Source organism: Mus caroli, unplaced genomic scaffold, assembly GCF_978045245.1.
Source record: "Mus caroli unplaced genomic scaffold, Mus_caroli_1 scaffold_8, whole genome shotgun sequence".
Lineage (NCBI taxonomy): Eukaryota > Metazoa > Chordata > Mammalia > Rodentia > Muridae > Mus > Mus caroli.
In genome coordinates this window covers 128,402,397-128,474,485 of record NW_028227263.1, presented here as the reverse complement: position 1 = coordinate 128,474,485, position 72,089 = coordinate 128,402,397, and the positions used below count along the sequence as shown (strand labels likewise).

At 38.7% G+C, this 72,089-nt stretch overlaps 1 protein-coding gene across 6 annotated transcripts; it reads right to left on the bottom strand.

The window, feature by feature from the left end:
- Positions 1 to 30,483: 30,483 nt before the first annotated feature.
- On the bottom strand, positions 30,484 to 69,008 carry LOC110298916 (sulfotransferase 2A8). 6 transcript variants are annotated; one of them, XM_021168457.3, is made up of 8 exons: positions 68,934 to 69,008; positions 68,608 to 68,728; positions 48,258 to 48,524; positions 45,824 to 46,032; positions 43,936 to 44,062; positions 36,188 to 36,282; positions 33,969 to 34,137; positions 30,484 to 32,185 (listed from the first exon to the last, which is right to left on the bottom strand). In XM_021168457.3, the coding sequence occupies exons 3-8, from the start codon at positions 48,397 to 48,399 to the stop codon at positions 32,073 to 32,075; spliced, it is 855 nt and encodes a 284-aa protein (XP_021024116.1). In that variant the 5' UTR covers positions 48,400 to 48,524; positions 68,608 to 68,728; positions 68,934 to 69,008; the 3' UTR covers positions 30,484 to 32,072. The 6 variants fall into 6 exon arrangements, with proteins under 6 accessions (XP_021024116.1, XP_021024115.1, XP_021024117.1 ...); XM_021168456.3 differs by lacking the exon at positions 68,934 to 69,008 and adding an exon at positions 68,842 to 68,923; XM_021168458.3 differs by lacking the exon at positions 68,608 to 68,728 and having other exon boundaries at positions 68,934 to 69,000.
- Between the last annotated feature and the right edge of the window lie 3,081 nt (positions 69,009 to 72,089).

Sequence of the window (72,089 nt, the reverse complement as noted above, 5' to 3'; positions counted from 1 at the left end):
GATCACACAATTTATGTAAAAAAATCTAGGGAAATTTCTAATTCTAATACAAAATTACTCACCAGCTAGAAGCTCAGGATTCAGGAGACTAAATCAAGAGGTTCAAAAAGTCCTCATCAGATGGATAAAGGATCAGATCCTGGAGCCAGGGTGGAGAAGGGTGGGGTGGTGTTGGTATTCTTTGGGGCACATGCCTTTAATCCCAGCACTCAGGAGGCAGAGGTAGGCAGACTCTGTGACTTGAAGGTCACACTGATCTACAGCACAAGCTTAAGGACAGCCAAGGCTCCACAAAGATACCATATCTTTGAAACAAGAAACAAAAACAAAAAAAAAGAGTCAGCTCCTGTATTTGAAATAAAAAATAAACTGAGTATGGTAGTGTGTTACTATAGAATGTTGTTTTATAACATCTCCTCTGGAAGAAAAATAAAAATGAAAATAAAACCACAGCCATGGAAAAATTAAGCTGTTAAGTGAAGAACTATAAAGCCCAAGTTGTGAGTGGAGTAACACCCCCACTTGAGAAAACCGATACCTGAACCTGGTACATCTGTAGGCCAAGGCCTTGTGCAGAAATGTGCCTCTGCTCTAAAAGAACCCAATTTCTTCACTGTTGATCCTAGTAATTCATAGCTTGTTCCTGTGATATTGGCCCTAAGTGTCCAATGAAGAAATTAATCTGGCCTGCCTTGGTGAAAGCATCAAATATCCACAGGCAGCCACAGGAGACAATGTATTCAGAACGTTCAAACCAACTCCTAGATATAACATGGCATCCTTAGAATGTAGTAACATCCACTGTCCAACTCCAATATATTCATAAAATGTTCTGTTCTGATCTGCAAGGTCATCTCCTCCTGGTAACCCACTGAAGTTTTGAAAAGAGCAAGCTTTTTGGTCCAAGGGTGAGAGTGGTTGGGTGAGGTATACAAGAGTGTCCATGTCATGAAGTTCTGAGCCAGAGATCCTCAGCAGGTTGACCTTGAGTCTTGAACATCCTCTGTGTCTCAGGATACCTCATTGTGTTGGGCACGGTAGCTTTGGATAGGGATGAATCTTCAGCTACTGATGAGTCAAAGATGGCTTCAACTGCATGGGTTGACCTGGGTCAGCTGCTATAGGTGGGGATATAGGGATTGTTGGAGTTCATTAAAAGACCCTCACTCACAAAGACCACAGAGAATGCCATTGCTGAAACCACAGGAGGATTTTTTTTTTTTATTCCAACATGTTGGGAAACCCCCTCCTCCTCAGCACACAGGCCAGAGGAGAGATCCAGAACAAAGAAATGACACACTTTTTATACCTTTGTAAGGGGCAGATTTAGGCAACTGGATAGCTGGCTTATTCTAATTGGTGTAGCAAGTAACCTTTTCAGGCATTGGTTGGTTTGCATAGTAACTAAATAACCCTTTGGCCTAATGACTCACGTTGCCTGCTCTTATGGTGGGTTATTATGTTTTAGTAAGCAAATCAGTAGTACAGTTTGAATTTATGGGCCAGCTATTAACATCACAGCTATCGACAAGGTCAGGGTGGTTTGTGTTTTTTTCTCAGAATTCAGTGTTGGGTAGGGTAGGGGGATTTCTCTGGGAACTGCTATCTTGTTATAGTTATTTTTCTGAGAACAGCTCACTTTATTTGACAGCTATAGACTTAGTCATTTTGACCCGTATGTTTCTGAAAGTTCCTTTAGAAGGGAAGGGGCTGGGTGGTCTTGAATTTATTTTGGATTCTACAGGATCAGGGGTTAGGGATACAAGGCACTTACCTAAACCCAATAAAGGTATTATATAGCAAGCCAATAGACACAATGAAATTAAATGGAGAGAAAAAGTATTTCACTAAAGATGGACAAGATAAGGTGATTCCCTCTCTAGCTATTCAATAAAGTATTTGAATTTTAAAGCAAGGCATCTAAAGTAGATAAAAGGGATAAAGTTGGAAAGAAAGAACTGTGGTTTTTTTTTTTTTATTATTTTATTAGGGGTTATAGGTCTTCTTAAACTGTTTATATGATCCTGATTTAACTTTAGATAGTGTTATCTATTGAGAAATTTACCCATTTCTTTTAGAATTTCCAATTTGGTGGATTAAAGGTGTTTTTAAATTCTCTTAACATTACATCCAAACCCCAGTTTTCCCTTCCTCTACTTTTTCCAGTTTCTCCCACCTCTCCTTTTCTTAGATTCATTCCTCCTCCATTTCCCTTCAGAACAGAGCAGAACTCCCAGTAATATCAATTGAGCAATGCATAACAAGTTACAATAAGAGTAGACACAAACCATAAAAAGGCTGGATGACACAACTCAGTAGGAAGCAATGGGTACCAAGAACAGGAAAAAGAGGCTTTCTATGGTAGGATTGGGACATGAACCTAGCCAAAAAAACTTTTGTTCTACATTTTGTCCTGCCTGCAAGATGTGCTGGGGTTAAGGTGATGCAGAACTTGAGGGAGTGGCCACCCAATGACTGGTCCAATCTGAGGCCTACACCACAAGAGAAAGCCCACACAACCTCTTACTTAGGTTCAGGAAATTTTCACCTATGATTTTGCTTGAAAATATTTTTCTGGACTTTTGAGCTGGCTTTCTTTTCCTTCTTCAATTTCTATTATTCTTATTTTAGATCTTTTCATAATGTCTCAGACTTTATGGGTGTTTTGTGTCAGGAGTATTTTACATTTAACATTTTTTTGGACTAAGGTATCCACTTCCTTTTCTGTTTTACCTTAAATGCCTGAGATTATCTCTTCTGTGTTTTCTTTTCTATTGCTGAAACTTACCTTTGTAGTTCCTGTTTGAATTTCCTAAATTTTTCAGTTGTAGAATTTTGTCATTATTTTTTGAGTCTATTTCCAATTTCAGATTTTGAAATTTTATTTTTGTTTCCTTCCACAGTTAATTTGTGCTTCCCTACATTTTGTTTTGTTTTGTTTTGTTTTTGTTGTTTGTTTGTTTGTTTTTCAACACAGGGTTTCTCTGTATAGCCCAGGCTGTCCTGGAACTCACTTTGTAGACCATACGGGCCTCGAACTCAGAAATCCACCTGCTTATGCTCCTGAGTGCTGGGATTAAAGGCCTGTGCCACCATGCCTGGCCCTATATTTCTTTAATGTTTTTGTTTGTTTGTTTGTTTGTCTTGTTGTTGTTTTGTTTTTGTTTTTTACGGTTTGTTCATGTTTCCTGTTTTTATTAAAGTATTTACTTATTTCCTATTTAAGGTTCTCTATCATCTTACAGGCAGTTAAAAGGTCTTTTCAACATAGCTGAATGCTATGTTGAAATAATTCGGGGCCTGCTATGAGAAAGTGACTGAACTGTAGCATAAATATATTTCTCTGGCTTTTTTTTGGTATTTTGTTCATTTACATTTCCAATGTTATTCCAAAAGTCCCCCATACCCTCCCTCCCACTCCCTTACCCATCCACTCCTACTTCTTGGCCCTGGCATTCCCCTGTACTGAGGCATATAAAGTTTGCAAGACCAGTGGGCCTCTCTTTCCAATGATGGCCTACTAGGCCATCTTCTGATACATATGCAGCTAGAGACATAAGCTCTTGGGGGTACTGGTTAGTTAATATTGTTGTCCACCTATAGGGTTGCAGATCCCTTTAGCTCCTTGGGTACTTTCCCTAGTTCCTCCATTGGGGGCCCAGTGATCCATCCAATAGCTGTGAGCATCCACTTCTGTGTTTTCTAGGCCCTGACATAGCCTCACAAGAGAACAGCTATATCTGGGTCCTTTCAGCAAAATCTTGCTACTGTATGCAATGGTGTCAGTGCTTGGAGGCTGATTATGGGATGAATCCTCATGAAACTCAAGAAGAATGAAGACCAAAGTGTGGACCCTTTGCCCCTTCTTAGAATTGGGAATAAAACACCCATGGAAGGAGTTAGAGACAAAGTTTGGAGCTGAGACAAAAGGATGGACCATCTAGAGACTGCCATACCTGGGGATTCATCACATTTCTCTGGCTTTTATTGATTGTGTTTTTATATTGGGGTCTGCATATCTGAAATTTGGATGATTGTAGGTCTAGGTGTTGATTTCTAAATTTGTCTTTGTTGATTTGATGTTTTTTCTTTGTTTGTTTCTGTTTCCTTTGTGGATTTTTAAGCAAGGGTGATGTTTCTTGCCTGGTAGAAAAATATTCTGTGGACCTAGTAAGTGTAGACACTGAGGGTTCCAGGAAAATGTGTTTCTGGTACTGGGAATCTGATAGTTAAGAATAGGTAATCACTTGGAATATGAAGGTGTCCAGAGGAGGGATGAGAAAAGAATTTTCAACTAGGATCTGCTTATTTATTTTCATTGAAATGGAACTAGATAGTGAAATGCATCAGAAGGTCTGTTATAGCTTTGGGGGATGATACTGCAGAACTGGATCTATACAAAGACAAGGAGGGAGGAAGACAGCCAACCTGCTTCCTAGGCAAGAGTTATCTCTGTGTTAGAAGGGGATGCCTGCTCGAGTGAAGGGCTGGGATAAAGTAGCATGCAGATGGGCTGGAGATTAGTGGAGGGAAATATCTGTAGGATGTACATAATATATGGATATAGGAGAGGAAGGCTTCAACTGGTGTTCTGTTGTAGAGATATGAAGGATATGGAGGATTGGATTTTGAGGAGAGGAGGGAGTGGTGAAGGTCTACAGTTAGTTCAGCCTGCTAGCTGGTATGTTCACAGGGAATGACTGATGGTGTTGGAGGCTAGGATACCAGCATGATTTTCTGGAACAAGATTATAAGCGAAAGTTTTTGTGACCTGTTGGACATGGGACCAGAGAGTAAATGAAGATGGCAGCAGTTGTTCTGATAAAGAGTTGTTGATGAGTTTTAGATATTGTATTATTTACAATGTTGGGATATGTGTTTTATGTTGGTCTGATCATGACTGTGTCTCTGCTCTTAACTCTTGAAGTAGGAAACAAATAATTCATTAAACTATTACTTTATTTTTTGATACAGAGTTTCTCTGTATAATCCTGATTTTCCTGGAATTTGCTTTGTAGACCCAGATGGTCTTGAAGTCAGAGATTCATCTTGTCTGCCTCTGTCTCCCATATGTTGGGTATAAAGGTATGCATTACCACCACCTGGGTATAAAGTACTTAATTTAATTTTGTCTTTTACAGGAGGCTGCAGTTGAGGGATTTTGAGCTTTTGATAGAGATTTGGAGTTTTAAAATGAATGGATATTTTAAAGATCCTGGACTTTTAATCTGAGTTTTTAAAGAGTGTGGAGATTTTAAAGTACTTTATGCTTTTAATGTGAGATCTTAGGGATGAATGAGATAGAAAAAGTTGTGGCATAATGGTGATGTGTTTGTTTGTAAAGTTGACAAAAGGTCAATTGTGTAGGATAGTTTTATGTCAACTTGACACAAGTTGAAGACATCTGAGGGGTGGGAAACTCAATTAAGAAAACACCTCTATAACACTGGGCTATAGGCAAGACTTTATGGCATTTTCTTAATTAGCATTTGACTAGGAAGAGCTCAGCCTTTGTGAGTGGTGCTTTTTATGAGCTGATAGTTTTGGGTTCTATAAGAAAGCAGGCTCAGCAAGCCATGAAGAGCAAGCCAGTAAGCAGCAATCCTCAATGGCCTCTGTGTCAGCTCCTGACTCTAGGTTACTGCCCTGTTTGAGTTTCTGTCCTGGCTTCTCTTCATGATAAAAAATTATATGGAAACCTAACACAAATAAGTCCTTTTGTCCAAAATTCTGTTAGCCATGTTGTTTCATCATAGCAATATTAATCCTAACTAAGACACCCCCACATCCAGCAGACCAGCCCAGTCTGTGACCCCACTCAGTCTACAGTCCCACCCAATGTATGTCTGGCCCTGTTGAGTAAACTTTTCTTTTCTATTATTATTATTATTATTAGGTATTTTCTTCATTTACATTTCCAATGCTATCCCAAAAGTCCCCCATACCCTTACCTTCCCACTCCCCTACCCACCCACTCCCACTTTTTGACCCTGGTGTTCCCCTGTACTGAGGCATATAAAGTTTGCAAGATCAGTGAGCCTCTCTTTCCACTGATGGCCGACTAGGCCATCTTCTTATACATATGCAGCTAGAGACACAAGCTCCAGGGGGTACTGGTTAGTTCATATTGTTGTTCCACCTATTAAACCTTTCTTTATTGAACAGGCATATACAGTGATGATTTGTTTGAGAGCTGAAAAACTGACAGAGATGTGACACTGCTATGTAGGGGCTTCAAACCTCTTGGGGCTTCAGCCCAGAAGAAATTTGATCTCCAATAGTTGGTGACCATCTTAGAAAATGGACCTTCAGCCCATGGCTCTTCCTCATTCATTCCCATTGTTGAGGGTTCCGTTTTCAAATCTAAGGGCCTGCTCAGATTTCCATCTTCCTGTTACCTTCTCCATCCACACTTCCTTTATCTGGGACATTCAGAGTCTCATTCTGCTCTCCAAGTTCACTACAGTTCCCCACAGTCTCAACCCAGAGTTTCTCCAAGCTCCTACACAGATGGCTGACTAAATGTGTTCTCTTGATGGTGGCTTGGTTTTTGTCCTCAGACTGTCCCTGGGCTAAATGAATACTTTGGTGACAGCTACTGACGTCTTGTGAGAAGCTGAACTGCTTTCATTCCATAGATGGAATCGCACAGTTTGCTTTGAAAGAACCTAGTGGGGAAACCCCCACCCAATTCCCAATTTGGTGGGCACCCAAAAAATCACGAAGGACCATCTCTTGATGTAATTACATGAGGACGTTTAATGACGGAGCTCCAGACCGACATGCATCCCAAACGGATGTCGGCCACGAGGCTCGAAAGCTAGGGGTTTTTATGGGTTAAGGGGCTTAGGGGTGTGGAATTCAGCATAGCGACACACTATTGGCTTATTCAAACATTAACAGAAAGATTACAGGGCATCAGGACTTTGTTCCTGTGTGCTGGGGGCTTATCTTTGTTCACATAGCAACCAGTTGATGTATGACTTTACCCGGCGTCAAGGGGTAGTAGACAGAGGGGAGGTTCCGGCCAGGTGGTGTTGACCCAGACAAGATAGCCCTGCTTGTACAATCAAGCTGTTCTTAGGAATGTCTTAACAACAGCCCTGTCTGTTCTGCTTTGTACTTAGCCCCAGGCCGGGGCTCAGGCTCCTAAACAACTCACAAGATACAAAATCTCATTTTCTTTCAGCTTCTCAAGAGTCTAGTCACTCCCACCAAGATAGAAATGTAGAAGAACAGAAGCTTCAACTTCTTAAGTGTGACTGAAAACCTGTGGCAGGGAAGAACTACATACTATATACCAAGTTTTGGGGAAGTTTCATTGACATGAAAGAGAATGAAAATTCAATGCAAAATCTAAGTCAATGTTAAGAAAGCTCCACTGGCATGTGGCTTGGTAGCAAAGCACTTGCTCAGATTTGTGGGAACAACCTGGGTTCAATTCCCAACAGTGACATCAAAGAAACAAATGCAAGAAAATAGAATACTATTTTCATGTCTAAATTTTTTGAGACAGAATTTCACTGTGTAGCCCTGCCTGTCCTGAAACTCACTATGTTGACTAGACTGGCCTTGAACTCACAGAGATGTGCTTGTCTCTATCTCCCTAGTGCTGGCATTAAAAGCATTTGCTGCCACCACCCAGTTAACATCATACTTTTTAACAGGGTCTCACTATAAAGTTTTGACTGTGCTGGAACTTCAGGCAAAATAAAGGTTTTATTAATTTTTACTTTATTTTAAATGTATGGGTGTTCTTCCTACTTGTTTGTATACCATGCGCATGTGTATGTTTGTGTATCATGTGCATGGCTGGTGCCCACAGAAACCAAGAGATTTTGTTGGATCCCCTGGATCTGGATTACAGATAGCTGTAAGCAACCATGTGGATGAGGGGAACAAAACCTAGGTCCTCTGGAAAAGGAACACATGCTTTTAACCACTAAGCCATCTCTCTAGCCTCAAATAAATATTTTTTTAAAAAAGAAATATTTATTTATTGTATGTATATGAGTACACTGTAACTGTCTTCAGACATACCAGAAGAGGTCATTGGATCTCATCACAGATGGTTGTAAGCTGCCATGTGGTTGCTGGGAATTTAACTCAGGACCTCTGGAAGAGCAGACAGTACTCTTAACCATTGAGCCATCTCTTCAGCCCCTCAAATAAATCTTTTAAAAGAAATGGAGGAAGAAAGGGGGAGGAGCTGTGAGAGGGGAGCTGGGAGTAGAAGGGGCTAATGTTGGGATGTAAAGTGAATAAATAAAGAAATTAATGAAAAACAAAACATTAGTTAATGTGGCCTTGCTCTGACCAAAGTACTCTCAGGAAATGGGAGTCTCATTTATGCCCTCTCTAAACTTCAATCTGGTCAGACCTGTGAGTTCTCCTTCCCAAATATTAATTACTAACTTCTTAGCTTCCAAGAATCAGACAAAATCAGATACATTCAAAATGTACTAAATAGCAGAATGGACATAGTTATGACCTGTGAGTTCCATAAAGTTAGTTCAAGTCATTGTCTGGGTCACTGGTGGCCTCTCTGGTTGAGATAATATTGGGACTTATGAGACATGATTCTTTATAGACTGATGAGGTGGGTAAAAATACTTTCCCTCAAGCCTAACCACCAACGATTTTCTCATGGTGGAAGGAAAGAGCCAACTCCTTAACTTAAAAATGTGTTCTTACATTCACTGTTTGCACATTTGCATGTACCCACACACAAAATAAATGAATTGTAATTTAAAATTTGTTTTGGCATTGGTCTAGCCTATGAGAGCATTAGACACACATGGTAGACACATTTATATCCAGGTAAAACACTCACCCACTTTAAACATAATAAAAAAAATCTAAAAAAAAAAAGAAAAGAAAAGAAAGGTAGGAAGGAAGGAAGGAAGGAAGGAAGAAAGAAAGAAAGAAAGAAAGAAAGAAAGAAAGAAAGAAAGAAAGAAAGAAAGAAAAGAACTACATTCTTTTCTTCCTCTGACTTCTCCATGTCCAAGTACATGGCTATGCACACAAGAGCACACACACACACACACACACACACACACATTAATAGCACAAAGCTCATATATATATATATATGCACCATAATAATATATATATGAACATAGGTATATATATATTAATATACCTATATATATACATATACATACCTATATACATAATATGCCTATATATACATATATATATATACACCTATGTTCAGGCAGAAGGATTAATGTGAGGAATAGATGATATATAGTTTAAAAAACAATGCTCTCAACAAAGTGTCCTCCAACAGGTCCTGAGACTGAGCCTAATTTGCTGAGTCTGGATCATTGTATTACTAAATTAGTCCTGTTCAGGGACACAACAAAAAGAATGCATGAGGTTAGAAAGAGGAAATAGTAATAAGGACAGACACAGCTGCAGGTGTAAGAACAGAAATGGAAAAAAAAAAAAAACAAAAAAAAACAGAAGGTAGAGGACCAGAAAGTACAGAACACCAAGCACATATCTGTAATCTCAGCAGTTGGCAGTCAGATGACTATGAGTTTGAGGTCAACCATACCTATGTAGTGAGACTATGCCTTAAAAGGGTGGTGGTGGTGGTGGTGGTGGAGGAGGAGGAGGAGGAGGAGGAGGAGGAGGAGGAGAAGGAGAGGGAGGAGGATAAAAAGGAGGAGAAGGAGAAGGAGGAAGAGGAAGAGGAGAATTGGCTCAGTGGTTAAAAGAAGTGACTGCTCTTCCAGAGGACTCAGGTTTCATACCCGGTACCCACATGGCCACATACAATCCTCTGTAACTCCAGTTCCAGGGGATTAAATACTCTCTTCTAGTATCTAAGAGCATTGCCCACACATGGTCCACAGATCTACACACACACACACACACACACACACACACACACACACACACACACACACACACTTCCACATTCTAAGGAAGGACCACCAAAGCCCAGTTATGTCCTCTCACAAATGTGGAATGTGGAGAGTGTCTCACCTTTCCTCACCTATAATAATGAGGCTGTACCTGGTGCATTGCTGTGATGATGTCTACAGTTATTACTGACTTATTTTCTTCTTGGTGTACTTGGGATTGAACTTAGCGCCTCCAGCATTTTAGACAAATGTTTAGACAGTGTTACTGAGCTATGTCCTCAGCCCCTCACTGGAATTCTAGGCAGGTGATCTGCCACTGATCCTCACTCCCACCCCCTCACTGGGGGATAGTAGGCAGGTGATCTATTACTGGTCAACACTGCTAGCCCGAATTAAAAATTATCTATGGGAAGATCTCATTAAGTTTTCTAGGCGGGTCTTAAACTTGAGATCCTTCTCAGTTCCCCAGTTCTGGAATCCCAGGTCTGCTCTACCTGACCTGGTCCTGTGTTCCTTTTCAGTTCACTTCAAGAACATTTGGAGAAAGGCATTTTCAAAACAGGAAAAAAAAAACCGAAAAGAAAAAATACCAGGTTCACACTACGGTCAGAAAGGGCAGAGAAAACCTTCATTCTTTCCACCTAACAAAGTTTGCCTTTCAAAAAAAATCACACAGAAACAAACAGAAAAAAATCACCCAGACTTGAATAATATCGAACATTTTTAATCAATTTTATTTTTAGTAGCCAGGGAGGGAAGACCTGAAAGGCCATTGAGAGATCTTATGGAGCTAAGGCCTCAAACTTGCAATGTACCCTACAATGACCTTAAAGTCTTAATTCCCCTGCCTTAATCTTCCTCATGTTGAAATCACAAATATGGGATACCTCTCCTGGCCTATGAAATAGAATATTGGACATACTGTGTGGACCTATGAAAGACCTATACCAGGTAGGCCCATGAATAGGTCTTCAAGCCTCTTGATGAGATTCAATTCCTACAGACACCTGGAGAACCCCAGCACCATTGACTTCTCCTGACCCTGGGAACTTGTGATTGGTGATTAGGGCAAGTAGTGCTCTATAACATACCCTTTATCTTTTAAGTCCACCACAGTATTCACACCAATCTTCTTTTGCATTCTGGCTTTGTACAAGACACAGCATCTCAGATATAGCCCATCAGTTTGGAGGGATATATCTACAAATACTCATATAGACACCTGTAAATCATATCCTAAATCATAACAAATCCCCTAAACCTGTTCTGGCTTGTTTTGTGTGTCAATTTGGCACAAGCTACAGACACCAAAGAGGAAGGGATCTCAGTTGAAGAAATGCCTTTATGAAAAATATCTGTAAAGCATTTTTTTCAATCAGTTATCAATAGGGGAGGGCTCATCCCATTGTAGATGATTCTATCTCATGGTTGGTGACCCTGGGGTCCATAAGAAAGCAGGGTGAGCAAGCCAGTAAGCAGCAACCTTCCATGGCCTCTGCATCAGCTCCTACCCTGCAGGTTACCCTGAAATTGCTGCTGGGCCATTTTGGAAGAGGATTGATCCTCATTCATAGCTTAGGGTGGGCTGTAAAGGAGCTAAACTCTGTATAATGTAGCTGACTGATGGTGGACTACACCTAAGGCTGAATTTTTCAAAGATTTTGGCAGTATTATTACATCCTGTTGCTTGTTGAGGGCTATGCTCCTGGAATCTAAGCTGGAGAAGTCCAGAGTGGGTGATTCTGTTGGAAGGGAAAGCCTCTTTTATAAGATCTCAAACTTCCAAGCACTCTGATCTTTGCAGTACCATGGAGTTGTCCAGTGAATTTTCAGGTGCCTGTGGGAGTTCTTGAATTCTAAGCTGTTTCATAGGCTGTAGGTGCTATAGCTCTGACCTGACAAAGAGGTGAGAGGTTGGGCCCGAAATTTTCCCCTACAAGGAAGAGTCTAAGATGGGAATAAGAGCTGGATCCTTCAACTAGAGCACTGTGGGAGAAAAATGGGGATCAGCCCACTGAAATGGGAACTTAGAGACACATAGGGTGAGGGGAAGAGCAGAAAACACAGGCAAGGGCATAGGTCTTGGAATAAGAGACTGAAGTAAGAGGGCTCAGAGGCCAGTAGTCCAGCTTACTGGGCCTTGAAGAAAGGAGACTCTGATTACCTGATTCCAATGGTCATAGTGACTACTGCCATGGTAAGTGAGCCTGAGTGGAAAGATATTGGCTCTAGAAACCTGAGATTACCAAATGGTCTCTACAACCATCTGGGGAGATCATAGGTTATGTACAATGCCTTCTTCATAGGACAAACTTTTGTCTGTCCTCCCAGGGGCTGCTGATTCTACTGTGATAGATGCTATCAGCATTTACCCTGTGGTTCTTGAACCAGAATTAGAGGGAGAGAGGGATCATAAGGATAAGTAAAACTGTTAAGAGGCCTCAGAGTTTTCAGGTACCAAGAGAAAATAAGACTGAAGGTAAGAGCCACATATTTCCACTCACCATCTGTGATGGTTTGTATATTCTTGGACCAGGGATTGACACCATTTGGAGGTGTGGCCTTGTTGGAGTAGGTGTGACATGGGTGGAGTAGGTGTGTCACTTTGAGTGTGGGCTTAAGACTTTCACCCCAGTTGCCTGGTAGTCAGTCTTTGGATGAAGACATAGAACTCTCAGCTCTGCCTGCGCCATGTCAGCCTAGATGCTGCCATGCTCCCACCTTGATGCTAATGGACTGAACCTCTGAACCTGTAAGCTCACCCCAATTAAATGTTGTGTTTTTTTTTTTATAAGACTTGCCTTGGTCATGGTGTCTGTTCACAGCAGTAAAACCCTAACTAAGACACCAGCCAATGATGGGACAGCTATGCTCATGCTCTGTGTACCCAACCAATTATGCATGTAAACATGCACACAATAACCTACATGCACTAATAATACATATATACACATGTATATAATCATACATGCATCATCTATATTTGATCATACATGCATGCATACAATCATGCATTATCCTCACAAATATACATGTAGTCACACATATATACACATACATACCTTCATGCATGCAGCCACCTACCTGATCCCATGAAACTGTATGCAATCATGCATTATCCTCACATAATGTACATATTAATGCACATATTAATATAGTATATTTACATAATATATTCTACTCACATTTCATACATAGCCATGAAATATGCATACATTATGTTAACATGTTCCTGCTCATGAATATGAACATGCAAATATGCATACATTATACTCACATATAATACATGCAATCATACATCTATGCATAGAGAATTTTCCTAGCAGAGACAAGGCTCTGGATTCAATTCCCACACACACATGCACACACACACACACACACACACACACACTTCTCTTACCCAATAATATTAATAATCTAATAATCATGCATCACCAGCCTTTACTATTTAAAGGGGATACCAGAGGGGTTAGTATTCTACTTTGGTTAGGACTATTAGTGTGGGCTTAAGTGTGTAAGTGATACAGTTGGGATAGAGGCTCTTGACTGGCCTCAAGTTCAAAACTAACCTTCTGCCTCAGCCTCCCAAATACTGGTGTTACAGGTGTGAGCCAATATATTTAATGTGTTATTCTAGAATTAGTAGTTCCTGGAAGAATCTGTCAATTAAAATGCACTAGCATATTGGTTTGGAATTTAAAACTCTGTGAACCATGTGTGTCTCCTTGGTTGATAAGATGACTTGATTGATTGACTGGTTGCTCAATAACCATTATCATGGGCAAGTCCTCTGAAACTAGGCTTAATAGCACAGGCCTGTTGTAAAGTTGCTTTTTGGGAGGAGGTAGAGGAGGTAAGAAGATCTGAAGATAAAGGTCTGCTTGGGATGCAAAATGAGTTCAAGACCAGTCGGGGTAACTTGTGAGACTGTCTCTCAATGCCAATGCTCAAATAGATGGTTCTATCCCCATGGGCATATGGGCAGTGTAAATATGAGCTAGTGGGTTTTAAAGAGGAGGAGGAAGAGGGGAGAGGAGGAGAAAAAAAGCATGAATGAAAGTGAGAGGGAAATGGAGGATGTCCCAGAAGAATCAAAGTTAGAGAAAGGGGTAGATATGATCTCAATACATTTTATCAATATATGAAATTAACAAACAATAACTGTGTTGCTTAGTTTTTTGAAGTTATAGTATAATTACATTATTTTCACTTTTCTTTCCTTATTCCAAACTAAAGAATTTTGTTTAAATTAAGATAACAAAATATGCTAGAGAGGTGGCTTAATGTTTAAGAGCACATATTGCTTTTGTAGAGAATCTAGGTTCAGCTACATTTCATGGCTCTCAACTATCTATAAATCCAACTCCAGGGGATCTAATGCCATCATCTGGCCTCTTCAGAAACTACACACACATGTGGGGGGGGGTGCATGCATGCACACAAACACAATTAGAAGTGAATCTCTAGCCTTATGATCTAGCTTTAATATCAGCATCTGGGAGTCAGAGACGGAATCTCTGATAAGTTCAAAGCCAGCATGGTTTACCTTGTTGCAAAAATAAATTGTTTTCAGATTTAAAAAATTGGGGGCTGATGATGTATCTCAGTGGTAGGTCACTTGTGCATATGTGAGACCCTAAACAGAAAGAGGGAGTGAAAAGGAAAGGAGAACTCTTGGAGGACAGTGTGGTGAGAAGGCATCATATAAGAAGGGTGACATAAGAAACATGAGAGATGTTTAGGCTTTATAAATGTGGCTGATACCCTTGGCCTCTGTCTTTCATCCACTCTGGATCTGACATGGGCCCACTGAAAGTTACAGTAAAGGTATGAGAAGTCCAGGGAGCAGATCATCCTACCTGAACCCTAGATTCAGGAAGGTTGGTTGATTATGAGAAATACATTCTGTTGCATGCATATCTGGGGAGTGGATATTGGTGAACAGGGCTTCCAATTTCTCCAGTTAGCTTTTGGTGAACATGGTCCACTCCTAGCACTGCTTCAGGCAAAAGAAAGAACTTCAGGCACTATTTGCAAGCAAAAGAAAGAACCCTCAGGTTAGCTAGATCTGCTGGGTGAAGGCCATGAGGTATAGAGGAAGTCCTGCCCAAGAGTCCTTGTAGCACATCCATCTGCCTAGATGAGAAGTTGTATGTGTTCCCTGGCTGTCTCAGTCCCCAGAAGAATTTGAGTCACATGTACACTCAGAGAGAACTGATTTCAGTCCTTTAAGGATTTGCCCTTCATTTTGTTCTCTTTTCCCTCCCATTTATTTCTCTCTTACCCTCTTTCTCCTCTTCCTCTATTTGACTTCCTTCTTCTCTTTATCTTTTGCCCTAATTGTTTCCAATCCCTCTCTCTTTCATTACAATAGAATTTCAATATGTAGTCCAGGAAATCCTGGTTGAGAATTGTAACTGAACTGTCCATTGAAGGGTCATGGTTGTATTTTCACTTATTCAGTGCATTAAGGCCACCCTCTCTATAACCAGATTCCATTTCTGGGGAGCAGGAAACATTGGTGAGCACCATTTATCATCCATAGAGAAGGGTCCAGTATGAAAAAACATATGGTGAAGTGACAGTTCTGGAGACAATTTGAGAAATTAGATGAGTCCATGTGAAAAGATGTAGGGGCAGAAGGAGACGCTCAAGAACTGTACTGGGGTCTGAGTAAAGAAGGGATGCACATAGTGAAAGAAAACACCTCTAAATGAAAATGAAAAGAAGGAATGTGATCTTCCCTCTGGTCAGCACCAGCTCCAGGTCACCTTGGGCTCGAACTTGGCGGACAGTCCCAAGGTCCCCAAAGGACTCGCCACTCAATCTTAGGATCACTGGTGAGTAAAACATAACATCTGTTCCAAACCAATCATGACGGGCCTGTGACAGCAGGAGCAAGGACACAGGTCCTGACCAGCAGCTAGGGTTCCTTGTCATTGGTGCTGGTATACCTGGGTTTCGAACATGCCAGACAGCCTCACAGTCCCCAGAGAAGATACCACTTTCAGCTGTTGTAACACACCCAGGATCTTAGGTTTCCATGATCCCAGGATAACAGGAGCTTGGTCACACAAGGATCTCAGTGTCTCAGAGGAGGCATAACTGCCAAGAACTCTGACACACCCAGAATCTCGGTTCAGAGGAGCCTAGAATCACAGGATCACAGAGAAAGCTGGACTCTGAGGAGTCCTGAATCAACCAGGATTACAGGAAGGACAAGCTCCAGTCAGATATATTGAGGGCAACAAGCACTTGAAATAATCAGATGGCAGGAGGCAAGCATAAGAACAAAAGCAACAGAAACCAAGGTTACTTAACATCATCAGAACCAAACTCTCCTACCATAGCAAGTCCTGAATACACCATCACACCAGAAAAGCAAGATATGGATCTAAAGGCACTTCTCATGATGATGATGGAGGACTTTAAAGAAGATCCTTAAAGAAATACAGGAAAACACAGGTAAACAGCTAGAAGCCCTTAAAGAGGAAATACAAAAATCCCTTAAAGAGTTACAGGAAAACACTACAAAAAAGGTGAAAGAATTGAACAAAACCATTCAAGATCTAAAAATGGACGTAGAAAAAAAATAAAGAAATCACAAAGGGAGACAACTCTACAGAAAGAAATATTAGGAAAACAGTCAGGAAACATAGATGCTAGCATCAGCAACAGAAAACAAGAGATAGAAGAGAGGATCTCAGGTGCAGAAGATTCCAGAGAAAACATGGAAACAACAATCAAATAAAATGCAAAATCCAAAAAGATCCTAACTCAAAACATCCAGGTAATCCAGGACACAATAAGAAGACCAAACCTAAGGAAAAGAGGTATAGATGAGAATGAAGACTTTCAATTTAAAGAACCTGTAAATATCTTCAAAAAAATTACATAAGAAAACTTCTCTAACCTACAGAGAGAGATGCCCGTGAACACACAAGAATCCTACAGAACTACAAATAGACTGGATCAGAAAAGAAATTCCTACCCACACATAATACTCAGGACAAAAAATGTACTAAATAAGGATAGAATATTAAAAGCTGTAAGGGAAAAAGTTCAAGTAACATATAAAGACAGACCTATTAGAATTACACCAGACTTTTCACCAGAGACTATGAAAGCCAGAAGATCCTGGACAAATGTTATACAGACACTAAGAAAACACAAATGCCAGCCCAGGCTACTATACCCAGCAAAACTCTCAATAACCATAGATGGAGAAACCAAAGTATTCTATGACAAAACCAAATTCACACAAGTCGGGTGTGGTGGTGCATGCCTTTAATCCCAGCACTCGGGAGGCAGAGGCAGGCAGATTTCTGAGTTTGAAGCTGTCCTGGTTTACAGAGTTAGTTCCAGGACAGCCATGGCTACACAGAGAGACCCGGTCTCAGGAAAAAAAAAAAAAAACAAGCAAACAAAAACAAATCAAAACAAACAAACAAACAAAAAAAAACAAATTCACACAATATCTTTCCATAAATACAACCCTTCAAAGGATAATAAAGGGAAAACTTCAATACAAGGAGGGAAATGACACCCTAGAAAAAGCAAGAAAGTAATCTTTCAACAAACCTAAAAGAACGTAGCCCCAAGAACAGAAGAACAGAATCCCAACTCTAACAACAACAACAACAACAACAACAAAAACCAGGAAGTAAGAATCACTTTTCCTTAATATCTCTTTTTCTGTTGTTTTGTTTTTTTTCGAGACAGGGTTTCTCTATGTAGCCCTGGCTGTCCTGGAACTCACTCTGTAGACCAGGCTGGCCTCGAACTCAAAAATCTGCCTGCTTCTGCCTCCCAAGTGCTGGGATTAAAGGCGTGCACCACCACTGCCCAGCTTCCTTAATATCTCTTAATATCAATGGGCTCAATTCACCAATAAAAAGACATACACTAACAGACTGGCTAAATAAGAAAGACCCAATATTTTGCTGCTTACAGGAAACCTACCTCAGAGAATAAAGACAGACAATACCTCAGAGTAAAAGACTGGATAACAATTTCCCAAGCAAATAGTCGGAAGAAACAACCTGGAATATCGAATAAAATCGACTTCCATCCCAAGGTTATCAAAAAAGACAAGGAGAGGCACTTCATACTCATCAAAGTTAAAACCTATGAAGATGAACTGTCAATTCTGAACATCTATGCTCCAAATGCAAGAGCATTCACATTCATTAAAGAAACTTTAGTAAAGCTCAAAGCTACATTGGACCACAAACAATAATAGTTAGAGACTTAAGCACCACACTATCATCAATGGACATATCCTGGAAACAGAAACTAAACAAAGACACAGTGAAACTAACAGAAGTTATGAAACAAATGGATTTTATAGACATCTACAGAACGTTTTACCCTAAAACAAAAGGATATACCTTCTTCTCAGCACCTCACGGTACCTTCTCCAAAATTGACCACATAATTGGTCACAAAACAGGCGTCAACAGATATAAAAATATTGAAATTATCCATGGATCCTACCAGATCACTACAGACTAAGGCTGATCAACAATAACAACATAAATAATAAAAAGCCAACATTCACATGGAATCTGAACAACACTCTACTCAATGATAACTTGGTCAAGGAAGAAATAAAGAAATTAAAGACTTTTTAGAGTTTAATGAAAATGAGCCCACAACATACCAAAACTTATGGGACACAATGAAATCAGTCCTAAGCAGAAAACTCATGGCTGAGTGCTGCCAAAAAGAAACTAGAGAGAGCACTCACTAGCAGCTTGACAGAACACATCAGATGCTGACGAAATCATAAAATTATGATTCTTTTTTGAGTCAAAATTTTAGATAATAATAACACATAAAAGTTAAATTCTGGCTTTTTTTCATCCTTTCACCCTGATATCCACAAGTTTTGTCATACTTTAATCCAAGGTATGGTTCAAGATGTTAGATTTCAGCTGTGCTTACTCTCTGCTATCAGGACTCTAGCCCTCTGAAACCACAAGTAAATTTTAATGCTTTTTTTTTTAATACATGTCATGATCTTCTATCTCAACAATAGAAAGGTCAATGAGATAGTCACCAAGATACAAAATCGTAGTAAGTGTGTATAACTAATAAATAATATCCATCTAATTATATATCAATTAATCTCTGTCTCTAAGTCTGTCAGTCAGTCAATCTGTCTGTGTGTCTTTCTGCTGCCTGTCTACCTATAAAGCCAGCCATCTTCAAATCTACCCAACCATCTATCTTATACTCTGGAGAGAGACATAAGGATAGTAACAATGGGTTCACATGGCAAATTAGCAGTATATTGTCTCAAAAAATTAATTCTAAATAGTGCTGTGGTATAATCAAATGGTAAATGGATTGCTAAGCATTGTGTGGACATGAGGGCCATTACTATTACCATTAAAAATATAGCAACCACTTCTGTGTTATCATTGGGAAGAGAGGCCCCTTGGTCTTGCAAACTTTATATGCCCTAGTACAGGGGAACACCAGGGCCAAGAAGTGGGAGTGGGTGGGTAGGGGAGCAGGGCGGGGGGAGGGTAAAGTGGACATTCAGGATAGCATTTGAAATGTAAATAAAGACAATATCTAATTAAAAAAATATAGCAACCACCCATTACAAGGGCCTGCCTATCATTTATCACATTCAAACTTTGGCACAAGCATGCCTGCATTCATACACTTGCATTCACACCTTCAGAAACACAGATATCTACAAACAACCAAAGTAAAGCTAAAAGACAAGCCAGATGTAGTGACACACATTTGTAATGCTGACATGTATTAGGTAGAGAAAGATGTCCAGTGTCCCGAGCTAATTTCTCGCCAGCAAGAACACACTCAGACAACCGGATTCTTCTGCAGCAAAGCTTTATTGCTTCATTAGGAGGAAGACCCTGAACCCCGGGAAATGGTGCTGCTTATATACACCTTGGAGTGGAGTGTCAGCACCTGATTTGTTGCTTGCCCATCACCTCATTGCTACGCCCCGGGATGGGCAGTGACTTGGAACGAATTCACTCTTGCACCTGCGCACATTGCTTGTTTACCAGTTAGGCACAGCAGAAGCTGGCACCATCTTGTAATGGCGATTGCTCACGGCTCTACACATCTCCCCCTTTTTGTTTTATTAAAATGAGGCTGGACTAGGTCTGTACAATTATGTCCGTCTGCTGTGTCTCCTGTCTTAGGTCGTTCCTCTAATGTCACAGCCTTTCCTGTCCTAGGGTAACCCTATCGCCATCGGGCCCCGTGTCTTAGGTTGATCTGTGCATGAGGAAAGTTGCCTGTCCCTGGATACCGCAGTGCTATGTGACAGTAACTACTAAATGACCTAGGGCGAACTCTACAAAAGAGGCCAGCCAAAAAATGAAGAACTCAAACGCCAACTAATTCTTGAGCATAGATAACCAGATTTCGGGGGAGGCCCCCTTTTCAATGGCCGCAAGTGCTTGAGCAATGATAACCTTGTCACGTGTTTGTTGGGCTCTGAGCTTGCAAACCAACCAGAGCATGAACAGAAGCCCACAGCAGATGGCAGCACCAAATAAAACTACCCCCACCCATTCCTTAAAATAAGAAAATGAAGAGGTAAGCCAAGAGGTGAAGTCTCCAAGGGTCACTGGTTTTACTCTGGTTCCATTAAGGTCCAGGATCTGTATCTGCAGCTTCGTCTGCAACCTTTCCAACTCCTGTGACCAGTTCCCCTTCAGATAATTCAATAAATCTGTACTTTTAATGAAAGAATTGTTAATATACCTAATGGGAGTAATGCACACATGTGGGGTTGATGCCACACAACTTATTTGTATGGCATCCATCATCTGTTCTATGTTATGTTGTAAAATATCTACTCTTTGATTCACTAATATTAATCCTGAGGTGATATGAGAATCCACCCTTTGCAGGGTAAGCAATGCCTCAGACGTTTTTTCTGCTATCTGACTTATGGTGTCAGCAGTATTAACTTGATTGGCCATAGCAATTCGTGTGGTAACCGCTGATGCCACGGACACTGCAATGGCAGTAACAATGGCAGTTGTGATTCCAAAATCTCTCTTTTGCCGCACAAGTCTCATGATTGGGAACTTCTCTGGATCTGCCTCAACAGGGACAAAGGTTGGTAAATGTACCACTAAGGCTAAGAAATTAGTTCTATTCTAGCATTGCGTCAAAAAACAAGTGACATTTGTACAATCTAACCATTCTGTATTATTTTGAAATTCAGCCAATATAAAGAAAAATGGAGGATTAACACAGACTTCTACTGGAGAATTAGTCATATTTCTGATAACTCTATTAGATGTCACATTATCTAAATGAGCAGAGATATTGGAAAGTGTGGCAGAAACATTCAATATCTCATGAAAGGTTCCAGTCAGCAGTGCAAAGGCTGACAAACTGGTACTAGCACCTGCCTCATTACTTAGAATCTATTGGTAATATGGCCAAATATTTTCTTTTCCTGTAGCATCTCCTTTATCATTCCTTACAGCAAAATCCAATGGAGGTGACAAAACAAAACCCTTTGCTATTTCTTTCCGAGGAAAAATTTTTTGATTGACAAGGTGAAAAAACTATAGGAAATGCAAGGTCCGGATGACACCAAGGCATGCTGCGTATAGCAGTAGCATTGCCAACAGGCCATTGTGATCTTTTGGGAATAGTCACATTTCCCTTTATCATAATCGTGGTGATGTTTATAGGTGAAGTTACATTATTTCCAACATCACTTGAGCATGACTGTGCTCCTTGAGCAAGTTGCGTTAAAGCATTAAATAACACTCCAGAGCTCACTTTATTTTGGCTAATGGAATCTGCCCAATTAGAGATAATCTTTTTCTTTAAAAATATTCAGTTGCCAAAAAACAAAGGAAAGGTAGAAGAATTGGAATGTACCGGTAAAGGTACTGGACATGATCTTACTATGGCCCACTAAAGCATACTTATCCCGGTCTCAATCATCAGGAGTAAGAATAACAGGATCATCTTGGGATTCATCTAGATCTTTCACAGTCCTTGTCAGTCGCGTCGGAACCCAAAGTGGATTATCTTCACCCTGTGGTAAAACACAAATAGCTCCCGTGGAGCTGATTAATATGGGATCCAGGCCATACCATTTATTATCAAGAACATTCTTCCACTTGAACATTTCACTGGGCAGTTGAGGCCATTGTCTGTGCCTTTCAGCTGGTGATCTCCCAGCATTATCCAGTTTTAAGAAATTAAGAGTAAATATTATAAGGGATAGAGCCATCTTTGACAACATAGCCTCTATCCCTCCTTTTTGTTTTTGTAAATATTGTTTCAAAGTACGATGAGCTCTTTCAATAATGCCTTGGCCCTGTGGATTATAGGGCAATTCAGTAATATGTTTCACTTGCATTTGTTTGCAAAATTGACTAAATTTAGAAGAAATATATGCAAGACCATTGTTTGTCTTCAGCACTAGAGGCTTGCCCCATGCAGCCCAAGACTCTAAGCAGTGGGATATGACATGAACTGCTTTTTCCCCTGTCAAGGGAGAGGCATGTAGGATATCAGAACTGGTATTGATGGACACATGTACATATTGTAATTTACCAAAAGCTGGGATATGCGTGACATCCATTTGCCAAACATAAAACCATATCTCTGGTGGCTGAATCAGCAATTGCATTTCCCTTAACCATATGTCCAGGTAATCAACTCAGAACAAAAAGCCAGTAGATAAAGTTTGAACCATTTATATTTTTCAACATGAAACACAGAACAACAATCATTCAAACAACAAAACAAAAACAAATATGAATTGACAGACATATGGACAATTTGGTGCACCAAAAACAGATAATAGACAGACAGAGAAAAGAACGTGGTGTCTCAAAGAGACACAGTTATCCTAACCTGAGCTAAGAATATCTCTATAGGAACCAGAGAGAAATCAGGACGTCTCCTGTTTTCCTTCTGTCCCTAGTAGAGCTCTGAAATAGCTTATTTTCATTTTTTCTCTTTTTTGCTAAAAGATTCCAAACAGGGGATAACTGCTTTTCTAAAACATATTTTCTCTCTCTCATGTTCAGACTCTACGTCTTTATCTCCTTCTTCTGGGAATACTGCCAGAGAAGGGAGAGGAGGCACAGTGGCCCTGAGAGCTATCTTTAAGCCTTTGATGAAGGCTGCCTCTTTAGTCAAAGTCCTCAAGAGGAGGGTAAGTTGACTTAATGTTTTTTCTTCATTTTTTATATTATCCTTTGTATCTTTATATTTTATATTATCTTTTGTATCTTTATATTTTAGTTTCTTTTCTTTTTCTCTTTTTATATTTCTTCCTTTTTCTCTCTCCCTTCTCTTTTTGCTCTCCCAGGGCATACTTTCCCTTGTTTCTCTTTTCCTCGGGCTCAAGGTCCGTGGAAAGGCTTTTTTTCTTAGGAGCACCTTGTTTCCTCTGAACTCCTAATCTCTCTCCCCACTCTGTCTCTGATAGACTGTCTTGGACCTCCTCCAGGACCCTCTGCCCCGCCTCAACCATTTGCTGACAATCCTCATCTTTTAAGCACGATTTACCAGCTTCCACAACAGCATGGTCCCTGCTTTAAGTTTGTCGTTCTGCTGTTCCCTAACTAGATTTCCTTTCAGTTTCTCCCAGGAAGCAATAGTTAATGACCATGAGCACACACACCATGGCGCTATGCGATCTATCTCTTTAACAAAGCCCTCTATAGTCTTAGTGGCGATTTTTAGGCCACACTGCCTCAAGACCGACCGTAAGGCGGTCACCACAGAGTGGGAGGCTCCCATACTGCTCTTTTATCTAACTGTGCCTGACCTCGACTGAGAATCAGTCAGCAGTTCCACTGGTGAAAGCAGAACGCAACCAAAAGAAAAAGGACAAGTCCCGTGAAAACAAACAAAAAAGCCTCTAACACTGGAGAAAGTTCAAGACTGAACATACCTTACAGAGCTTATCTTTTCCTGCAGTTCTGAACCCGCCCCGTGAACGGAGGGTCCCCTCGGCGCCTGGCGATGATATGGCTTTCCCGGGTTCTCGGCGCCAATTGTCCTGAGCTAATTTCTTGCCAGCAAGAACACACTCAGACAACCGGATTCTTCTGCAGCAAAGCTTTATTGCTTCATTAGGAGGAAGACCCCGAACCCCGGAAAATGGTGCTGCTTATATACACCTTGGAGTGGCATGTCAGCACCTGATTTATTGCTTGCCCATCGCCTCATTGCTACGCCCCAGGATGGCCAGTGACTTGGCACGAATTCACTCATGCACCTGCGCACATTGCTTGTTTACCAGTTAGGCACAGCGGAAGCTGGCGCCATCTTGTAATGGCGATTGCTCATGGCTCTCCACAGTCCAGGAGTTTAATATTATTTTCTGATCCTCAGTGAATTTGTGGCCAGTTTGGAATCATCCAGATTCTGTCTCAAAACAAACAAAAGATACAATAACACGTTAGTGTAGATACCAATAATTAGCCTATAACATATATCTAGATGATAATTAACAGTAGTTCTACCATGAAAGTGATTAAGAGGCATCTTTTTGGAGGCAGGGATTGCAAAGGGCATGTCTACAAGGCTAGGCTAAATACATTTTGTAGACAAGGGTGGCTTTGAACTACTGACCCTCTTGAGTTCTGGGATGAAAGAATTGTATCATCCCCCTCAACCTGGATATTTGTTATTTCTTATACTTTATTGGAGATGTGTAAAGTGTCAGTTTATTCATGGATCCAATAACAACCAACCACCCTCAAGATCTGTCTGTTAGTGATAAATAATGTTCAGTAAGCTGACAAGCCAGCACCTGTCTCCTACTAAGAAGCTACAAAAATTTGATGACAGAGATGGGAGGAATGATATTTTATATGATATTGGAAAAAGATCCCAATCAATATAGCATATGATTCACTGAAATAAAATGAAGGTATGAATCAAGATTTATGATATAATTAATAATAATATTAGTGAAGATAATGAAGGTAATAGGGTATGTGTGTGTGTGTGTATGAGAGAGAAAGACAGAGACACAGACAGAGACACAGACAGAGACACAGAGATAGAGAGAGAGAATGCTTTTGTGATTTTAAAATTATCTTAGCATTTATGCATGAGGTAGATCTGCTGATTAGAAGAAATAGAAAAGGCACAGCCAAGTAAGGCAGACAAGAGCCAGAGGTTTCTATGAATATAGTGGAGCATGTGTCCTTGTTATATGTTGGCACATGATATACCCAGGAGTGCTATAGCTGGATGCTCAGGTAGAACTATTTCCAATTTTCTGAGGAAATGCCAGACTGATTTCCAGAGTGGTTGTACCAGTTTGAAATCCCACCAGCAATGGAGGAGTGTTTCACTTTCTCCATATCCTTGCCAGTATCTGTTATCACCTGAGTGTTCGATCTTAGACATTCTGACTGGTGTGAGGTGGAATCTCAGGATCATTTTGATTTGCATTTTCCCTGATGAATAAGAATGTTACACATTTCTTTAGGGGCTTTTGGCCATTCAATTTTTCTTAGTTGAGAATTTTCTGTTTAGTTCTGCACCCCATTTTTCTTTTATTTATTTATTTTATTGGATATTTTATTTATTTACATTTCAAATGCTATCCTTTGTCCTCGTTTCCCCTCTGGAAGCTTCCTATCCCATCCCCCTTTCCCCTGCTTCTAGTAGGGTGATCCTCCACCTATCCACCACCTCCCACCTCCTCAACCTGTAATTCCCCTTACACTGGCTCATTGGGCCTTCACAGAACCAAAGGCTTCATATGTAGTAGAGGATGGCCATGTCAGGCATCAGTGGGAGGAGAGGCCCTTGGTCCTGTACCCAATTTTTAATAGGGTCATTTGGTTCTCTGGAGTCTAACTTCTTGAGTTATTTGTATCCTAACCTTTTATTCGATGTAGGGTAGGTAAAGATCTTTTCCCAATCTGTAGGTTACTGTGTTGTCTTATTGAGAGTATCCTTTGCCTTATAGAAGCTTTTCAATTTTATGAGATCCCATTTCTCATTTGTTGATCTTAGAGCATGAACCATTGGTGTTCTCTGCAAAAATTTCCCCTGTGCCAATGAGTTTGAGGTTCTTTTCCACTTTCTCTTCTATACTCTCCCACCGCCCTGCTCTCCAACCCACCCACTCCCACTTCTTGGCCCTGGCATTTCCCTGTACTGGGGCATATAAAGTTTGCAAGAAGAAGGGGTCTCTCTTCCCAATGATGGCCAACTAGGCTATCTTGAGAATTCTTTTTTTTAGCTCTGTACCCCATTTTTAATAGGATTGTTTGGTTCTCTGGATTCTAACTTCTTGAATTATTTGTATATATTAGAATTAAACCCTCTATGAACTATAGGATTGGTAAAGATTTAGAGTTGCTTATGTATTCTATTATATCATCTGCAAATAGTAATATCTTGACTTCTTCCTTTCCAATTTGTATTCCTTTTGTTTTTTAATTGCTCTGGCTAGAACTTCAAGTACTATATTGAATAAATAGGGAGAGAATGGGCAGGCTTTTCTTGTCCCTGCTTTTAGTGGGAATGCTTCAGTTTTCTCTCCATTTAGTTTGATGTTGGCTACTGGTTTGCTATATATTGCTTTTACTATGTTTAAATATGTGCCTTGAATTCCTGAACTTTCTACAACTTTTAACATGGAGGGGTGTTGTATTTTGCAAAAGACTTTTTTCAGTATCTAATGAGATGTTCATGTGTTTTTTTTTTCTTTTGAGTTTGTGTATACAGTGGATTACATTGTTGTATTTCAGTATATTGACATAGTGAATGATCAGTTTTATGTGTTCTTGGATTCAGTTTGTGAGAATTTTATTGTTAACTTTTGCATCGATATTCATAAGAAAATTTCACCTGGAATTCTCTTTGTTGGGTGCTACTCACACTCCAGTGAAGTTGCTTGGCAGGCCGAGAGGACTGGGAGCACTCACAAGGCAAAGAGTTTCACAGAAACTCACCTCCTGGAACTCTGGCGTTCTCATAACCCGTATACTCATACCCTATCCCCGTGTTAGTCTGGTGTATGGATCCATGTGCTCTTTTTTTAGTATATATTATTATAAGTGACTTTTAAGATTGAATTCTGACTTAGCTAAGCCTTTGACAGTGTTCCAATGTCCCAGAAAATGCTTGAAGCTGACAAACTTGGAATTCAGTAGGAATTCAGTAAGAAAGTTACCTATTCAGTAACTAATTAAGCATTACAAAGGACGGAGCTGGAGCAGTTCAGGGCTGGTCTTTAGAGTGTTTACTTAGGACAGCAGCCAGTCTCGTCAAAACAAAGGAATACACATTGGCCTAGATAATAAGTGGGTTTACCATGAAAGATTTAGGGAATCCCACTGAGACACAGATCTTCAGTACAGCCAGGTATTATCAGGCTCCATGGCATATTAGAAGCAAGTTGGTGAATTCTTCTGACAAATGGAGATTCTCCACAGATACTTAAAATTTACACTCATACAAGAATTTATCAGGGCTCAGGAAATATGGGGGTTTTGGTATTGCATTATTCATGAGAAGGTCTCCTAGAGCAGAAACCCTGGAGGTGGGCTTAACAATAGATTAGCTTGACACCTGGCTCCCTTCTATGTGGCAGTTGCCTGGTCCCGTCCTTCTTTTGATGTATACATTCCTTTTGTATTATGTCACTGTAACTCGCCTGTGGATGTATCTCGCCTGGTTTCTTGTTATTCTTCTGTATAAAAAATTTGAAGCTCGACTTGACAAATTACATTCAGACTCTTCACAATCTCCTGTGTGCATCTGTCTGCCATTTGCTGACTCCTTGCCCATCTGCACCCAGAGACCCATCCTACGAAGACAAGGGACACAAGAAGGTCTGAGGCAGTTTTGGCGCCTGAACAGGGAGAGAGCACGTGGATCCATACACCAGACTAATTCGGGGATAGGGTATGAGTATACGGGTTATAAGAATGCCAAAGTTCTAGGAGGTGAGTTTCCGTGAAACTCTTGGCCTCATGAGTGCTCCCAGGCCTCTTGGCCTGCCAAGCAAACTTCACTGGAGTGTGTGTAGCAGTTGGATATTTGTGTGGTTTTGGTATCACCTTAACTCTGCTAAAATCTGCAGTAAAACCACCTGGCCATGGGCTTTTATTTTGGTTGAGAGATTTAATGATGGCCTCTACTTCCTTAATAATTATGAGACTGTTTAGATAGTTAATCTGATCCTGATGTTAATTGGTATCTGGTATCTGTCTAGAAAATAACCCATTTCTTCTAGATTTTCCAGTTTTGGGTTTTTGTTTTTGTTTTGTTTTTCTAAGTTTGATTATTTCCTGCCATCTACTCCTCTTGGGTGAATTTGTTTCCTTTTGTTCTAGAGCTTCTAGGTGTGTAGTCAGGCTGCTAGTGTATGCCCTCTCTAGTTTCTTTTTGGAGGCACACAGAGCTATGAATTTTCATCTTAGGACTGTTTTCATTGTGTCCCATAAGTTTGAGTACGTTGTGGCTTCATTTTCATTAAACTCTAAAAGTCTTTAATCTCTTTCTTTATTTCATCCTTGACCAAGTTATCGTTGAGTAGAGTGTTGTTCAGATTCCATGTGAATGTTGGCTTTCTATTATTTATGTTGTTGTTGAAGATCAGCCTTCGTCCATGGTGATTTGATAGGATGCATGGGATAATTTCAATATTTCTATATTGGTTGAGGCCTGTTTTATGACCAATGATATGGTCAATTTTGGAGAAGGTACCATGAGGTGCTGAGAAGAAGGTATATCCTTTTGTTTTAGGATAAAATGTTCTGTAGATATCTGTTAAACTCATTTGTTTCATAACTTCTGTTAGTTTCAGTAAGTCTTTGCTTAGATACTGTTTCCAGGATCTGTCCATTGGTGAGAGTGGGGTGTTGAAGTCTCCCACTATTATTGTGTGAGATGCAATGTGTGCTTTGAGGTTTAATAACATTTTATTAATGAATGTGGATGCCCTTGCACTTGCAGCATCGATATTCAGAATTGAGAGATCATCTTGGAAAATTTTACCTTTGGTGTGTATGAAGTGCCCTTCCTTGTCTTCTTGGATAACTTTGAGTTGGAAGTCAATTTTATTTGATATTAGAATAGCTACTTCAGATTGTTTCTTTGGAACATTTGCTTGGAAAATTGTTTTCCAGCCTTTATTCTGTTGTAGCATCTGTCTATGTCCCTGAGGTGGGTTTGCTGTATTCAGCAAAATGTTGGGTCCTGTTTATGTAGCCAGTCTGTTGATGTATGTCTTTTGATTGTGGAATTGAGTCCATTGATATTGAGAGATATTAAGGAAAAGTAACTATTGCTTCCTGTTATTATTGTTGTTAGAGTTAGGATTCTGTTCTGTGGTTGTCTTATTTTAGTTTTGTTGAAAAATTACTTTCTTGCTTTTTCTAGGGTGTAATTTCCATCCTTTTGTTGGAGTTTTCCCTTCATTATCTTATAAACGGCTGGATTTGTGCAAATATATTGTGTGAATTTGGTTTTGTTCTGGAATACCTTGGTTTCTACATGTATAGTAATGAGGGTTTTGCTGGCTATAGTAGCCCAGGCTGGCATTTGTGTTCTCTTAGGATCCGTATAACATCTGTCCAGGATCTTCTGGATTTCATAGTCTCTGGTGAGAAGTCTGGTTTAATCATAATAGGTCTGCCTTTATAAGTTACTTGATCTTTTCCCCTTACAGCTTGTAATATTCTGTCTTTATTTAGTACATTTGTTGTTCTGATTATCATGTGTCAGGAAGAATTTCTTTTCTGGTCCAGTCTATTTACAGTTCTGTAGGTTTCTTGTATGTTCATGGGCATCTCTTTCTTTAGGTTAGGGAAGTTTTCTTCTGTAATTTTTTTGAAGATATTTACTGGCCCTTTAAGTTGAAAATCTTCATTCTCATCTATTCCTATTACCCTTAGGTTTGGTCTTCTCATCATTTCCTGGATTTCCTGGATGTTTTGAGTCAGAATCTTTTTGGATTTTGCATTTTCTTTGATTGTTGTGTCCATGTTTTCTTTGGAATCTTCTGCACCTGAGACTCTCTCTTCCATCTCTTGTATTCTGTTGCTGATTCTAAAATCTATGTTTCTTGATTTCTTCCCTATGATTTCTATCTCCAGAGTTGTGTCCCTTTGGGTTTTCTTTATTGTTTCTACTTCCATTTTTAGATCTTGGATGGTTTTGTTCAATTCCAGTACCTGTTTGTGTTTTCCTGGAATTCTTTAAGGGATTTTTGTATTTCCCCTTTAAGGACTTCTACCTGTTTACCAGTGCTTTCCTGTAATCCTTTAAGGACTTCTTCCTGTTTAGCAGTGTTCTCCTGTATTTCCTTAAGTGAGTTATAAAATGCTTTAGAAATTGTGGTATCACGTCTAGAAAATGCAGTAGAAGAAATACAGCATCAGTTTTCTTTAGAGTACTCTGCTTGCTTTGTTATGGCCTCTGTATCCTTTACTCTATCATGCATACTATTGACAACAGAATACAATCAATAATCAATAAGGAAAAAATGCAATATTATGAGAATGTTACTGTAGATTTAACAGTCCTCAAAAAAGTATGTACAGACCTGAACGGTGCTCACCAAACACCCAATTTCCTTTCATCCATGGGTAAAGATTTATTATAATAGGTACAAGATTTAACCATTTACCATGCTTTAATGTGCATTCAGTACTGTGGTTGGATTGTGTTGGTAACAATTTCAACACTATGAAGTATTTATTATTTAAATGGATAGTGGGGTCACTTACACATTCTGACAAAAATTAATCATCTGATCATGAAAAATAAAATGAAACAATTTGAAAATGAGAAAAACCCAAGACATTCACAAAGGCTCTGTTGGAAGAGTGAGTGAAACAGTCTAATTTTGTCTTTAAATAACCTGCTAGTCTAGGTCAGATCATTTGAGAATATCATAAATAAAAATTGCCTCTATATAACATGAACCCTCTCTTTACCATCTCAAACATCTTATTCCTATTTCTAAAAATATTATTCTCTCTGTAGATCATCTGTTTGACACTTCTACCACAGAGAACTGAAGAATGTCCCTGGTATTCCTCTCAGCTTGGCCTACATATCTCCAATACCCCAGAGTAAGGTACTAAGTCTCAGTCTTTACTTACACCTCTCAGAGTAGACTGAATAATAAAGTTTAGAGACATTAAATAAAAAAAAATAGTCATGATTGTTTCTTTTTCTATTTTTTGTTTACCAACTTTATTGAGTATAAGTGAAATGATGGAGAACTATTAAATATAATGATATTTTAAAGCATTTATTCAATGCAAGCAATAGAAGAAGTAACTATACTTTTGTTGTTGTTTTTGTTCCAAATGTTTTTATTTTTTAAATTCATTGAAAGAAATAAAATTGTATTTAAAAAAAATACAGAAATCTTCTACACTGAAATCCAGGAACAAAGAGAATAAGTTAGTATTTTTTTCTGAGGCCAATCTGATTAGCTGTGGAATGGAATCTTCCCCAGCCTGTTACACAAACAGGCAGGCATCTTTTCTACTTCAAAGGTATCAGGAGCACTCTACTGCTCCATGGCTTGTCCAGGCCTGAAGCTTCCCTGGAAAGGGGTGGGAGAAGTTAAGAAACATCAAAAGCAGCTGTATCCCTTTCTTATCAAACTGTATAAGTTTCTACTTCCATAAGTAGAGAACCATAAAAAGTGAGTAGGCTCATGACCTGGATTTTCAACAGCTGGTCATATTTTAGGAAAATCCTTACTAAGATTCGAAAGTCACCTGCAACCCAGAGGGCCAGACACAGAGGTGTCCAGAAGTGGTCAAAGAGCAATGTCATGATTGTTTCTGAATTTTACTTTTCTTTAAATTTCTGAAACACTCAGAAATCAAATTTGTATAATTATTTCATTATTGTAAGGATTTGACATCAAGAAATATTTTAATTACAGAAATTTTATGGGTGGAGCCATCATGGTGCATTTGTGGAAGTCTAAGAATAATTTCGGGAACTACTTCTCTCCTTCAACTCTGTTGGTGCCAGGATTGAACTCAGATCCTCATGGTCATTAACAAGATTCTTTATCCTTGGAGTCACTTCTCTAGCACAATACTTGATTGCTACAGTATCTGAGATTAATTAGTAATTTTTATGCCACATCCCTAAATCAAAAACAAGTACAAGGAAAACAAATCATAGAGAGTATCCCAATAAGGTCTACAGTGTTAATTATTCCCATGAGAAGAGCTCTTTAGGAAAATCAGCTGCTTTCTCCTGAAATGCTTTATCAAAGGCTTCAGCCTGGGCTACTGTAAAGTGACTCTTCCAGTCCCCTGTGATGCCTGAAAAACATTGATAAAAAGGTGAAGACAGATCTTGTGATAGGTCTGATGAACAAGCTTGTCTCCTAATTTAACTGTGTCAATATTCCTGTGTAGATGCCTAAAGATCACCTTTCCCCTAACTTAAAACTGGGCAGACCCTACAATTATAAATAAATGATCACATTTCTTTGTTTTTAAACTTTGTACTAGAGGTGTTATGCCTTTGGCAGGAAAAGTTACCATAGTTTTGATAACTGTTTTAAAGATAATCATCTCCTGATTTTTTTCAAAAGGAACCAATCTGAGATCAGTTGTTGTGAATTATCTGTTCTTTCTTAGAGTAGCAGGGATGAATTTGTTTCAGTCATTTCTCATTTTCATATAGGTGGATAACTCCATTCCTTCTCATATTACATCTCTTTAGTGCAGAAGGGAATACTCAATGCAAACCAGGTTAACCAAGGATAGTTGATACAGTTGGTTCTAAAAGCATCTGAGGGGGAATACCACTGGTAGAGCAAATGGAGTTTGGTTTTGATAACAATGGATGTAGGCTGCTGCTAATGGTAGTCAGTGCTTGTTTGATCATTTAGCAGACTTATCTCTGAGGGAGTGAATCATTACAGGGCACTCCTTGTCACAAGTGAGGAACTCTGTGTTCTTTGAATTGTTTGGGGACTGGCAATCAGAAGAGAAAAAAGATAGGAGGCAGTTATTTATACATAACACACACACACACTCAGAGCATGAAGCAATTCAATCTCCAATAACTTCAAAAACACTATCAAAGGTACATTCATGCATACAGACAAATGCAAAGGTACATGCATGCATACATATTCACATATTTACTTGGTGGAGCAAATCTGTAACCATATTACTTTTTCTCTTAGCATTTTTATATCTAAGTCTATGGAGGCAGTAAATTACATCTTAGTCACAATTTGCATAGTCGCTAAAATAAATCACCAAAAATAAATAAAAAAAAAACATAGTCTTCAGAAACACATGAGAACCACAGGTTTCTCTTTAATATGAAAAAAATCATACCTAATATTAATATGTCTATACTTGGAGATATGTGTGGGCTTATGTTTTGAGGGGGAAAAAGAACCATAGAAGAGGAAAATGAAATATAACACTTGATACATTAGAGTGGAAAGAAGAATTTAGGTGATAGAAGGGCTAAAATTGAATAGGAGATATAAGGAGAAACAATAGAAAAAATTTGAGAATATCATGTTGCAATTCATACTTGATAAATGAAAATTTCAAGGATTTAAAGTATAAAATGGGCATGAGAGAGGTGGCTCGGTAGACAGATAATTTATCTCTCACCTGGGTGAACTGGAGTTGAGATCCACAAATCCTATATGAAAGCAGGGTAAGAATAGTAACAGTTTGTGCTCACAAATCTCAGGATAGAGAAAGGGGGGATATTTAGGTAAACCTGCTTAGCTAGAGGAACTGAAATCATCCTGTTTTGAGTTCATGGAGGGACTCTATCACATAGAGAATAACAGAGTGAAAGCAGGAGAAACTCAATACTTCCTTTAGGAATCCTCTTGAGTATGCATACATGTATACACCCACACACACCTGTATAAGGATGCATCACAACACTTGTGATCATGTATGCCCACCATACATATATCCATGCATATTAACAAAGAAAGAAGGAAATGAATAAATAAATTAAACAAGGTAACACATAAAACCAACTTGGTGTCATCTTCCTTCCCCAATCACATGAAATCCCATGTGTATTCATATACACCTCAGAAATATAGTATGTCTTTACCTTTTCTCATAATGAATTCATGTTTTTCTATATTTGAGAGACAAGACTGAGATATTATCCTTTCTTTCATGATCTGAAAAGAAATGTTCTTCAAAACTAACTCCAGTTCCCCTGATTCCAAATTCTCTCCCAGGAATTCACAGATCTTCTTGATGGTATTTCTTGTATCCTGAAGGAAAACAAAAAATGTCAGTGGGATTTGAACCTGAATGACAAAATAACAGGAATTGAGAAAGGTGAAAGAGAAGGAGAAGAATAGAGAATGAAAGTAATAAATAGAGGGAATGAGGTTTGGGAATGCTGAAAAGGCTCAAGGGAGAGGAAACAAAAGTGAGAAGTAACATCACCATTTGTCCTCTGACCTCCACATGTCCACAATGACAACAAATATAGAAGAGCACATAGAGGTTCCAACAGTCACAGAGACTCACACACACACACACACACACACACACACACACACACACACACACACACACACACACAAACAAACATATATTCACACACTGTTTGAAAGCATATGAGGGCCGAAGGAATGGCTCAACACATTCCCATTGAAGGGAGTCTGTATTTTGTTTCAATAACTCTCATCAGTTAGCTTGGAACTGGTTAATACTCAAAATCTGAGAATTCATCTCCTTGTCTGGACTTTGCAAGTACTGGCACTCATGGACCACAACTCTTTCCCGAACCCTACTCACAAATTAAATCAATCATTTGGATATGGTTGTGTAGGCTTGTAATCTCAGGACTTTGGAAACAAAAGCAGTCACATTTCTCTGAGTTTGAGACAAGTGTGGTCTACACAGTGAGTACCAGCATCATCACTGTTATATAGATAGAGCATCAAAAGGCAAAGATATTATTAAATGAATAAAATAAATCTTTAGTAATTTGTGTTCCATGATTTCTCACATACACACACGAGTGTACACACAAACACACACAGATATCCATGCATATATATTATCAATGAAGAGGCAAACAAATGTATAAAAAAATTGTTCAGGACTCTGGCATATTGTTGTATAACCAAATTCCCAGCACTTTGGAGTTACAGAGAGAATGGAGAGTTCAAGGGTACCCAGTCACACAAAGTAAGTTGGAGACTACCCTGGATCCATGAGACCCTAAATCTAAGACAGAATTCCACAAGAAGCAGCACAGGAAGATCTGACAAAGTCAGTCATTGAGTTATGGGAGGACCATGTCTGTGAGCCGAGGAGGTGGGAAGCTGAGACTGGAGAATAACTATGAGTGCGAATAACTGAATTTGCATGGTGGCTAATGGACATCATTGTGTGTCCTGAAGTGTGTGTGTGTTAGATTTTTGAGTGTTTGTAAGATTGTGTGCTTGTAGCCGGGCGTGGTGGCGCACGCCTTTAATCCCAGCACTCGGGAGGCAGAGGCAGGCGGATTTCTGAGTTCGAGGCCAGCCTGGTCTACAAAGTGAGTTCCAGGACAGCCAGGGCTATACAGAGAAACCCTGTCTCGAAAAACCAAAAAAAAAAAAAAAAAAAAAAAAAAAAGATTGTGTGCTTGTGCACGTGGGGGGTGCATTAGATGAATGTGCACTAAGGCTTTTTGTTATTGTTGTTTGTTTGTTTTGTCTTTTTGTTTAGTTTGGTTTGATTTGTCTACTTGTTATATGGGAAGATATTTTTGGCTTATTTTTGAGACAGATTTCTTAAGGATACACACATGCAGAGTCCAGTGAAGCTCTCATTCTCGCTCTCGCTCTCACTTGCACTCAATTTTTGTCAGACCCACCTTAGAGTTCAAATTCTCTACCTATATATGCAGTTCAAATGAAGAATTCCCAATCATACAAAGTCATTCTTGGACTTTTCTGTCAGTGCTGGGTATTCTAACTTGGATTCAATGGCTGGCAAATGAAGTGTACTTACCTAATGGGCAAACTTCCCTAGGATCATCACAGAAATATTTACATATGAAAATACAAGTAGAGGTATCTTTAGCACCTTAACACATGAGAAAATTAATTTAGGTTGTTATAACTAGAAAGACCTGAAAAAGAACCTGGAACTTGTAAAGGAGCCTATAGAAGCAGACTAGTGGAATGAGCATAAGTAACCCTTATGATTCTTCCTAAACCAAGCATTGACGTGGTAAGTATATTGGGGACACTGAGTAATAGGGACTATTACATGGAGTCAGATGATAGGCGTCACAGTGGTGATTATAGAAATGGTGGTTACCTTTTTCAGCTGTTCATAACTTAGCACTAGAATGTTTTCTCTTTTCCTCAGGGATATCCAGCCACGTGCATGTTCGAACCATGATCCAAAATACGCTGTACAGAAGAGGCCAGAACATGGAGATTAAAAATATACAACAGGTGTCTATTGCCTGATAGATAGCTCAGTGTTTAAAGATGCATGTTGCCAAGCATGATGACATGAACCTAAGCCCTAAGAATTACACTGCATGAAAAGTTAAGTACTTCTTCCTTCACAGAGAGTCCACTGCATGAATGCCTACTCACAAGTGGCATTTTACATATAAGTTATATATACTATACATATTATACATACAGTATTATACAGATTATGCATATATATATATATATATATATATATATATATATATATATATATATAAAGGGAAATTATGATGTCAATCTCAGTATATTCTCAATCTCACAGAAATAAGGGGCAGGGTGTCATAAAAACTAAAAGGAAAGTGACAGCAGCAGGTGTGTGTGTGTGTATATGTGTGTGTGTGTGTGTGTGTGCGCGTGCGTGTGTGTAAAAGTAGGCATTTTAAATAGAGGACTTATAAGCATCCTATGCGTTTAATAATTCTTTCTGGAGAAGTACCTCAGCTGATTCTGAGGAGAAAGCTTCATTTTGCTATCTTTTTTTAAAATATTTTTTATTACATATTTTCCTCAATTACATTTCCAATGCTCTCCCAAAAGTCCCCAATACCCTCCCCCCCACTTCCCTACCCACCCATTCCCATTTTTTAGCCCTGGCGTTCCCCTGTACTGGGGCATATAAAATTTGTGTGTCCAATGGGCCTCTATTTCCAGTGATGGCCGACTAGGCCATCTTTTGATACATATGCAGCTATAGTCAAGAGCTCCGGGGTACTGATTAGTTCAGAATGTTGTTCCACCTATAGGGTTGCAGATCCCTTTAGCTCCTTGGGTACTTTATCTAGCTCCTCCGTTGGGAGCCCTGTGAGCATCCACTTCTGTGTTTTCTAGGCCCCGGCATAGTCTCACAAGAGACAGATATATCTGGGACCTTTCAGCAAAATCTTGCTAGTGTATGCAATGGTGTCAGCATTTGGAAGATGATTATGGGGTGGATCACTGGATATGGCAGTCTCTAGATGGTCCATTCCTTCATCTCAGCTATCTTATTCCCAACCAATTTTTGTGTTTCTGATAAATTTCTTGCATGGTAACATGATTGGGGTGCACATGTATGTGTGTTTCAGTATGGTACAAGATCATGCATGTGTAAGGAGGTCCAAACTGACATCAGTTGACTTTCTCAATTGATTACAATTTTTGCTATTCAGATAGGCTCTTTTAACTCAGAAAATTGAATTATTCCCTTGGCTAAGCTGTTCTGTGGTCCTGTATATGTGTGTGCTATCAAAAGCAATGAACCCCATGAGGCTTTTACACGAGTCATACACCTGGAGTTATCAGACACTTTAAAGCATTCATCATGCGTTTTGGACTCTATTTTGACCTCTACAAGAGTAGTTTGCATTCTTAAAGGCTGAGGTGTTTCTACATCTCCTTGAGATGATTCATTCCTAGCTTAATTCTATCTCTTAGAATTTTACTGACTTGAATAGATACCATGACCAAGACAATTTTTTTTTCTTTTCGAAACAGGGTTTCTCTGTGTAGTTCTGGTTTTCCTAGAACTCACGTTGTAGACCAGGTTGTCCTCAAACTCAGAAATCTGCCTGATGAATTTGCAGATTGCCCTTTCTAATTGGTTGAAGAATTGAGTCGGAATTTTGATGGGGATTGCATTGAATCTATAGATTGTTTTGGCAAGATAGCCATTTTTACTATACTGATCCTGCCAATCCCTGAGCATGGGAGATCTTTCCATCTTCTGAGATCTTCTTTAATTTCTTTCTTCAGAGACTTGAAGTTCTTATCATACAGATCTTTCACTTCTTTAGTTTGAATCACGCCAAGGTATTTTATATTATTTGTGACTATTGAGAAGGGTGTTGTTTCCTTAATTTCTATCTCAGCCTGTTTATCCTTTGTGTAGAGAAAGGTCATTGACTTGTTTGAGTTAATTTTATATCCAGCTACTTCACTGAAGCTGTTTATCAGGTTTTGGAGTGCTCTGGTGGAATTTTTAGGGTCATTTATATATACCATCATAAAAAAGTGATATTTTGACTTCTTCCTTTCCAATTTGTATCCCCTTAATCTCCTTTTGTTGTCAAATTGCTCTGGCTAGGACTGCAAGTACTATGTTGAATAGGTAGGGAGAAAGTGGGCAGCCTTTTCTAGTCCCTGAATTTATTGGGATTGCTTCCAGTTTCTCACCATTTACTTTGATGTTGGCTACTGGTTTGCTCTAGATTGCTTTTATCATGTTTAGGTATTGGCCTCGAATTCCTGATTTTTCCAAGAGTTTTATCATGAGAGGTGGTTAGATTTTGTTAAGTACTTTCTCCTAGTCTAACAAGATGATCATGCGGTTTTTGTCTTTGAGTTTGTTTATAAAGTGGATTACATTGATGGATTTCCATATATTAAACCATCCCTGCATCCCTGGAATGAAACCTACTTATTGAGGATGGATGATTATTTTGATGTGTTCTTGGATTCGGTTATCAAGAATTTTATTGAGTATTTTTGCATCGATATTCATAAGGGAAATTGGTCTTATGTTCTCAATGTTTGTTGGGTCTCTCTGTGCTTTAGGTACCAGAGTAATTGTGACTTCATAGAATGAATAGAGTAGAGTACCTTCTGCTTCTATTTTGTGGAATAGTTTGTGAAGAACTGGAATTGGATTTTCTTTGAAGGTCTGATAGAACTCTGAACTAAACCCATCTGGTCCTGTTTTTTTTTTTTTTTGTTTTTTTGTTTTTTTGTTTTTTTTTTTTTTTGGTTGGGAGACTATTGAAGACTGCTTCTATTTCTTAAGGGGATATAGGATAATAAACCTGATCCTGATTTAACTTTGGTACATGGTATCTGTCTAGAAATTTGTCCTTTTCATCCAGGTTCTCCACTTTTGTTGAGTATACCCTTTTGTAGAAGGATCTAATGGTGTTTTGGATTTCTTCATGATCTGTTGTTTTGTCTCACTTTTTATTTCTGATTTTGTTAATTATGATGCTGTCCCTGTGCCCTCTAGTGAGTCTGGCTAAGGGTTTATCTATCTTGCTGATTTTCTCAAATAACCAGCTCCTCGTATGGTTGATTCTTTGAATAATTCTTCTTGTTTTCACTTCGTTGGTTTCACACCTGAGTTTGATTATTTCCTGCCATCTACTCCTTTTGGGTGAATTTGCTTCCTTTTGTTCTAGAGCTTTTAGGTGTGTTGTCAAGCTGCTAGTGTGTGCTCTCTCTAGTTTCTTTTTGGAGGCACTCAGAGCTATCAGTTTTCCTCTTAGAAATGCTTTCATTGTGTCCTATAAGTTTGGATACGTTGTGGCTTCATTTTCATTAAACTCTAAAAAGTCTTTAAAATCTTTCTTTATTCCTTCCTTGACCAAGGTATCATTGAGGAGATTGTTGTTCAGTTTCCCCGTGAATGTTGGCTTTCTATTATTTATGATGTTATTGAAAATCAGCCTTGGTCCATGGTGACCTGATAGGATGCATGGGAAATTTTCAATATTTTTTTATCTGTTGAGGTCTGTTTTGTGACCAATTATATGGTCAATTTTGGAGAAGGTACAATGAGGTGCTGAGAAGAAGGTACATCCTTTTGTCTTAGGATAAAAAATTCTGTAGATATTTGTTAAATCCATTTGATTCATAACTTCTGTTAGTGTCCATGTGTCCCTGTTTAATTTCTGTTTCCACGATCTGTCCATTGATGAAAGTGTTGTGTTGAAGTCTCCCACTATTATTGTGTGAGGTGCAATGTGTGCTTTGAGTTTTGCTAAAGTTTCCTTAATGAATGTGGCTGCAATTGCATTTGGAGCATAGATATTCAGAATTGAGTGTTCCCCTTGGAAGATTTTACCTTTCATGAGTATGAAGTGCCCCTCCTTGTTTTTTTTGATAACATGGTGTTAGAAGTCGATTTTATTCGATATTAGAATCGCTACTCCAGCTTTTCCTTCAGATCATTTGATTGGAAAATTGTTTTCCAGCCTTTCACTCTGAGGTAGTGTGTGTCTTTTTCCCTGATATGGTTTCCTGTAAGCAGCAAAATGTTGGGTCCTGTTTGTGTAACCAGTGTGTTAGTCTATGTCATGTTATTGGGGAATTGAGTCCATTGATATTAAGAGATATTGAGGAAAAATAATTGTTGCTTCCTGTTATTTTTGTTGTTAGTGTTGGCATTCTGTTTTTGTGGCTATCTTCATTTAGATTTGTTGAAGGATTACTTCCTTGCTTTTTCTAGGGCATAGTTTCTATCCTTGTATTGTTTTTTCCTGTTATTATCCTTTGAAGAGCTAGATTTGTGGAAGGATATTATGTGAATTTGCTCTTGTCATGGAATACTTTGGTTTCTCCATGTATGGTAATTGAACGTTTGTCTGGGTATAGTACCCTAGGCTGGCATTTGTGTTCTCTTAGTGTCTGAATAACATCTTTCCAGGATCTTCTGGCTTTCATAGTCTCTGGTGAAAAGTCTGGTGTGATTCTAATAGAATTGCCTTTATATGTTACTTGACCTTTTTCCCTTACTGCTTTTAATATTCTATCTTTATTTAGTGTATTTGTTGTTCTGATTATTATGTGTCAGAAGGAATTCCTTTTCTGGTCCAGTCTATTTGGAGTTCTGTAGGCTTCTTGTATGTTCATGGGCATGTCTTTCTTTAGGTTTGGGACGTTTTCTTCTATAATTTTGTTGAAGATATTTGCGGGCCCTTTAGGTTGAAAATCTTCATTCTCATCTACTCCTATTATCTGTAGGTTTGGTCTTCTCATTGTGTCCTGGATTTCCTGGATGTTTTGACTGAGGATTTTTTTGGATTTTGCATTTTCTTTGATTGTTGTGCCCATGTTCTCTATGCAATCTTCTGCATCTGAGATTCTCTCTTCCATTTCTTGTATTCTGTTGCTGATGCTAGCATCTATGGTTCCAGATTTCTTTCCTGGGGTTTCTATCTCCAGAGTTGCCTCACTTTGGGTTTTCTTTATTGTGTCTACTTCCCTTTTAAGTCTTGTATGGTTTTCACCTGTTTGGTTGTGTTTTCCTGTTTTTCTTTAAGGACATCTACCTGTTTGGTTGTGTTTTTCTGTTTTTTTCTTTAAGGACTTGTACCTCTTTAGCAGTGTTCTCCTGTATTTCTTTAAATGAGTTATTAAAGTCCTTCTTGATGTCCTCTACCATCATCATGAGATATGCTTTTAAATCTGGGTCTAGCTTTTCGGGTGTGTCAGGACTGGCTTAGGTGGGAGTGCTAGGTCCTGATGATGTTGATTGATCTTGATTTCTGTTAGTAAGATTCTTACGTTTGCCTTTAGTCACATGGAAATCTCTGGAGTTAATTGTTTTAGTTGCCTCTGGTTAGAGCATATTCCTTCAGTGATTCGGTTAGCCTCTATCAGCAGATGTGGGTGAATAGCTCTCTTCTTAGTTTCAGTGCGCAGATTACTCTCTGCAGGCAATTTCTCCTCCTCCAGGGAAGGTGCACAGATATCTGACTTTTGGACCTGCCTCCTGGCAGAAGATGAAGGCCTGAAACAGGGCCTGTCCCAGAAGCTGTTAGCTTCTGTAATCCCCACTCTCACCTGTGCAGACTTGTCTCTGAGGGATCTGGGAACCAAGATGGCTCCACCAGGTGCTCTGGCAAAGCCCTCCCAAGCGGGGCAGTAACCTCTCCTCTGGTACAGAAGGTTCCCAGATGCCTGGAGCCTGAACTGGGGCCTGCCCCAGAAGCTGTGTGGCTTCCACGTGTCCCAGAAGTTGTTAGCTTCTATCATTCACACTCTCACCTGTGCAGACTAGTCTCTAGGGGATCCAGGAACCAAGATCAATTATATTTTTTAAATTGGATCTATTTACATTTCAAATTTTATCCCCTTTCCTGCCCCCCCAGAAGATCCTATCCATTGTTCCTTCCCCACTTCTATGAGGGTATTCCCCTTTACACCTATCCACATTTGCCTCCCCACCCTCAAATTCCCCTACAATGGAGTATCCATTGAGCCTCACAGGATCAATGGCCTGTCCTCCCATTGATGCATGACAAGGCCTTCCTCTGCTACATGTGTGGCTGGAGCTATTGGTCCCTCCATATGAACTACTTGGTTGGTGACCTAGTCCCTGGGAGCTCTAGGAGGCATGGTTGGTTGATATTGTTGTTCTTCCTATGGGGTTGCAAACCCCATCAACTCCTTCAGTCCTTTCTCTAACTCCTCCATTGGGGACCCCTTGTTCAGTCCAATGGTTAGCTGAAAGCATCCACCTCTGTATTTGTCTCCCACAGAGACAAACCTACTCTACCAAGACCACAACTCCTAATGGTGTTGCTAAGCATATACAAATCATCACATTCTGTTACACATATACTGTCCTTTGTCATGTTTGGTTCTACTTTACTGTTTTCAAAAAAATTTAATTCTATATTACTCTTTTTGTGGAAACAGTATTTTACTGATTCTTGCTATATATAATGTATGGCCACATGTGTTGTCTGTTTGTGAATGGATGTTTTTGCCTGTGTACACTGGAAAGAAGATGGAAAAGTAAGTGGTGTGTTCAGTTTATGGATCTTAGTCTCATTCCTATGTGGAAGTGTCTTTTCATAAGTTCAGTTCTTGGATTTCTCAGGCATGCTGTAACCAGAAACCCCAAATATGAGGGCTCCAATAGTCTCAGATGTTTTGATGCTTGCATCCAAGTTGGTAATGTTGTTTGGGTAGATTTTGTAGGATTGTCCTTGCTGGAGTAAGAATGACAATTGGGATGGGCTTTGAGGTTTTAAAACACATATCCATATCCAATGAGTTATCCATCATTAATGGATTTTGCTCATGGAAGTAAGTCTCAGCTTCTTGCTTCTGATGCTCAGTTCTCCCAGCATGGACACTCATCTCTCTGGGATGATTACCCCAAATTAAAAAGTTTATATAAGTTGTCTCAGCTAAGCCATTTTTCACAGCAAAAGAAAAATAACTAAAACCACTCAGCATCCTCCTACCTCTCTTTTCTTATTCTCTAGCCTCAGAGCAAATGTGTTTGGAATATCACACCCAGCTTATAGGATGGGTGATATGATTTGCACTCAGGTCCTCTTGGTTGTGTGGGAAGCACTCTTTAATTCTGAGCCCTCTCTTTATGGTCCATATTATCTTTATCTTACATATTTTTATTCTTAAGTACCAGAGTGAGAAAAGTGTCTAAAGTATAAAAAGATGCTAGTTTAGGAATATTTATAGTCCTTCATTTACCTTGTCAAATTAAAGATTAATCTAGATAAATCTGGGATATATCTGCAGAGTAAGTTCAAGTTCAACCTGGGACTCATAGTGAGATCCTCTCTCAAAGCAAGACATAGATTGTAGTGCTGGGGTTGTAGCTGGTGAAAGAGAATTTCTTGGAATGTGTGTGCTCCTGTATATAATTAAATATCAGAAATTGAGGAATCTATGGACTGTTTATTCATGAGGAAATCCAAGGATGGACTGCAGTCCTGTAACTCACCAATCTCCTCCTATGCAGTGGTGATGTGGTACATAGGCTGTTGTATCAGAGAATTCTGATTGGGCCCAGACATATCAAAAGATTGACATTCCCCTATCAACAAAACATAGCATACTTACATTTTCCTTGCATAAAGTTCTCAAAATATATTTTCCATGGCACTTGTTCCTTTCCCTGTTTTAGAGCATTGAAGTAGTGATAGCCTGACACAAGAACATCTCTGGGATTTCTGATGAGATAAATCACCTTCAATATAAAGTGAGACAAAGAAAACATATGCACTCAATTTTCAATGGTTTCATTTTAATTTCCAAAGTAATTTAATAATATCCCTTCTATATATTGATGGATTTCTCACATTGGTGAGTGTGTGTATGTGTGTGTGTGTGTGTGTGTGTGTACAAGCATTCATGTTTTGTGTTACAGGATCTCATATACTGTAGAGAGTTCTCAAGTATGCCACAGAAGTGAGTTGAAGCACTGATCTTTCCAATACTTCCCAATACTAGGATCCAGTCATGTACCAAGTTAACAGCCACACTGTGGTCTCTTAACAGTTGGTTACCTTGTATATTAAACAAATTATTATGCTAAATTTCCCTTGAATGTAGCAATTTTATAACAGAAAGTCAAGAATTATGATCATTCTTTATTATGTCCACAAGATGAGAAAATGTTTAATAAGCTTTCAAAAGTTAAATGGATTTCATAAATATTCGTTTCACTTTACATATATACAAAATTGTCCTGTAACATATCCCAGTTGCACTTCTAATAGTGACCCATGCTGTGTTAGATCTCAGTATCCCTGGTTGATTCCTATGATTCTCTCTTAGTCACACACAATAATTGGATGCCTTTAATCTCAGCAGGCAGTTGGACTTGGTGGATGTAATAACAGTTCTTACATATAGCAATCGAGAGCATTTAAACTCTGATATATGAATACACGGTTTATGAAATGAACAACAATAATAATAGTGTTTTGATTCACATGAAAGTAGTAATTAAATGTAAGTTCAATAAATATATTTTAAAATTATTAACTTAGTATCAAATTATTTATATATGTGTGTATATATATAAACTTACTAAATTAAATAAGATTATCTATTTGAGTTAATGTTAAATTAATTTATGAACCTTGGCTATTTGTGATCTAGTGAAATATCTCAGTAAATTTCTTTTTATGCCAGTTGTAGACACTAGGAGAGGGTTGAAGAGAGGCAGATAGACTTTACTAGTTAGCTAGACTACCAGAGTAAATGAGATCTGAGTGACTTGAGGGATGACACACTCTCAAAAATGTAAAGAAGTGAGTGCTTAAGGAAGTTGTCCTACATCTATCTCCATCATCCACAGATGAGGATAAAGTCAGCACAGAAATACACATACACATGCAAGGACACATCCTAAATGATCGCACATATGTGTACATGCTTGGGTGCACACACAAAAGAAGTATTTATTATTCAAAAAGTGGTTGTGGAAGTATAATACTAATTTTCCACATCACCAATTTATTGGGATGAAATCTTCCATAGATTCTCCAGGCTTGATATTTGTTCACCATGTTATCTGATTGTGATCTATAAACCACTATCAACTAAAGCCTGAAATTCTCAGGAAACACCCAAAACAGCAAATGAAGTAAGAAATTTAACAATGTAGCAGAACAAGTCTAGTTATATACGAGTACTTCAACAATTTCCCATGACAAGGGTAGACAAGGTAGGCACATAAATGTTCACAACAATGGTCCAGTGAGTAAATAAGGTGCTGCTATTATAGAAGATCAGGATCATTTCCCAGCACAACTACAAAGCATCTCATAATGAAGAATAACTCCAGTTCTGGAAAACTTGGCACAAACTTCTGGTTCTCAAGAATCTGCAGAGTTTGTGTACATATAAGTACCTACATATGCATATACATAATTTAAAACAATAATAAAATAAAAGAGTTCATAAGTATTGGCCAAACTGATCTGGATACTTCAGCACTGACCTTTGCCTTAGAACTGAAGAAAGACTTTGGAAAGAGTTGGATGGGAAGGAGAGAGGCCATGAGACGTGGACCCTCCTTGCTGTTTAGTAGTTTATAGTTATTTTCAAATTCTATCCATGGTGTGCGCTCATTGGCAATTGTAGATTGGACCCATGTGGGATCTCCCTTGGTCAGAATCAAGGAGACAATTTCATTCAACCAGTGGGTTCCTGGATGAAAAGGAAAACTGGTCAGTCATTTCAACAGAACTCACAAAAATATAAAAGTAGCATTGTAGACAGTTCCAAGAAGAAATTATAGTCCTCCTCCTCTCACTGTCTCTCTGGCTGGCTCTCTCTATATATGGCTCTCTCCCTCTCCCTTTTCCTCTCTCTGTTACATATGCTGTCTTATATAAACTTGGTTTTCATGGAACTCTCAATGTAGGCACTATTTATGTTGCAATTCCCCATTCCTCCACATGCTTAATTGTAGAATTTCTCTCTTGTAAAACTCTGACCAGTTTAACCTCCTCTAGAAATTGAAAAAGTCCATATTCAAGAAGCACTCTACAAAGTGAGCTTCATCATCAGCTCTAGGAATGCCATATGTCTAAAAAAATGTCTGCACTAGGTTATACCATACATGTCTCTGGTGATGTCAATGGTTATCTTTAGGTCACATGGATGATTTTCATAGAACACAGATGGTTTTTAATTCTAGGTCTCCTTGACATTCAGTTGCTGGAATTTTAGGCATGTACAGCTAATTTTCACTTTAAAATCTATTTTAACTAAATTTGACACATAAATATTTATTAATTTTATTTTATGTCTATGTTTATTTGTGCCTGAGTGTATGTATATTTACCACATGTGACAGAACTTCAGAGATGAGAACAGGTATCTGATCTTTTTCAACTGGAGTTGATGATTCATGTGAACTCTACTGTCAGTGTAGAGTTTTCTACAAGATAAGATAGTTTTCTGAAATCCTGGCCCATTTCTCTAGCCCACATATTATATTATATTTTCAATTAGATGTCTGGATATGTTTGTGTTGCAAATGTATTCTATGCCATGTAGGCAACAAGAGGGTGGAAAGTAAATTGAGCACTGCATAGTTTGTGCAAATCAAGTGGCAATCAGTGAATTTGTTCCTCTGAAATAGCACTCAGTGCTCTTAAACAGTCATCTTTCTTGCTGGTTCACAAATATTTCTTTCAATTATTCCTATTGGATTTGATTATAATCTTCATCCAACCCTCATACTACTGTCCTCAAAATTGGTATATTTTGAAATGCTACTATTAACTCCCTGCCATGTCCTTGTAGTTCCTCAAATTTCCAGGCCTTGTTCCACACCCTACTCTCCAATTGGTATTTATTTATTAGCCGTACATTCCTTCATTTTATTTCCATTTAGGAGCGGTTTCTTGCACTATGGAATGCATAAATTTTTTATACACTGTGTAAAGTTTACTCATGTGTTATTTAAATGTGCATAAATCTTGTTTAAATCTGGGTATGGTATTGTAATTCTTACACTAAAAGTGTCTTTTCTCAGGATTATTTAAACAACTCTTAACATTTATTATCTGGCTTGTCAATAAATGCTGATAATCCAATGGGTTTTCAGAAATGAGAATAAGCTGGGTCATCACCGAGAGGGAGAGAGAGAGAGAGAGAGAGAGAGAGAGAGAGAGAGAGAGAGAGAGAGAGAGAGAGAGAGAACATGTTTCTGCTCATCCAATAAGATAGACCATTTAGAGCCATATGGAAGACATCCAGTGAAATCATGGAAACACACCTAATGCTGTAGGAGCCAGATTCACCAAAATATGCAAGAATCAAGGGAACTGGCTGGGAGGTATACTGATTATGTATCCCATTTAACTGCTCAGCTAACGATATAGCTTGAAATAAATCTTAGTTTCTCTGTGTTGTTATTGAGGACTATCATTAGAAAATGAAATACAGTCACTGATTACTTCACTGGTTACACTTGCATTAAAACTAATCATGTTATAAGGTATATATATATATATATATATATATATATATATATATATATATATATATATAGGCCCATATCTTCATTAACACAGAGCTTGAGAATCACTCTTTAACTCTGCATCTGTTGATATGGACTCTACTAATTCTTTCTATGTTCTCCTGAGCTGTCACTTTGTCATATCACACTATCACACAGGATCTGTCTGCTTGAATTAGAAGGGTTGTTACCCCCAAGATAAAGATCACAGCTAGGTAGAAGGAGGTGGCCTTTATTCTTTGAGTGACTAAAGACAATGCCATAGTTCTGGAGTTGATAGTTCACTTTCCTAATTCCTGACATGATTGGGGACTTTACATACAGCCAAATGAAAAGTAGTTGCTTAGCAAGCACAAAATCCTTGCTTCAATCCTCGACCAGAAGGGAAAAACATTACACATACCTGATTTTGGATAAGTCACTATGATCGTGTCTTCATCCCTTACCACAAACCTGTCACATACTTCTCTTACGATTTCTTGTGAGTAGTAAACTGTAGGGAATGGTATCCCTTCTATCCACAGAAATTCATCTGTCATGATCATGAGCTTTGGGAATTTATGTGTTTGACCTCTTCTGTTGGAGATACACACAGATGCTTTGAGTCTCAATTTTATAGTGAGGACACAATGATCAGTGTTTCTGCCTCATTGGTTAAGAAATCAAATTGCTGTTGAAGACAAACAGATATTGTTACATTTTTGTCATAGCATTATACATGCAAATGAATAATATATGAACCTTATTTCTTAAAAATAGAAAGACTAACACAATCCCGAGAACTAGTATGATGATTGTTGTTGGCTTTAGTTTTGATATAAGCTCTGTCCATTGATGAAGCTCTTAAAAGGTGTCTCATCTCAGCGAATTCCTGGTTGTTCTGCTGTGTTTTGTTTGAAATAGAGTTTTGGATTTATAAGAAAATCTTCATTAATTTACTGATTCATTCATTCACTCGTTCATTTACTAACATTGTTTTTTTTAGACGCATGTGTGAGTGTGGGTTTTATATACAACATTGCACATGTTGACATCAAAACTTTTTTTTTTTTTTTTTACTTTTCCTCCTTTGAGAAATTGAGTGCAAAGGACAACTTGAGAAAGGATATTACATTCTTCTATTTTAGGACCCTAGATAACTGTCAACATAATTTTCCAAGTCTCTATGTTACATGTCCTAGTTTGTCTTCTGCTGCAATTAATATCAACATGACCAAAAAGCCCGTAGAGGGGAATGGTTTATTTTGGCTTCAGTCCATCAGGTCAGAGAGGGATGTTAGGTTAAGAACCAGAAGACAGTAAATGGAGAAAGCCAATGGAAGGTCAACAGAGGTGGAAGATGAAAATAAAACTTGTCTGAGTTCCATTGAATACTTCATCTGTTCAAGTTTTTCTCACACTTACTAAAAACATTCCACAGCTTACACAGGGCAGATAACATTATAATACACATGTCTATATGAGCATCCCAAGATAGTGTGTGTGTGTGTGTGTGTTTGTGTGTGTGTGTGTGTGTGTATCCTCTCTCCAAAAGAGGAGTATGCCAATTTTCTAAAATCTGAAATAGATTTATACTGAAAACAATTTTATATTTAGTAAACACACTTGTTGCATAGTAGCCTCTACTGAGAGTCAACTCTTTTTTTTTTTTTACCATAGAGTTTTTTTTTTTTTAGATTTATTTATTTATTATATGTAAATACACTGTAGCTGTCTTCAGACATTCCAGAAGAGGGCGCCAGATCTCGTTACGGATGGTTGTGAGCCACCATGTGGTTGCTGGGATTTGAACTCTGGACCTTCGGAAGAGCAGTCGGGTGCTCTTACCCACTGAGCCATCTCACCAGCCCGAGAGTCAACTCTTAAGAGCAAAGAACATATGTCTTCTTAGACTTGAAGAGGCCATGGAAGATTTTGGATTCATGCATTGATCCTCATGGCTTGCAAAATCTCGTTCATTGTACAACACATGACCATGTACTTATATTTGGCAACTGCCATACTGCCCTGGGTGCTACATATATATTAATATTCACAAAAATGCCCTCTATACTTGATTGCTGACAAGTCAATAGGAGGTATTTCCACAATTCATGTATACTATTACCATTTCATACTAGTCCATGTCAAATAGACATAATATAAATAAAACACATGAGAGTTTTTGTTTATTTTTGTGGTGTGTGTGTGTGTGTGTGTGTGTGTGTGTGTGTGCAACAACAACTCATCTTCAGGTAGACATCACTGTACCAAGAATATACTCTCAAGTCAGTTATTCTTAAGAATATCCTTCTTTTATATCTCTGTGTTCCTTCTAGCAATAGTGGCTGCTTTCTGTTAAAAAACCAATTGTTCCCATGTACCTCTTCATCTGGCTTATCCAAAACCTACTGGTCAATAATAAACAAATATACATCTAAGTTACATTAAATTAACTCAGTTTTAAACACTGTATAATTATATGTGTGTGTGTGTAATAAATTCATATTGTACATGTGGGGGGGATGTGTGTGTGTGTGTGTGTGTGTGTGTATGTGTGAGTGGGGTCAATGGAGTTTATCAGAAAATAACATAGACAAGATCCTAAAAATTCAGCATAGTTGATGGAAGCAGAAATAATTTTATGTAATTCACAAGAGCACATAAATCATTGAAGGACCTTAACATGGAATAAAGCAAAAAGAGGGTTGGAATGTGGTTCTATGTAGAGCATCAAATAGTTTCCCACAGCGAGGGGCTGAAGTGTGCCTCAGTTGAAAAATATTGCCTATAACATGTTCAGCATCCTTAATCATCAGGGAAATACAAAGCAAAACAACCCTGAGATTCCACCTCACACCAGTCAGAATGGCTAAGACCAAAAATTCAGGTGACAGCAGATGCTGGCGAGGATATGGAGAAAGAGGAACACTCCTCCACTGTTGGTGGGATTGCAAGCTTGTACAACAACTCTGGAAATCAGTATAGTGGTTTCTCAGAAAATTGGACATGGTACAACTGGAGGTTCCAGCAATACCTCTCCTGGGCATATATCCATATGATGTTCCAACTAGTAAGAAAGAAACATGCTCCACTATGTTCATAGCAGCCTTATTTATAATAGCCAGAAGCTGGAAAGAACCCAGATGCCCCTCAACAGAGGAATGGATACAAAAAATGTGGTACATTTATACAATGGAGTACTAGTCAGCTATTAAAAAGAATGAATTTGTGAAATTCCTAGGCAAATGGTTGGACCTGGAGGGCATTATCCTGAGTGAGGTAACCCAATCACAAAAGAACTCAAATGGTATGTACTCACTGATAAGTGGATATTAGCCCAGAAACTTAGAATACCCAAGATATAAGTTACAATTTGCAAAACACATGAAACTCAAGAAGAAAGAAGACCAACGTGTGGACACTTTGCCCCTTCTTAGAATTGGGAAAAAATCACCCATGGAAGGAGTTACAGAGACAAAGTTTGGAGCTGAGACAAAAAGATGGACCATCTAGTGATTGCCATATCCAGGGATCCATCCCATAATCAGCCTCTAAACACTGACACCATTGCATACACTAGCAAGATTTTGCTGAAAGGACCCTGATATATCTGTCTCTAGTGAGACTATGCCGGGACCTAGCAAACACATAAGTGGATGCTCACAGTCAGCTATTGGATGGATCACAGGTCCCCCAATGGAGGAGCTAGAGAAAATACCCAAGGAGCTAAGGGGATCTGCAATCCTATAGGTGGAACAACATTCTGAACTAACCAGTACTCCGGAGCTCTTGACTATAGCTGCATATGTATCAAAAGATGGCCTAGTCGGCCATAACTGGAAAGAGAGGCCCACTGGACTTGCAAACTTTATATGCCCCAATACAGGGGAATGCCAGGGCCAAAAAGTGGGAGGGGAGTAGAAGAGTGGGGGGAGGGTATGAGGGACTTTTGGGATAGCATTGGAAATGTAAATGAGGAAAATACATAATTAATAAAACAAACAAACAAAAATAATGAATATGCTGGATTTAGTTTATATCAACACAGAAAACAACAAATACATAAAGGAAGTTAGGCCTTCTCTCTGTTCATTTGTTATGCCCACACTATCCAATACTAAATATATTTTTCTAAGTTATAGGTCACGATAGAACTCAAAGTTTAAAAAAAGATTTAATAAATGTACTCCCAGATGCCACTTGACATTGCAGAGGACAACCCTAAGAATTCATCTCCAGACATCCTAATTCTTTCTAATCTTGTCAAAACTAGTAGATCTTTTTTTTTACTCAGAACCCAAGTCTGAAGATTCCCTAGATCTGATTACAAATTAATTACCATAGGTTATGTCCAGTGCAAGGGAGAGGGATCTAAAAAACAATATTTGCAGATTTACTGAAGATGGACAAAGTTACTTCCTGAAGAGCAGTGGAATGATTGTTTCACCAGAAGAATGGGAAGAAAGATAATATACCCTATATATTCGAAAAAAATAGTATTTAAATATGAATTCCTGTGATGTGAAGATTCAAATTTTAGAGTTCAAATGGGTTTCTGTATTCTAGAATGTGAATGGAGGGGATTTCCAAGAAGTTTTCTTTGGTTTAAGTGTAACTTTGTAAATTTAAAAAGTTTAACATTTCAAGACAAGTAAAAGCCACGGTACAAGTTGTTGGGATGTCATTAAAAAATGGGGCTCAGAACTGAACAAAGAATTCTCACCTGAGGAATACCGAATGGCAGAGAAGCACCTGAAAAAAATGTTCAACATCCTTAATCATCAGGGAAATGCAAATCAAAACAACCCTGATATTCCACCTCACACCAGTCAGAATGGTTAACACCAAAAATTCAGGTGACAGCAGATGCTGGCGAGGATATGGAGAAAGAGGAACACTCCTCCACTGTTGGTGGGATTGCAAGCTTGTACAACCACTCTGGAAATCAGTCTGGTGGTTTCTCAGAAAATTGGACATGGTACTACTGGAGGATCCAGCTATACCTCTCCTGGGCATATATCCATATGATGTTCCAACTAGTAAGAAAGAAACAAGCTCTACTATGTTCATAGCAGCCTTATTTATAATAGCCAGAAGCTGGAAAGAACCCAGATGCCCCTCATCAGAGGAATGGATACAAAAAATGTGGTACATTTACACAATGGAGTACTACTCAGCTATTAAAAAGAATGAATTTATGATATTCCTAGGCAAATGGATGGACCTGGAGGGCATCATCCTGAGTGAGGTAACACAGTCACAAAGGAACTCACACAATATATATTCACTGATAAGTGGATATTAGCCCAAAACTTAGGATACCCAAGAAAGAAGATATAATTTGCTAAACGCATGAAACTCAAGAAGAATGAAGACCAAAGTGTGGACACTGTGTCCCTTCTTAGAATTGGGAACAAAACACCCATGGAAGGAGCTACAGAGACAAAGTTTGGAGCTGTGACAAAAGGATGGACTATCTAGAGACTGCCATATCCAGGGATCCATCCCATAATCAGCTTCCAAACGCTGATACCATTGCATACACTAGCAAGATTTTTCTGAAAGGACCCAGATATAGCTGTCCCTTGTGAGACTATGCTGGGGCCTAGCAAACACAGAATTGGATGCTCACAGTCAGCTATTGGATGGATCACAGGGCTCCCAATGGAGGAGCTACAGAAAGTACCCAAGGAGCTAAAGGGATCTGCAACCCTATAGGAGGAACAACATTCTGAACTAACCAGTACCCCGGAGCTCTTGACTATAGCTGCATATGTATCAAAAGATGGCCTAGTCGGCCATCACTGGAAAGAGAGGCCCATTAGACATGCAAACTTTATATGCCCCAGTACAGACGAACGCCAGGGCCAAAAAAAATGGGAATGGGTGGGTAGGGAAGTGGGTGGGAGGATATGAGGGACTTTTGGGATAGCATTGGAAATGTAATTGAGGAAAATACGTAATAAAAAAATATTAAAAAAAAAGTTGGGATGTATGAAGAACAAGGTATTCTTACCATCTTGTCTCTGCCTATGTCAGAGTATAAAAGCTGCTTTGTCTTTATTTGCATTTACTTCTTTGTGAGAGCCCATATACCCCATGCTCCATTAGTGGCCATTGTAAGGCCCCAAGGCTGAGCTTCCTCTTCAATTTTTTGTTGTTGAATGTGAATGTCTCTAACATGCTCTAATAATGCACACCATCAGCATACATAAAGTTGTAGCAAGAAGTGATGGAGATTTAATCATTATAAATTCAAGAATCTATATACATATGTAATGCCCAAAGAAATTTTTATTTGATTTCATATGATTTATTTCATGGCCTTGTCTTATTTCAAGTCAACATGTGTCCCAGCACAATCTTGAATTTCTGATTTTACTGCCTGCAGATGTTTGCAGCAATTGACTGAACACAGTGAATTCTGCATCCCAGAGAACCATTACACACACACTGCCTTGCATGTCCATACTAGGTTATTATTTTCATGATATTTTATGTCTGAAACATAATGGAAAAATTGAAAACTGGTCCTAAAATTCCAGCAAAAATCACAGCTGTGACCTTTGGTCAACATCAGATCCCAGGTCTCTCTGTTACAAGTGATAGTTTGACTTCCCCTGTGATATAATTTTTAAGACCAAAAACAACTAAAGAAGAAAAGTGGTTTTCAATTTTTACAGTCTGTCATGCATGAAAGTGAAGGCACTAAATAGGCACAAATAAGTGAATAAAAGTTGTGAGAATTTCATCAGCTGTGAAAGTCAGAGACAGTTTAATCACTAATGATTTATTTCCACTGAATCATTTAAATCCTAAAATATGTTCTGTGGAAATCAGGAACTTGCCATAATGATTACAGCGCTGACAGTATTTCATAATATTGTTTATAAGATAATTATTTCCCTGTAAAGCAAACCATACAAATAATCAATAAAGAAATTTATACATCAATTTCCCTCATTATGTTGTAAATATACTCAACAAAATACAAACAAAATTAAAAATCATATTTGAAAGGTCATTTAATGTGATCAAGTTGGTTTCATACTACCAATGCAGACATGTTTCAAAATATGAATGTATATCAATTTAACCCACCATATAAACAAACTGAAAGAAAAACACACATGATCATATCTTTAGGTCATGGTAAATCTTTAGTAAAGTCCAGCATGCATTCATATAAAAATCTTTTTGAGATCAGAGATACAAGGAACATACCTAAACTGTAAAGGTAATTTCAACTAAGAATATATCCTATATCAAATTTGATAGAGAAAATATTAACATGTTTTAGTAACCTTAGGAAATAGACAGAAAAAGATGTCTACTTCATTTATATCTATAAAACATAGTAGCTGAAGTTCAAGCTAGAAAAATAGACACTGAAAGGAGATCAAGTCAATATAAATTCAAACGGAATGAATTATTGACTCGATATTCTCAGATGAAATCATTGTATATATAAGCAAGTAGAATATTTCTACCACAAAATTTCAGAAGTTCGAAACCACATTTAATGAAGGAGATGGATACTAGTTTAACTAAAATATAAAAGTAATCCTTAGCCTTACAATAAAAAAATGACAAATATGCTGAGAAACAAAATATTTCAAATACCAACAATAAACGATATCATAGTGTAACTTCAACCAAGCAAGTGGTAGACTTGTATGATGATAAGTTTCTTAGAAGTAGAAAATTTAAGAAGTTACCAGAAGTTACCATGCTCACATAGTGGTAGAAGTAACCATTCTGGTAGAATAAGCTCACATAGTGGTACCATTAACCTAGTCAAAAGGAGTTTCTTCCAAAAATCTATGGCTTCAAAGTAATCCCCATCACAATACCAAGAAAATTCTTCACAGATTTGAAATGAACAATATTCAAATTCCTGTGGTAAAACAAAAGGTCAGGAGAACTAATCCTGTACAATAAAAGAACTTCTGGAGGTGTCACAATCTTTGATTTAAAGCTGTATGAACATCAGAGATATTGCTATAAAACTTATATGGAATTAAAACAACCCTGAGATTCCACCACACAACAGTCAGAATGGCTAAATTCAAAAATTCAGGTGACAGCAGATCCTGGTGAGGATGTGGAAAAAGAGGAACACTCCTCTTCTTGATTGCTGGTGGGATTGCAAGCTGGTACAACAACTCTGGAAATCAGTTTGGCTACCCAAGATCCCAGAAATATCATTTTGGGGTACATAAGATACTCCAACATGTAATAAGAACACATGCTCCACTATGTTCATAGCAGCCTTATTTATAATATATAGAAGCTGGAAAGAACTCAGTTGTCCCTCAACAGAGAAACTGATACAAAAAATGTGGTATATTTACACAGTGGATCGCTATGCAGCTATTAAAAACAATGAATTTATGAAATTCTTAGACAAATTGATGGATCTGGAGGATATCACCCCGAGTGAGGTAACCCAATCACAAAAGAACAGAACTTATATGCACTTATTGATAAGTGGATATTAGCCCAGAAGCTCAGAATTACTAAGATAAAATTTGCAAAACACATGAATCTCAAGAAGAAGGAAGACCAAAGTTTGGATACTTCAATCTTTCTTCAAGGGGGAACAAAATAACCCTAGAAGAAGTTGCAGAGACAAAATTCAGAGCAGAGGCTGAAGGAATAACCAGCCAGAGACTACCTCACCTGGGGATCCATTCCATAAACAACCACCAAATCCAGACACTATTGCAGATGAGAACCAGAGCTTGGGAACAGGAGCTTGGTAAAGCTGTCTCCTGAGAGGCTCTGCCAGTGCCTGACAAATACAGAAGTGGATGCTCACAGTCATACATTGGATATAGCACAGGGTGCCCAAAGGAGGAGCTAGAGGAAGTTTCTAAATATCTGAAGGGATTTGCAGCCCCACAGGAGGAACAACAATATGAACTAACCAGTACCCCCAGAGCTCCCTGGGATTAAACCACCAATCAAAGAAAACACATGTTGGTACTCATGGCTTTAGCCATGTATGAACATATGTAGCAGAGGAAGGCCTAGTTGGTCATCAATGGGAGGAGAGGCCCTTGGTCCTGTGAAGGTTCTATGCCCCAGTATTGGAGAATACCAGGGCCAGGAAGCAGGAGGGGGTGGATTGGGGAGCAGTGGGAGGAGGGATGGGATAGGGAATTTTCAGAGGGGAAACTAGGAAAGGGGATATTTGAAATGTAAATAAAGAAAATATCTAATAAAAAACAGGAATCACATGATTATCACATGAGATGCTGTAAAAAGCCTTTGACAAAATACAATGTCCCTTCATGTTAAAAGTGTTGGAAAGACCAGGAATTCATTATACATACATATACATAATTAAAGCAATATACAGCAAACTAACAGCCAACATCATGTTAAATGGAGAGAAATTAAAGGAACCCCACTAAAATCTGGGACAAGACAAAGCTGTCCACTCTTTCCCTATCTATTCAATATAGTACTTGAAATTCTAGTTAGAACAACTAGAAAACAAAAGGATTTCAAAGGGATACATACTGGAAAGGAAGAAGTCAAGATATCACTATTTGCACATGATATGATAGCATATATAAATGACCCAAAAAACTAGATCAGAGAACACATACAGCTGATAAACAACTTCAGCAAAATGGATGGATATAAAATTAACTCAGATCAGTAGCCTTCCTTTATACAAAATTTAAATGGGATGAAAAAGAAATAATGAAAACAACATCCTTCATAATAACCATAATTAATATGAAATATCTTAATGTAACTCCAACCAAGCAAGTGAAGGTATATATGACAAGGACCTGAAGTTCATGAAGAAAAAAAAATCAAAGAAGACCTCAGAAGATAAAAAGATTACTCAGGCTCATGGATTGATATGATTAATGTAGTAGAAATGGCCTTTCTACCAAATCAATCTACATATGTAATGCAAGTGCCATCAAAATTCCAACATACTTCTTCACAGACAAGGGAAGAGCAGTGATCAAGTACTAATGAAAAATTAAAACAACGCCAGAATAGTGAAAATAATTTTCAACAATAAAAGAACTTCTGGGGGAATCACCATACCGGACCTCAATGTGTACTAGAGCAATAGTGTTAAAAACAAACAAACAAACAAACAAACAAAAAAACAAGCCTACATAGTATTGGTACAGAGTCAGAAAGGTCAATCAATGGACTAGAATTTTGGAACCAGAAATTAACACACACACACCTATGGACACTTGACCTTTGACAAAGAACCCCAAACTATAAAGTAGAAAAACAAAATCATCTTCAACAATTGGTGCTGGTCTAACTGGTCTGCAAGTAGAAGAATTCAAATTGTTCCATATTTATCACCTTGCACAAACCTCAAGCATAAGTGGATCAAGGAACTCAACATAAAACCAGGATCCCTAAATATAACAGAAGAGAGAGTAGGAACTAGCCTTGATCACATTGGCACAGGGGAAATTATCCTAAGTGAAACACTAATGACTTAGGCTCTAAGATCAACAATTGACAAATGGTGCTTCATGAAACTGCCTTTTGTAAGGTAAATGACAATGCCAATAGGACTAAATGGCAAACTACAGATTGGGAAACGAGTTTCACTAAACCTGATAGAGGTCTAATATCCAAAATATATAAAGAACTCAAGAACTTAGACTCAAAAACCAAATAACACAATTAAAAATGGGGTAAAGAGCTAAACAGAATTCTCAACAGAAGAACCTTAAATGGCCTAGAAGCATTTAAAGAAATGATCAATGTTCATAGTCATCAGGAAAATGCAAATCAAAACCCCCTTGTTATTCCACACTACACCAATCAGAATGCCTAAAATCAAAAACCCAGTTGACAGCACATACCTGCAAGGATAAGGTGAAAGAGAAACACTCCTCCATTGCTCATGGGATTGCAAACTGGTACAACTACTCTGAAAATCAATCTGGCAGTTCCTCAGATAATTGTAAATACTTCTACCTGAACACCCAGTTGTACTGTTCCTGGAAATATACCGAAAATATATCCCACCATACCACAAGGGCATGTGTTCCACTATATTAGTAGTACCTGTATCCATGATAGGAAGAAACTGGAAACAACCCATATATCCTTCTACCTAAGAATGGATACAGAAAATGTGGTTTATTTACACAATGAAATATTATTCAGCTATCAAAAACAAGGACATCATGAATTTTGCAGGAAAATAGATGGCACTAGAAAATATCATTTTAAGTTTGTCCAAAAGGACCTGCATGATATGTACTAATTTATAAGTGGATATTAGTCAAACTGTACAGAATATCCATGATACAAACCACAACTGTAAGAAGTTTAACAAGAAGGAAGTCCCAAGTCAGGATGCTTCAATCTCACTTAGAAAAAGAAACAAAATAATCATGGGAGGAAGAGGGAGGGAGGGACCTGAGTGAGAGAGGGGAATTGGAAGGGGAAAGGGGGCAGGATCAGGCATGGGAGCAGATGAAGAGAAGTCTAGACAGCCAAATGAGTAAATTTTCATGCAGCTGCTTAGGAAGGGGAATGAAGGAAACTGTCATAATGTCCCAGAGAGACAGGGGATGCTAAAGGCTACCAGGACTCAATGGTGAAGACCTTAGCTGAAATACGCAACAATGGGGAAAATGAACCTGAAGAGACTACCTCCAGCAGATAAACAGGGCCTACAATTGTGGGATTGGGTGACTGACCCACTTTCAGACTTTTTGACCCAGAATTGTTCTTTTCTAGAAGAAATGCAGGTAAAAAGATGGAGCAGAAACTGAATAAAATGACAGCCAGTGATCAGCCCAAATTGGAATTCCTTCCATATATGGGCACCAAACCCTGACACTATTACTGATGCCATGTTATGCTTGCAGACAGGAGCATAGCATGGTAGTCCTCCTATAAGCTATACCAGCAACTAACTCAGACAGTTGCAGATACTTACAGCCAACCATTGGACTGAGGATGGGGACCCCTATGGAAGAGTTAAGGGAAGGATTGAAGAAGCTGAAGAGGGTGGCAACCCCATAGGATTACCAACAGTGTCAACTTCCCTGGTCCCCTGGGTGCTCCCAGAGACTAAGCCACCAACCAGAGCATACATGGTCTGTGGCCTCCTGCACATATGTAGAGGAAGAATGTCTTGTCTGGTCTCAGTGCGAGTGCATGTGCCTAATCCTGTAGAGACTTGATGCCCCCGGGGAGAGGACACACTGGGTAGATGGCTGGGTATGTGGGGTGGGTGGGTTATCGGGGATTGTTGGATGGGTGGGGGAGTACACTCTCAGTGGCACTAGGGAGGGAGTATGGGGTGAAGGACTTTGGGAGGTGGACCAGGATGTGAGCAAAATTTAGAATGTAAATAAATGAAATAATTTTCAAAAAATTAAATTTATTCAAATTAATTAAATGTTTAATTAATTTATGTTACTGATTTTTGTTAATGAATTTACCTTGGCTAATTGTGAGTCAGTAAGATCAATCTGTGTGTAAAATGCTTGCTGAGGAATAATTAGAAGCTGATTTTATAGCTCAGCACTAACATTAAATTCAGAAATTGTTCAAAAAGCCTGTAACCTCTGAACTGTGGTAGAGGAATCGAGAGAGGCACATAACAGGGACTCACGGGGAATCCAGCAAAGAAGAAACAGTGAGCTCTGGATACCTTGAGGAAACATCCTTTTTAAAAAAAAAAATAAGTAAAAGATTGAATGAGGAAGTTGTTCCACATCAACCTCCATCCTCCACATAAGCAATAGCATTATGTGTATGTGTCCATGCTGCTCAGTCATACACATATGAGAACAGACAGCCAAACATGTTAACACACACACATATCCATGAATAAACACTGCATATGCTATCTATCACACATGAATACACACATGTACTCATACATAACAATATATATTTGTACACACAGTTGCCTATATAGATTTTGCTTTTGCAGGTTTTTATGTGACCATGGCTGAACACAAACTCACTGTGTAACTCAGGGTGAACTTGAACTACTTACTGATTCATCTGTCTTAACCTACTATGTATATGTCTCTGAGGATTGAATTCAGAGATGCCTGGATTCTAGATAAGCTTTTTACCCCTGACCTACATCCCTAACATTGCCTATTGCTTTCATGTCATTTTGTTTCCAAACCAGAATTGATCAAATGTAATATGACCTTTAAACTATTGACCAAACCTTACAAGCCACCATGTGTAAATACTGGATTCCACAGTTCAATATTACATGTCTAAGTTTGCTTTCCACTGCTGTGATAAACACCCTGATCAAAAACAGCTTGTGAAAGAAGGCATTTGTTATACCATATAAATCCATTCTGGAGGGAAATTGGTGCAAAAACTCAAGACAAGAACTGAAGCAGGATAAAAAGAAGATCAAAAGCACCCACAGATATTTAGAAAAATACCAAAACCTCTAGTGTCTTATCAGAGATGTCTAGCAGTGACTTGAAAGAGGGTAACAAGACTTATCCACTTTACCATCCTAGGGGAGAATTTTCTTTCCTTCTTCATAATTTTTTTTTCTGGAGTTAAGAGAAATTTAAATTACAGGTTTCTAGTGAGAACTACTTCATCTACATTAAACAGAACTTGCAGTCTAAGCATATAGCAGTGTACTGACTTGTTTTGTGTGTCAACTTGACACAAACTGGAGTTATCTCAGAGAAAGGAGCCTCCCTTGAGAAAATGCCTCCAATGATATCCAGCTGTAAGACATTTTCTCAATTAGTGATCAAGAGAGGAGGGCACATTCTGGGTGGTGACATCCCTGGGCTGGAAGTCTTGATTTCTACAAGAAAGCAAGCCTAGAAAGCCAGGAAAAGCAATCCAGTAAGCAGAAACCCTTCATGGTCTCTTTGTCAGATCCTGGCTCCAAGTTCCTGCCTTGTGTGCTTTTCTATCCTGACATCCTTTGGTGATGAACAGCAATGTGGAAGTATAATCCGAATAAACCCTTGTGCCCACACTTGCTTCTTGGTCATGATGTTTTGTGCAGGCATACAAACCCTGACTAAGACAAGCAGTGAAGATCATGTCTCAAGAGAAAAGTTCAGAGACCATCGATGATCACTTCTTCTTGGCTTGCTCCTTAGGGCTTCCTCAGTCTTCTTAATTATATGATGGAGGATCAGCTCCTCAGTGCTCATAACTCCAACATTATTGTCCTGAGCCATCTGACATCAATCATTAATCAGGAAAATAGCCTTCAGATTTGACTAAAGTCCTGTATGTTGGAAATATTTTCACAATTGTTATTCCCTCTCCTCACATGACCCTGGGTTATGACCCTAGTTTCATAAGAAACTAATCTTCTGTGTAGATTTTTGGTGTCTGTGTTTGTGGGTTGGTTGGTTTTTTTTGTTTGTTTGTTTGTTTTTCAGTGAATCAAAAATTGTTTCCAGCCTGCCATCTATGTACCCAAAAGTACATAGATGTACATATAGAGTCAGTAATGCTGAATACAATTCCTTTTCCTCTATTATACCTCTCTGTTTTCTTAGAAAAAAAGTAGCTCTTTAATATTCATCTATTTGTTTGTTTTATTAAAGCCCTTCATTTAGGTCATTACTCTTAAATACTTGTAGATCTTATAATATGCTCAGAAGTTATACATTTTTGAGAGGGATTCAGGAGACACAGGACAAGTAGAAGTGAAAAATAGAGAGGGATTTTAAAAAGGTAAATGCAATAATCATATAGGGCACTCTCAAAACAGTAAAAATGAATAATTAAAATAATTCTTTAAATTATGATAAGCTGAAGACTTTAAATTAGACCATAGAAAAGACATAAGTTTGGGATATGACATATGTCATTGCTCAAGGCTAACTTCCTAAAGTAGCAATTATTCTACTATCTAGTCAGTTCTGGTATTGATGCAAGCATTTAGTCACAATTTTGGAATTTTGGTTTCTTTAAAAACAGAAAAATATTATAGAAATGTTTTCATTTTAATCCCAGGCATATAATATGAGGCTGCTTCAGATTGCACACAGCAGTTGACTGTGATTTGCTTCACTGTCTTTCACGGGCATGATATTGCAAGATGGAGAATGTTTCTATGAATATATGGTTTGGAATTCTGGGGATATTTTAGAGGGTATATCAATGCCACAAATGGTAGTGTGGGTTGTTGGGTGTTGGTTCATTGTTGTTGGTCAATGTTATCCCATGTTGTTAAGTACTCATGTGCAGAGAAGAAAAATCAAGAAGAAATTAAATATGCTAAGGTTGAATATTAAATGTGCATTGAGGAACTTGATGCCCCTAATCAGCAGAAAATAGTCAAATGATAACATAGCCACCTTTGCTCTCTATTCTTTTCTCTCTCCTGTCTAGTGATAGGAAATTGAAATGTGGAAGAAACTGGGAGGAAAAGCATGAATGAAAGAAGAACCATCAAGATAGCAAATATCAGCTACACAAGTCTTCTCCAGATTTTCGTGTTTTGTCTTTGTTTTTGATTTTTTTGTCTATCCCATTCAGGACAGTTAATGAGGTAGTCCTAAGAAGACATCAAATGTGATACAGTCAGTGAAATAGATACTTGAGAGTGCATGTACCTGTGGTATGAAACATTCAAACTGGCCAGGTAATAGGACAGAATTCCAAGGAAACACCAAGTGATTATTGGAAGACACAAGCTGTCCCATGGAGTCATCTGCAATACCACATGTGAAGATCTACTGGTTTTTTTTTCCATAGGTAAATAAACATTCTGTGCAGTTATACCTGTTTGCTTCTTGCTTATAATGCATCTGACTCAAGTGGACTGACCTATTGATAAGAATGGTTCCTAAGAAAGCTTCTTCCTATTCCATCTTAGAAGTCATAAAGACTAGAACCAGCTCAACACTAAGTCATAAATGTCATGATGTTATGGATCTACATAAATATCGACCACAAATACTTGATGTTGGAACAGAACAGACACATGTTCACAATCTGACATATGAGGATTCATGTCCTAAGCCAGCCAGAATGTAGCTGGGCAAGTTCACACTGAATGTTGAAGGATAATGCATGGTTTAAATACGATGTGCTCCTGAGACAATGTGAGGCATAAAGTCATACATAATCTAGGAAGGCATTCTAAATTGTCTAGAGTTTTTCTGCCATGGCTTATCGTTTCTGATATTTGAATATCATATAGGATTTCTTTACAGTTTTCTTTCCTTTCTTTCTTCATCTTTCTTTCTTTCCTTCCTCCCTCCCTCCCTCCCTCCCTCACTCCTTCTCTCTCTCTCTCTCTCTCTCTCTCTCACTCTCTCTCGCTCACTCGCTTGCTCGCTCGCTCCTTCTCTTTATTTTCTCTTTCTTCTTTCTTTATTGATTCTTTTAAAAAGTAGAACCTAAAGAGATGGTTCTGTGGTTAAGAACAAATTTGGATCTTTCTGTTGACCAGGGTTCAATTTTCAGCTCCTACATAGAGGCTCACAACAAAGTGAAGCTTCAGTATTATGAGATTACATACCCTCTTCTGTCCTATAAGAACTCTGCAAGCCCACATTGCACAGACAATCAGGCAGGCCAAACAACTCTGTATATAAAATGCAATACGTATATTACATAAATATGTTTTTGGGAAAGCAAGAGAGGTTTTGTCTCCTTAATGTCCCTATAGTTTTAATAAAATTTATTATTTGCTTATATGTACATTGTTGTGTGTGTGTGTGTGTGTGTGTGTGTGTGTTTGTGTGTGTGTGTGTGTGCACGCGTGCATGCACCATGTTTCTCCTGTGGAGGTCAGAAATCAATTTTTATAATCAGTTCTCTCCTTTTACCATGAGGTTTAGGGGAGTAAATTTGGGTCACCCACTTTGGTAGCAAGCACTCTTAATCTGCTGAGCCATCTCACTGGTGTTTTGGGGTGTGTGTGTGTGTTGTGCATGCACATGTTTAACTTTATTCATTGGAATATTTTTGGTTTTTTTGGGGGGTTAGAGGATCTCCTCTGACCTAGACTATTCTACAACTGGCTTTATAGCAAAAAAAAAAAAAATACCTTGGTTCCTTATTCTTCTACCTTCCTTATGAAAGTACTAGAATACAGTGCTTGTTCAATATGCCCAGCTTATATATATCAACATTCACCAGAAGCTCACTCACAACACCACGTATCAAATTTTCTCCTTTCTTGTATTTCATTCAATTTGCATATTATTATTGCATATTCGCTTCTTCAGGAAGATTCTCTAGGCTAAACCACTCAAGAGGTAATACCAACATAACTCCCTCCAAATGGATTTCCTCCCCACATGAATGGACTTCTCCATGCATCTGGAACCTACATTAATACCATGAAAAAACTTCTTGGTTATGGCATATGAGGTTCTCTCATGGGGACAATGGTAAATGTTGATACATACACTAAAAAGAATCTAAACTGTCTATCAGTCAGTTTATAAGATGATGATCCAGGCTTGGTGATATATGTATTGAATTCCAGGATTTGGGGAGCAGTAGATTGCCCAGCTCTGTGTTTTCTGGGATTACCTAGGCTACAGAGTGAACTACAGCTCAGTCAGGGCTATGTAGTGAGACCTGGACTGAAAAGCAAGCAAGCAATCAATCAATAAATAAATATATAAAAGCTAAAATAAAAAAAACAAAAATACAACAACAACAAAAAAACAGAACAGAGGGCTTTCCACAAAAGTAACATATGTGGCATCTAATGTGTTCACCATACATGTCATAATAGAAATTAAAATTTAAAATACTGTGAGATTTCATTTTAACACAGTCTAAATTGCTTCAATGAAGGAAAAATGGACAAATGCCGGTGAAATATGGGAAAAGGCTGACCATTTATTCTTCAGTGCATTTAATAAAAAATAAAAAATGTGGCAGTGTAAATAAGTACATTCAATCACTTCTTATGTACAACTGTATGGAAGATTTTTAAAGGTGACAGATGCATTGTATTACCCAGATGTATCCTACATATATATATATATATATATATATATATATATATGTGTGTGTGTGTGTGTGTGTGTGTGTGTGTGTGTGTATGTATGTATTAGGAAACACATAAAGGCTTTTCCCAACCATTTTCACTACTATAGTATTCAAATTTGCAATAAAACAGAAGCAGTGCCCTTCCAGTTGACACCAGCACTGGGTCACCTTGGGCGAGGAGTCAACCCCCCAACCAAGGTCCCCTAGAGGACTCTCCACACGATCTTAGGACCACCGTTGAGTGGAACACAACTTCTGTTCCAATCCAATCACGCGGGACCTGAGACAGCAGTAGGAACGCAGGAAACCCGGCCTGATCAGGGTCACAAGTCCCTTCCAGTAGGTGCCAGCACTGGGTCACCTTGGCACAGAGACGGCAGACACCCTCAAGGTCCCTAGAGGACAGCTTCTGAGACAGACCTCATTTTGGGCTCCAGACATCCGGGCACCTTCCCTGCCAGAGGAGAGGTGTCCTCCCTGCCCGGGAGGGCTTTGCTGGAGCACCTGGGGGAGCCACCTTGGTTCCCGGATCCCTCTGAGACTAGTCTGTGCAGGTGAGAGTATGGACTACAGAAGCTAATAGCTTCGGTGAAAGGCTGAAGCAACACAGCTTCTGGGACAGGTCCTGTTGCAGTCCTTCATCTTCTGCAAGGAGGGAACTCTGAATGCCAGATATCTCTGCACCTTCCCTGTAAGAGGAGAGCTTGCTAGCAGAGAGTGCTCTGACCACTGAAACTCAGAGGAGAGACCTAGTCTCCCAGGTCTGCTGATAGAGGCTAACAGAATCACCTGAGGAACAATCTCTAACCAGAGACAACTATAACAACTAACTCCAGAGATTGCCAGATGGTGAAAGGCAAACATAAGAATCTTACTAACAGAAACCAAGACCACTCACCATCATCAGAACTCAGCACTTCCACCTCAGCCAATCCTGCATACCCCAACACACCTGAAAAGCTAGACCTGAATTTAAAAGCATGTCTCATGATGATAGTAAAGAACATCAAGAAAGACTTTAATAACACACTTAAAGAAATACAGGAGAACACTGCTAAACAGGTAGAAGACCTTAAAGAGGAAGCACAAAAATCCCTTAAAGAATTACAGGAAAACACGACCAAACAGGTGATGGAATTGAATAAAACCATCCAAGACCTAAAAAGGCAAGTAGACACAATAAAGAAAACCCAAAGTGAGGCAATGCTGGACATATATATATATATATATATATATATATATATATATATATATATATATGTGTGTGTGTGTGTGTGTGTGTGTGTGTGTGTGTGTAAAGAACTCAAGAAGGTCGACTCTAGAAAAATCAAATAACCCCATTAAGAAATGGGGCTCAGAGCTAAACAAAGAATTCTCACCTGAGGAAAACCAAATGGCTAAGAAGCACCTGAAAAAATGTTCAGCATCCTTAATCATCAGGGAAATGTAAATCAAAACAACCCTGAGATTCCACTTCACACCAGTCAGAATGGCTAAGATCAAAAATTGAGGTGACAGCAGATGCTGGTGAGGATGTGGAGAAAGAGGAACACTCCTCCATTGTTGGTGAGATTGCAAGCTTTTACAACCACTCTGGAAATCAGTCTGGTGGTTCCTCAGAAAATTGGACATAGTACTACAAGAGGATCCAGCAATACCTCTTCTGGGCATATGTCCAGAAGATGTTCCAACCGGTAAGAAAGAAACAAGCTCGACTATGTTCATAGCAGCCTTATTTATAATAGCCAGAAGCTGGAAAGAATGGAGATGCCCTTCAACAGAGGAATGGATACAGAAAATGTGGTACATTTACACAATGGATTACTATTCAGCTATTAAAAAGAATGAATTTATGAAATTCCTAGGCAAATGGGTGGACCTGGAGGGCATCATCCTGAGTGAGGTAACCCAATCACAAAAGAACTCACATGATATGTACTCACCGATAAGTGGATATTAGCCCAGAAACTTAGAATACCCAAGATATAAGATACAAATTGCAAAACACATGAAACTCAAGAAGTATGAAGACCAAAGTGTGGATACTTTGCCCCTTCTTAGAATTGAGAACAAAGCACCAATGGAAGGAGTTAAAGAGATAATGTTTGGAGCTGAGATGAAAGGATGGACCATATAGACACTGCCATACCCAGAGATTCATCCCATAATCAGCCTCCAAACGCTGACACCATTGCATACACTAGCAAGAGTTTGCTGAAAGGACCCTGATATAGCTGTCTCTTGTGAGGCTATTCAAACACAAAAGTGGATGCTCACAGTCATCTATTGGGTGGATCATAGGGCCCCCAATGGGAAGCTAGAGAAAGTACTCAAGGAGCTAAAGGTATCTGCAACCCTATAGGTGGAACAACAATATGAACTAACCAGTAGTCCCAGAAGCTTGTGTCTCTACCTGCATATGTATCAGAAGATGGTCTAGTTGGCCATCAGTGGAAAGAGAGGCCCATTGGTCTTGCAAACTTTATATGCTTAAGTACAGGGGAACGCCAGGGCCAAGAAGTGGGAGTGGGGGTGGGGAGAGTGGGGGTGAGGGCACGGGGGACTTTTGGGATAGCATTGGAAATATAAATGAAGAAAATACTTAATTAAAAAAACAGAAGCAGTATAGATATTCTCAGTAGATATACTGGGATTTTTAATGTGGTAGGTCTATATACAGTGGAAGTATATTCAGTTTAAACAAAAATAAAGTTTCTGAAATTTGCAGAAAATATATAAATCTAATTATATTTAAATTAAACTGAAACTCTCAAACTTACGTTATCTCAGCAAATACTCTTATCAACTGAATTATTTCTCCAGTCCTAACACAGAAACATTTATGCATGTACAAGTGTATACCAGCATAGCTGCAGAAAAAAGACTTTGTGTTGTTCTAACCTGCAAATAGAAAGACAAGAATAAAGAGTATTAATCTTGGAACGAACTAACCTGAAGCAGCGTAATTGAGAAAGCAAAGCTTCCTTGGAAGTCTTCATTAGACTAACACTGACCGAGAATGTTGAATGAGAACACTGAGGGTGCAGGCTTTTACATGGAGTAAGGTCGGGAGAATCTGTGTTGTAACTACAATAATAATGCTTACCTCTTTGAGTCTTTAAAACTCAGCAGCAGAGTGTTTTCTCTCTCCCAGGGTCATCCAGCTCTGTTTGATCAAACTTTGATCCCCAAAGCACAATGTGTAAGAGAAACTGAAAATCAACAGGATCAAAGCAAAACTTCAGTGCCAACTCAATGGTTCATTGGTTAAATATGATTGTTCCCAACGCTTTGGTGTGAATTTGAGCAATATAAACCATATGATTTAAAAATGTTTCTGATATATCAAGTTGTTCTCTGATGTAAACGTGGAGTTTGTAGCACACACACACACACACACACACACACACACACACACACATACTAACATAAATGCACATCTGGATATTAAGACTTTACAAAAAGGTACAGGCCTACAGGCCTAGTAGTTCCTCTAGTCCATCTGCTTACCTAAGTTATAATCATATTATTATTTAATTATTTAGTAATTTTATGCATATGGGTAATTTTTCTGCATAAGTTGGCTTTCAATGGCATGTGACTAGTCATTGATGGTTGAGAGCTAAATTCTGAGGGCTGAAAATTGATCTCAGTACCTATGGTAGAATAACCAGTACTTTTAACTATTGATCTATCTCTCCTACTCATAAACCATAGGTATGTTAATACCTTCTGTAGCAGTCAAAGTATTTGGAGCATCATTTTAAAAGTGTCCCTTTTTGTTTTTGCATGGAGATAACATCTCTCTCCCATATATATCTCTGCTGCTAAAATCTTCCCCGACATTTCCTTTTATTGCATTGCCCCTATGCATGTGAGATAGTTAGTATGCCAGTGGGGTTGGCTTCATGATGTCTGATGGTATATTAACATGTATAATATACATGCACCATACAAGCCTTTCCAACCTAATCCCAGCTCTTTTTATGATATTGATTATATTATTGCATGTGTACATATGCAAACATGCATGTCTTCAACTTGCATTATGTGGAGGTTCAGGAGCTCATACATATTTGTATTCAAGTACATGGAGACTCCAAACCTACAGCATTGTCTTTCTCAACTCTATTTCCTTGGATAGATGTCCACTAAATCTCAAGCTGGCCAGTTTTTTCTATTATGGTGCTGTGGTAGGCTCTGACATTGCAAACCTCAATACAAGCCCAGCTCTGTTATATATTTGTTTATGAAGACATAAACACTCAGCTTCTTGCTCCTGATACCATGCCTCAGATCTTCCATCTTGTACTCTTAACCCCTGGAACAATTATCTAATATATACTTTCTTATTTCTATAGCCTTGGTCATAGTGTTTCATCACAGAAATAGAAAAGTAACTAACACAAAAATACTTATTCTTGTGTTTCTTCTACCTGATCATACAGAATTAGGGTCATAGAGTTATATGAGTCTACTACATTCAACCAGTCAAATCAATGTTTTAGCAATAAAATGATCTCTATTCTAGCCTGAGAAATTTTGGAAGAAACTTTCTCAAAAGAAAATGTAGAAGAAAGATGGAGGATGGAGCTGTTGATAGAGCACTCACTTGGCATTTACAGGCTACTAGGTGGACAGAATGATGTAGGAATTAAGGAAAACTTGGCATGTTTAATCATGCGGTAATCAGAGGCTGGATTGTATTCACTTATGCAGCCAATCTACTTTCTTGTGATAATGAGACCCACCTTCTGCTGGAACACAGAAAGGGAAGATGACCCAGTTATTGTATAAAGTCTTTGAGCTTCTCAGACTAATACTGAATAGCACAATCACACTACCCTTGAATGAACTTATCACAATGTCTATTCAATGACTTTAATTTCTTAATTTAATTTTTGGCACGGAACAAATAGCCAGAACCAAGAACATCTTTGGTATTTCTGAAAAAAATAAATTACCTTCAACACAAAAAGAAGAAAGTAAAAAACCCATTTATTGAGTTACCAATATCTTCATTTTACTTGCAAGGCAATTTAATAAAACATCTTCTTTTTTTTTTTTTTTTTTTTTTTTTTTGGTTTTTCGAGACAGGGTTTCTCTGTGTAGCCCTGGCTGTCCTGGCACTCACTTTGTAGACCAGGCTGGCCTCGAACTCAGAAATCCGCCTGCCTCTGCCTCCCGAGTGCTGGGATTAAAGGCGTGCGCCACCACGCCCGGCTATAAAACATCTTCTAAGTATCAATAGATTTATCATTTTTATGTTGTGCATGTCAAGATATGTGTGTGTGTGTGTGTGTATGTTGTGTCCATTACACATAGACTTGTTCCCACGTACTATTGCTTATCAGAAAAAAAAATGTGACAAACACAAAGCTGTTTCATTGTGCCCCTTCCCCCAAATGGCTTCCAACAGTTAATAAACCAACTGGAAAAATAACAAAAAGTTTGAGTCATCCAAAAAATGTTTCTATCATATCAAACTATCAGCTTAATTATTAATCGGATGGATTTTAGAGTAAAAGAGTCTAAAATTAACAGAATTTACAACATTAAAGTCATCTAATGATATTAATACCACTGCCAACAGCACATTGCTAGCTCATGGTTGTCTTTTATTACTTTTATTCTTTTTACATTCCAGTAATTACTCCCACCAAGTCTTCCCTCTCAAAGTTCTACATCTCTTTCCTCCTCCCCCTGTCTCCAAGAGGATGTCCCTACAACCACCATAACCCCTTCCAGGTCTCCCCATTCCATGGGGCCTCAAGTCTCTCAAGGATTAGGTCAAGTCTCTCTTTGAGATCAGACCAGGCAGTCATCTGCTCTGTATATATGGAGGTCTCAGACCAGCTAGTGTATGCTGCCTGGTGGGCTGCTCAGTGTCTGAGAGACACTCAGGTTAGGTGAGACTGCTGGTCTTCATATGGGATTGTACTCCTTAGCTTCTTCCAGTCTTTCCCTAATTCAATCACAAGGGTGCCCTGTGGAGAGCCTTGCAGCAAGCAATTGCTGTGGAGAGCCGTGCGCGTGCCACGAGCAATCACCATTATAAGATGGCGCTGGCCTCCGCTGTGACTAACTAGTAAACAAGCCTTGTGCGCAAGTGCGAGAGTGAACTCACTCCTAGTCACTGCCCATTCTCGGGGTGTAATAGTGGTGTGATGGGCGAGCAATGAATCAAGAGCTGTCACACCACATTAGGTGCTGAAACGTCATGGCTGAGCGCTATATAAGGGACTCCATTTTCTGGGGTCGG

What these genes read in the sequence shown, in the direction of transcription:
- LOC110298916 (XM_021168457.3), bottom strand. Translation starts at nt 48,399, where the DNA reads ATGATCATGACAGATGAATTTCTGTGGATAGAAGGGATACCATTCCCT. An exon ending in TCTTCAGTTCTAAGGCAAAG is followed by an intron (nt 44,063 to 45,823) that starts GTCAGTGCTGAA and finishes TTTATATTGAAG; the next exon opens with GTGATTTATCTCATCAGAAA. An exon ending in GAACTTTATGCAAGGAAAAT is followed by an intron (nt 36,283 to 43,935) that starts GTAAGTATGCTA and finishes TCTTCTGTACAG; the next exon opens with CGTATTTTGGATCATGGTTC.